General features: G+C 40.5%; 1 protein-coding gene across 1 annotated transcript; it reads left to right on the top strand.

Moving 5' to 3' along the window:
- Window positions 1–15331: 15331 nt before the first annotated feature.
- Window positions 15332–47146, top strand: GYPC (glycophorin C (Gerbich blood group)). The gene is made up of 3 exons (XM_010219798.2): window positions 15332–15601; window positions 42321–42371; window positions 44810–47146. Exons 1-3 carry the CDS (start codon window positions 15568–15570, stop codon window positions 45004–45006), a joined length of 282 nt encoding a protein of 93 aa, XP_010218100.1. The 5' UTR covers window positions 15332–15567; the 3' UTR covers window positions 45007–47146.
- The last annotated feature ends 24943 nt before the right edge of the window (window positions 47147–72089 follow it).

The following is a 72089-nucleotide window of genomic DNA, read 5'->3' as shown; positions in this document are numbered from 1 at the left end:
GAATAAGTGACATTTCAAAATACAAGTTAAATGTTACCATAGATATATTACAGTGGGTTACACATTACCAGGACAGCTTTTATTGGTGACATAACTATATATGAAGAACTATAATGAGATCATCTGCATAAAAAAGAATAAAATATCTGCCCTGATCTCAACAAAGGAAGCTTCCTCTAAGAAAAAGAGCAATTTGGTTCTGGAGTCTGTAGCACAGTTCTTGGACAAAAGGCATTGCTCTGAAACCAACTCCTTCCAAAAACTCACCAGAATTACAGATTGTATAAACCAGACTGGGTGAATTCAGAAGTAGGTGCCCTAAGCTTTTAAAACAGAGGCCTGATAAACAGCATGCAGGCATTGGAAAACCTGAGAACTTCAAAAAATGTAAAAAGAAGGAACATTAATATAGGATTTGGAAAAAGCTAATTCAAAAAAAAAAAGATCAGATATTAAAAAGAAGTATCAAAAAAACCCATTTTTTTCAGAATAATTACTCCATTGTTAGGCATTGGGGAGTTATAAAACTTCCTCAGCCATTCTCGTTGTTATAACTTTCCCGAGTTGTCACTAGTACCCAAGCTACTGTAGTAATGTAATTTTACTTTATTGCACTGCTTGTCCAGCCCTTCTGATGAGATAAACATTTCCAACAGAGGTGAAACTTGAGGTGACAATTATTTGCAAGACAGACCAGACACCGAGTGTGAACAGCACAAGTTAAAATAAGGAAACAAGGAGAGGAAACGTGTATGCTTTACGCTCCTTGGATCTGGACCAGGGAAGCAGGATCCTAGCTGGATCTCATTACTGAGATGTATTTGAAATAGCAGGCAGTCACTTCAGCTCGTGAACATCCATAAAGCTTCACTCCAAGGAACCCAGAGCAAAACTGGCTTTCTGATTACATGGAAAAGAGGATAGCTTCATTTATGGTGCAGCTACCTGAACAGTGCTCAGAATTGACCAGTTTGAACCTCATGGGTGACCTTTCACCGGTGACATAGAAGATGTCTACACCATTTGAGCCTGTACCAAAGCTATTTTAGGCAGTAGCATTATGTCCAGAATCAATACAACTGTGGAATTACAGTACTTTGCCATGGCTGCTTTCCTTTTTAGCAGAACTCTGCACAATATTAACACAGCTACCCTGTTAGCTGATACCCCAAAAGAAATAGACAGACAGACCATCTCTTTCAGAGGCAGTTTCAATTACTTTATCACATTCCCAGTCTGAAAAAAAAAAAAAAAGTCAGTCTTTCTGTGCTTCTCTGTTACCTGTTTCTAAAACACTGGATTGTAAGAGTTCCTCTCCCACTCCTTTAGTGGGGATTCTTCCTTGCTACATCTTTGTTCAGCGAGGGGCACTGCAATATCACCAATCTTATCACTGCTCATGACTCCTCTTGTGATTCCTATCGTTACTGCCGTTTGTATTACTATTATTTGCTATCTTGTTATCTTTTACCCAATCATGTGATTACCTCCTACTTCTCACTTCTATACACCGCACCATCCTTGACCTCTTTGTTTGCCACATGTTTTCTCAGCATTGCTTTATTGGAAATACCATATCCTTCTGAGAACATGTTGGGAAAGTAAGAACAGGGTGGTTATTTTTGGTATAGCACATTTTGTCACACCAGGGAGGAAGAGGTTACATTGCAAGGACAAATGTGTCACAATTTCCAGGGTACACCAATCTGTTTAGGAGCCGTAACTGCAGGTGTGAGAGAGCTTGTGGCACCACACTAATGTCCACAGCAGGATGCTAGTGAAAGCCTTTAGTGAATGACTCTACAGCAACAATCTTTGATGACTTGGGCTCGTGTTGAGAAAAGTAGTTGTGCTGAAGTTATGGAATAAAGTAGAAAACAATATATACTCCTACTCAATTGTTCTCTTTGGGTAGTCTTTAGATATTACCAACTCCAGATCTCAGAATCACTTCTATTTCCAACAGAGCTCTTATCAATTTACATCAGCAGAGAATTTGGCCTTCCCTCTTAGCAACACCAAATGTCAGTCTCAGTTACATCCGTGATAAATATGAAGTTACTCTGTTCTTTTGAGCTAAAAGTGCTGAATGCAAATCCAATAGATATGTCCTAGTTTTATAGGGAGATAAAAGAAAACAGGCTGCATCTCAGCACTTAAGGCCCAAAACTAACACACAGCAAAAGGAATAATCCTGTAAATGAATTATTGGAACTGAACGAATATGGGAAATAAAAAACTCTGTAGGCAAGGAGAGAAGAGTTAAGATACTCTGCCTGGAATTGCAATCTATTTTATTCTCCCAGTAGAAGCTGTCCTAGACATGTTATACCAGCTGCTGTCTGTGATATATGCCCCCTACCTCCCCATATGCTTTATGTATATGCTAGCATATCACTCTGGAGTCAGCCAGCAGCTTTAAAATTGTCACTTTGATAGCTCACCTTGTGGCACTGCCCACCCTCTGTGCTTGTGAACTTAATTTAAAGTCTCTACTTATATACATATAAAGGCAAACCCAAAAAGGTATTTCACAGTGACTATTGGGCCAGCAGCTATTCTTCAGGGCAATGCTACAACACAGAACTGTGGCATGAGCTAATACAGATGGTTTCATCGGCAGATGGCCTGTAGGGACAGAAGAGATATCATGATCATGAGGTTTGATGCTCTGCACTATACGGGCCATAGATTTTCGTCCGGTGATTCATAGATTAATATCTTAGAGGCCACTCAGGCCACAGAATGATATTGAACTAATAACTGGTGCTTGATTCATAAATCTTCCAGCAAGGTGTCTGCTGCTGGTTGGAAGATTTCAAGAAATAGAAAATTCATACTTTTTCTCAGTGTCCTGTTGCAAATCTTGATTGTTAAGTAATTGTGCCTTACTTCTCATTTGCTTAAATACACAGTTGTTAATTCCCATTACATTTTACTCCACTAGATTCAAAATCCATTTAGCATTTCTTCTTTTTCTCCCCATGGATATATTTGCAAGCAATAATTATAGTACCTTTTGATCTTCTTTTTGATAAGCTAAACATATATTTCTTCAGCAAGGCCTTGGCATTCTATAAATCACAAACCCATTATATTCAAATATATTTATCTTCCAGTTTATCCAAAAGGAAAAGCTCCTTCATGATGATGCTTCTTGAATCAGTTGGAGTTTTCCTGATTCACAGCATCCTCTGGGGCTCTGCTTCAGATCAATTAACACATGTAACTCAGCTGCAAAGATCTATAACAAGGAATGGTCCATCTGCATTACATGTGGTGTAATGTAAAGTTCAATTTAGTCATTGCTGAGTCTTTGTTTTGGCTGCAGTCTCCATTAGGAATGGAGCAATACTGAAAACATGGAATTTTAGTTACAACAGTAACTAAAATTAAGAAGACAGTAATCCCAAAGCCATCTCTTTAGATGTGGTGGTCCTGTTCTGCAGAGCATTAGGTTTTCTCTGTAGAAAGATACAGGCAGGCAGCAGATTTCTCTCCTCACATTCTCCATAGAATGAATCTAGACCATAGATGAAACACGGTGCTTACTTCTTCACCCAGAAGAAATGGGAAAATATTTTCTTTCCTTGAAATATTGACAGAATTAGCTCAAACCACTACATTTCTCAGAAGAAGTGAGTTTGGCCATTGGAGGTTCATCTCAGGACTTTTATAAAGATCTGTAGATGATGATATTTCTGATATTTCCTTTTTTTTTTTTTTTTTTTTTTTTTTTTTTGAAGGAAAAGGGCACAATTAGTTTGAATTAGTCATTTAGCTTTCCCAGGGAATTCAGCCTAAGAAAGGTGGCTAAAATCCCTGTACAGTCAATGGAGGAAAATTAAATGTCACCAAAGGCAGGTTAGCCTGCCGAAGAGGTACTCCACGGCCATCCATCGAGAGATAGTCTACATTCATCTGCAGCGTGGTCAGGCTCTCTGCACACTGCATGGGATCCCACACTGACCTCATGCAACAGAAACAGGGGACACGGGGGACATCCAAACAGGGACTTGAATAAGGCCTGTATCGCAAGTGTCCTGGATTCCCACCACCAAATCTGCTTTTCAAAACAGGCCCCAGATGGTGAAAGGCAAAGGAAGAGGCATAATCATTCAGTGGCCAGAGCACCTACCCAGAAAGCCAGAGTCCCCAGACCTTTTTTTATATATCCTGGGAGTGCATAATCTCAGTTAGCACAGAATAGCTGGAGTTTGAAGGGACCTCTGGAGATCATCTGGTTCAGCAGAGAGGTTTACACAACGTTATGCCATGACCCAGATAGAAGAGCGCTGTGAATAGCAGAATGTCGAATACTGAATACTTATCAACATTTATCTGTGGCAAAGATCTCAGCAAAGAATTAAAAGGACATGCAGAGAGGCTAAAACCTTGGAAATGTTACCACAAATTTTTGTCTCAGTATTATGGGTATATTTCTATATAATATTTACAATGCAGAATGCATTTAAATCTTTTTTCCCTAGTGAACAAAAATTTCAAAATCTCCAATCTTTTCTGTCAGTACACCGTAGGTGTTCCTCTATTCCTCTATGGAATACAAATAATTGTTATCTCTCTGCCAGGAAATAATGCGATTTTGCAGTATCAGCTCACTAGCAGAGTACGGAGAATTGCTTGAAATATTCAAGTTTTCTTCTGCTATTAGGAGAATTCCATGAATAGAATTACTGAATCTCCCCACAAACCCTCCAGAACTTGAAAGACACTTATCTCACACTGCTACAAAGTTGCACATAAGTATATACATGTATATATATTTTATAAGGGATGTGTATGAAATTAATATGTATATATTGTCCATTTAATTCACTACTGAATTCACTAGAAGTAAGTAAACAGTGAATTTAACAGACATGTTATTGATAAAAATGGGGTTAGTCGTTCATATAAATGCAGAACAAATTTGTTCTGAAGTGCAGCTGACTGGGTGCAGCTGTTAAGACCCTCAGCTTCTAAGCCAGAGTGACAGCACGATAGTTGTGCTGGATGCTCAGAGATTTGAGAGAAATTGAGTGGGGAGATTACAAGGTCAGGTAATATTGAGCTTGGGATGGCAGCAAAAGAAGTATTGAGCAACATGAGAAAGAAAAAGATAATGTTAGTTTGTGGAGAACTTTCCGACATTTTCAGGTGTGGACTGTGGGTTTTGAGGACAAACTATCAGCCCTATAATAAGTACAATTTTATGAATAGACAATATCCAAGCACCTTTTCAGCAAGATCAGATATCAGCAGGATGCTACAATTTTCTTCTCCTTTTAAAATTTTAACTGAGATATTGTAATCCAGATCATTCACAGGGCACTTGTGTTCAGATTCTCTAGCTATCTTTGAGCACTTTTTTCTTTCCTTTATTTCCACATTTGCAAAAAGATTACATCAATGTTCACCAAGATATCAAATGTGTGATCTCACAACCTAGAGATGAATTATTTTAGGTCAGATATAGCAAAATCCGACAGCCTTAAAGATTTTACAGGGAGAAAAAAAAAGTATTATTTAATGTTAGTTAGTGAAATTCAGTTACCTGGAGGTTTATTTCTAGTTCTAAGCTTGAAAGAGGATGTTCTGATATCTGATACATGATAAAGAGAGGGAAAACTTATTAAATGTTTGCAATTACTCTTCTTTAGGTGAAGTTAACTACTTTGTTTGAAATATTTCTAGTCTTTAGACTAGAAATTATATATCTTCATTTCACTTGTTCAAAAAAAATATGTAAAGTCATATTCTAAATACTCTACTAAGGCAATACTGATAAAATATTGCTGAGTAAACTCCTGAACATGTTAGAGCTGAAAGCAACCAGTCTAACTTATGGAAATATTAAGAAGGAAAGCAATGACTAGAAATCAGTAGATGTTTTCAGAGAAAAGCCAGGATTTAAATTGTCAAAAACTTAAAAAACAGTAAAAGAAATAAAATAAATCAAAATACATTCAGCTGTAATTAGTATTGTCTTCAAGTAATTAAAAATTTAGGTCATTATGTATAATATGCAATAATACCAATTAAGCTACTGACAAAAAGAACAACTGCATGGCAGGTGGTGGCAGGTGAAATTTCAAATTCAGAGATGGAAATTTCCATTCAAAGATAGAACACTGATATGTCCCTTAGAATAAAGTACTTTTTCATACTCCATGGTGCATGCAATTCATTAGTGTTAATAAATAAGGATTTGACTACCCAGTATTCCAAAGCAAATCAGCATTCTTAAATGGTAATGGCAGAGGCTCTGTCTATTCATATTTACTAAGTACAAGAGGAATGTCCTCTTTGAGGAGTTCAAAAGGTTATTTAGAATTCACACAGAAGAATTAAATATTACTAGAAATGAGGCAACACCCTTTATGTCTGGATCACAGCAAAGAATATTCCTTCCTTGGGGGGAAACGAAGTTGTTGGATGTGTGTATTTCATCATACCTAATTTTAGCTATAGAATGAATCATCTTCTGGAAATCTCTCCTTCTGCTTTAAGAGAAGATCCTTCTCCTTCCCTCTCCTTCTCTAAAGGGAATGCAGAGGACCAGAATAGACTACATGACTAATAATATTCCAGTGACTGAAGTTATGTAAGATGAGACTAACCCCTTACCTTTAAAGCAGCTTCTTCAATAGACTCACTCATTGTGGAGTCCGACTATAATCGGGAAATTTAATTTGGGTGATGTGGTTGAGGAAGTGTTCATATGTGAATATTAATATGAAGCATTAAATAGCCAGGAAAGTCCTTAAGCGTGCTTTCAACTTGGAAAGAGACCTAAGCACATCCTTATGTGCTTTATGTTTTTTCAAATGAAGGTAGCCATGTGGACACACTTAAGTGCTTTCCTAACGTCAGTTTGAACTCCCAGAGATGAACCCCTAGCTCATCTCTAGTTTTTCTAGTTTCTCTAGTTTCTCCAGTTTTCACTTCAGTATTTGAAAAATACTTCACAGGACCCTGTGATATAGGAGATTTCTGAACCAAGATCTTTCCCTAAACAGCCTGACCTAAACCAGTCCCACTCCTAAACCATCCCTGTCACAGCCAAATCATTTTCCAGACTGATTTCACAAGCAGAAATTCGTACTAATCTTCTTGGTAGAAAAAAGGTGTGTTTAGATTATTCAGATATTTTTTCCTGCAGTTATGTTGACCTGGCTTAGAACTTCCTGGGCAGCTTTTTGATTTAATGGGAGGAAAGCTATTTCTACATAAACCATTGCAAATTGTACAGTGAAGCATGTATGTATCAGTAGAGTTTGTTGTAACACACCAGAAGGAAGGGAGCTGGCAGAGTCTCACTGTGCCAGCAGAAGTAATCTCTACATCATATTCTCTTTCAGCATCTCCTATTTGCCTTGAAGTTTAATGTCTTACATGTCCAATAGGAATGTAGAGGCGGTAAAAATAGATCTGTGGGACTTTAATAGGAATATGCATAATTTTGCAGAAACAATCACTTAAAATTGCAACACCATTCACACACATCATTTAAATGAACTTCTAGGAAGCCTGTGACTTTATATAGAGAGTGAAACATTTGCACTCTGCATTAAAAACAAAGCAAAACTCGGTTAGAGCATAATTTGGTCAGCAAAAGCATTCACTGTGTTTCCCAGAGCCCGATTAGCTTTGATTCAGTCTGGTAAGTCATTGCAGTTGGGCTTGTTGTAGTTCTAACATGTGTGTTTTGGGATTTTTTCACTTTGTTTTGGTTTTTGCAGCTGTATATTCTCCTGCTGAACATCAAAAATCTTGAAGTAGAGCCAATCTGATGTAGTGAACTGCCTTTGGAGCAGTAAAAAAATGACCAGCACCCAATTTATTATTAGAACAGACCATTCTAAATCTTTACTCACATCTCAGCTTGAGCTATATCCATTTTTGTACAAAATATTATTTAACTCTTGCACAGGTAAAAGGCACAAGACCAGTAGATTAGCTTGTTTTAAAACCATGTGCTCCTTTAGTTAGGCACATGGAGAGACAAATCCAGTGCACTCAGTTATACCTTGGGGAACTCTTTCTTCCTATATAAAATTTGTAGAAACAATTTAGCACCAGTGTCTTATCAACCTCACTTAAGTGAGATGAACAATTTACTAGACTCAACCAGTTAAGGCGGGGTGTGGGGAAAGGCTTTTAAAATTCAAAGGTCAATAAGTCTATAAAAAGCAGTGGAAATCACATGGATAATGTTTGGTTTTATCATTTAAGGTCCTCCCAGAGCTCTGGTTTTACTGCTGCTTTCTCATTTGCTTGCATTTTGTTCATGTGAATAGTCTTTTGAAAGCAATGGGATCAACTGTTTCAGGATGTTAGGAAGTGCAGTCACATGGCAGCTGGGAACACATGCATGTTCATTTGGTGATGGACAAAAAACTTATGTGGGGGTTTTTTTGTTGTTGTTTGTTTTTTCTAAGCATACACCAGGACCAGATTAGGAAAAAAGTATTTTTGTGCTGTTGCTTTTAAGTTTACACCAAGATTTTTAGCCAGGGCTCTCACAACCCTGCGTCTGTTGATTTAGCACTCATTCTGGACAAGAGAGGTAAAAAAACAACCCCCAAACATGACCAGCATAGACACACTCATTGCCTTGGGAGCTTCCAAACTTCATGTTTGTGGTCCTAAAGGATTGCTGTGCCTGCCGGGACGGGTAACCACTCGCCCCTTTCAACTGCTCTCTGAGAGTCTGTGGATTCACGAGCGTTACAGCCAGTGGTCGCAGGGGAGAGCAGCCCGGGGAAGCCTGAGAAGCCTCGGATCTGTGCTAAGAGTTTGTGAGCCTTTTCCTCCCACTACAGTGCTGAGTTATTGGTGCAATTCTAATGAACTACATTAGGATTGCGGAAAACATCTCCTCGTTACTTAATTAATCACTGAACAAAGGAAGTGACTTGACCAAAGTCAGCAAACCCCCAAATTTTCATGATTGCTCAGGCATGCAGCAGACAAAGGAAAAAACTTCAACAGTTTAAACAGTTTAAAGCTGTTTTAAAACAAATATGGCTAAAATCACATGAGTTATGAGGAAAAAAAAGTTCAAGCTTCCCTTGTTCTAGGAATTCTGAGGAGCTATTTTTAAAACAGTGATAGGAGCAGTGCTCAGCAACAGGGTCTTGGGGTCATCACACACAGCCTCATGGTGCTGTATTTTCATTTGGTGCAACTATGTATTTATCACATGCCAGTCTTATGCTCAGATAGTGGGTTGAAACACTGAAGTATATCTGGTTTTATAATTCATCCAAAGCTATGGAAAGCAGGCCAAACACAATACCAAAGTCAGAGAATTTCAATAAAAATATGATGAGGATTATATTAAGCACAGAGCAAGCAAGTTAATGTGTATTTTCAAAAATTGCTTAGCATTAGCATTACTTTGCTAGGATAATTATCTTTGAGTTAATGCAGTTGCAATTCTGCATAGACTCACTCGCTTGTGGAATTCACCTGAGGTGCATGAGAGAAGTAAAGGGGAGCAAAAGCCTTTTGCTCTTGCACATACAGAAAAAAAAGAGTCTTAATTTGGTGTCCTATTATCCAGAAAACAAAAATATCAAAAATGTAGCTGGCAAGCTAAAAATGACTGCAAATACCTCATGCTACAACACTTCAGGAAATATCATCTGCCATCTGACTGGATTTTAATACCAGGTATAATTTAAGACTTGGGTAACAAAGTATGTCAGACTCCACAAGTCAAGACTTCAGACTTTCACACTTTCAGCTATTTTCTTAATTATACAATGCTCTAGAAAGAAACAGCTTGCATGTCGATAATACAGTTCAAACTCTATAAACAGGAAAGGTGGCATGCTGACAAACTGAAGGTCTAACCAAGCCAGTATCTTGTCCTTTCCAGGGGCCAGCAATAGGTACTTAATTAAAGTTTACAAGGCCCAGAAAATTTTACAGTGAAACTTCCCTTGGTACATTCTTCCAGCTACTGTAAAATTTTGGTACATGGATTTCTCTTAATCTCTTTTCTCAGAGACTGTACATCTTCATACCAAAGAGGTAGGAGTGCTCCTGATAGAGATTTCTGTTTTAAATTTATCTTTATCCTCTCGGCATCCAGAACCTCTAGGAACAATGACTTCCACTGTTTAATGGAGTATCGTGTGAGAAAGTCCTCCAGCTTGTTTGTTTTAAAGTTCAGTGTGATGACTTTATTTTATTTACCTTTCAGGTATTTTGTTAAGAGAAATCCATGTACCAAAATTTGCTCTCAGATACTCTGAAGTCAGTAAATGTTGGTATTATGATGTAGCACCTCCATATCTACTCAACTTGCCCTGCTGCACTATGCACTATCAAACAACCTGTAGACATCCTGTTCATATTCAGTACAAGCAGGTGATGGGCTTTTCAGTGGTGCTGGCCATTACAGGAGAATAGAGGCAGGAATTCCGTGGCATTTGAGGCACTGTTTCTGATCTTTGGACATAGTAGATGATCACAAAGAATTTGTGACACTTCGTCCATTGAGCTCATGACACTACCTATTTTCCCTCTCTGGTATCACTAAATGAGCTGCTGTTCATGGAAAGTCAGCTACAGCTCTACACAAAAAGTAGGGTCAGCTTACACACCCATTTCACTGATTATGTCTTACATAGAGTGATGAAAGAGAGGTACATATTGTAGTCACATTGAAAAGTTTACTCAAAAACAGATTATATACAGATACTATAAAAGAATTTCCTCCAAATAAGCTTTACAGACTAATGGGGGTGCAGTAAGCACTAAATTCTCTAACAGCCAAATAACTGTGAAGCAGTAGGTATGCTGCACTCAAAGAACATGAATAAAACCTGAAGGTTCACATATAAGTCAGAGGGTGGCAAAAAGAAAGCTGTATGCCTAAGATGCAAAATAGGAAGGACAGCTATTTCCTCTCTCCAGAGTAAGCCCTTATATATTGGCCTTGTGTGAGGGTCAAGAGCTTGTTCAGTAATAATTACTGTTTTGACAGCAGAGGGAAAATCTTGTTCTGTGCCCAAAGGGTTTCACAGTCTAATTGCACTTACAATCACCAGCAGCTTATGCACCACATAAAATGGATTATGCTTGCACCTTTGTCCATCCTGGGAAATAGATATCCTTTTTATCCTTTTGCATAGCCACAGAGATTTAATTCTCTGTGACATCACATCAGACCTGACTTTGGCTTACTCAGAGGGTCAGGAATCTATAGCTCATACTCCCCATCCTCCTAGCACAAAATGAGTTGGAAACAGGAAGAAAACAAAACTGTTGAAGTCAAGGGGAAGACACTACAATATGAGGTAATGTATAAATAGACTACTGTTCCTCCCAGAGATGGGAGGAGGTAAACAGTAGGAAATGGTGCTTCGCTGGCATCTCTCAGGATTCAGCATATCTCGTGCTGCGCCGCAGCTGCAGCTCTCCTTGAGCTGCAGGAAGTCTTTGACATTCAGGAACCACCCGAGCTGCACAATGCTTACCTACCTAGGGCATTTAAGATGGTCTAAAATGTGTAGCTGGCAGAGGACTGGAGAAAGCTGATGCCATTGCTCACACATTATGCACGACCAGCAGCCCCGGGCGATCACACCACACCAACCTGCTGGGCCGCACGGCTGGTTCTCACAGCAGAGACTTTGGTGGAGGCTTGAAGAGCATCTGGAACTCGTGGTTGGGGAGGAACCAACTGAACCACTGCAAGAGCTGTTACACCCTGAGCAGCACCCAGGCGAAGCAATCCTGAAGCAGCAGCTCTTTCTCCTCAAAGGTCTGTGTGGTGGATTCAAACATCCTCCCTGAGGACAACCAAGGCTGAACTGGGCAGACAGTGAGATATCCCTGGAACTTTCCCCTCAGCCTGTCTCAATACCGTGATGATTTTTGCAGTCTGAGATTATAGATTTAGCATTATATCTTGTCATGAAAAGCCGGCAAAGACAGGGATTTCTAGTCCTATTTTCTACTGCTGTCAGGCAAAACTTCCTGGATAGAGACTTTTTGCTTCAGCTTATTTATTTTTTTCCTTCGAGTGCAGCCTAAACCCTCCCTTCCTGTTGGGAACAACAGCTGCAGCATACAGCATCAGCTTGCCAAGCCTGAGAGACTGTGAAATATCATTTACCTTGGAGCAAGATGCTATCAAAAAGAACAACTGTGTGGGCTTCACTACGAATTCATTACATAGCTGTGCTTAAGAGGAGGAGGATAAGTTACAGTATCAGAGGTAAAAGAGGTCCCACTTTTAACCTAACACTTTTGGACAGTCACATCTGAAAGGATTACAGAGACAAAAAGGGAAATTTGGTTTCCTTGCTCAGAAAAGGGCTCTGGGCTTTCCAAGGTTGCAGATACAAAAGTATTCACTAGGGCGGGAAACTGATACTACTTCTGTAGGTTAATGGGGACATGGTGGCCCCAGAAGACCAAGTAATTGGCTGATGAAAGCCCCAAGGCTGACACATGCACTTCCCAGCCTACCTGCATTATCCCACAAATCTGGAGGAACCTGCATAAATACCACAGGCTATAGATAAAAAATACTTTCAGTTCTTTTCTTGTTGCTTTCACCATTTGGCCTTTTTTGGTGTTTTTTGTTTTGTTTTGTTTTCTTTTTTTTTCTTTCTTTTTTTTTTTTTTTTTTTTTTTACAGAAGTGTTGTATCTAGAGGCTAGAAGAGAGTTCACACAAGATGGAAATTAATGATTAATCACATTTTTGTTCCTCCCTGCTCCCATCTTTCGCTCAGTGCCTTTGCTGCCTCTGCTCCCCTCCGGGTGGTGGGATGAGGGGTCAAGGGGAGGCAGCGAGCACTGTGCTGCTCTTTGTTCAGTTCCCTCATCTCAGGCTCTCCAGGAAGCGATCAGGACTGTGCAGGGCTCATTCCCTTTCAAACCTCACATATTTCCCATTAAGGATGAGTGGGAAAGGTCAGGGAGGGTCTCTTTTATGTCCTGCTGAAGGGCAAACAAAAATCTCGTGAAATGGGTCCCAGGCTCTCTGATTTCTTGGGCTTTCCAGACTATTGGAATAAACAAGAAGAGTCTCAAGAATAGTAAAGATATCAAGAAGTTAAAGTGGGGCCAGGGTGGGGGGGCGGGCTGCAGCCTGTGCTCTGCTCTGCCAGAACATGAAACCTCCTATGTAATCTTGGTATATCATTCCCCTTAGTTTTGGGGCTAGGAAAGTGGCCAGCCCTCCTTGCTGGGAGCAGGACCACATTCCTCTTGCTAAGCCTCTGTGGCTCTGAAGGTCTCGCAGGAGAGGTTTGTTGTGGGGTGACCCAGTTTCACGGCAGGACTGTTTTCTGCCCTCCCAGCACTTTCCTTGCCATGACACATCCTCCCCTAAGCATGGATTTGAAGCTTTTCCATTAGGAAATCTTGTAACCACAGTCAGCATCCTTGTTAGTAGGCAGGAGCCATTTCATGCAACAGCCATTTCTTAAATAAACTGTGTGTTTTCACCCGAGGTTTGTTTTTTGACCTAAGGCTGTGTATAGTTTTGTTACCTGTGTTCAGGCCAATCCCAAGAAAACCCTGACAGCAAGACTACTGAGCTCAAGCAGCTTCGGAAACCTGGCTGCCCACATCAGCTGATGCTAAAATGCCCACAGAAGCGGCATTTTAGCCAAAAGAAAGTACCCTCACCCCAAAATCTGCACACCCTTGGCCTGTCCATTGGTTAGGCAGAACTTTCTGCAAGTGCTTGCTTACTCAGAGGCAAATAAATTATTCCAGTGACTAAATTATAACAACTTTTTTCTTTTTTTTTTTTTTTTTTGACTTTCACGCTCATACCTGTGGGCTCCTGACCGCCAGGTTTTGCTTGTTGTTTCTCTCACACAGGGCCGCCCTGCCTGCGCACTACTCAGTGAGAGGGGGCTCGGCCCACGCGGCCGGTGTGTCCTGTCCGGCGCAGCCTCCCTGCCACCACAGCTCCGAAATCCCCCGTCAAGGAGAGCACGGGGAGACGTAAAGGTCCTAGCACAGTGTGATGAGGCCTGGCTGCTTCTTCGAGAGTCCGGAGCTCGCTGAGCTTCGAGCACACGAAGCTGTCGGGACCATCGCGAGCAGCATTGCCACAGCAAGACCTGCTCGCCGCACGTCAGCGCTGCCCTGAAGAGCTGAAACTGGCCGGGTAATTTTTATTGTTACTTTTTCCGCTGTGTTTGCTGCCTGACCGCGCTCTGCCGCCGGCGCTGTGGGGAGTGCGGGGCCGGGCGCCGGCGGCCGCTCGGCCTGTGCAGGGCAACGCGGCCCCGCGCTGCGCCATGCACCCGGCTGCTGCTGAGGGAGCTGCCAGCCGCTTCTGCGGCCTTGCCTTCTTGCGGGAGGTCGCTGGGATGGCTTCACAGGCGCATCCTGTGGTGGTTTGTCAAAACAGGATGAACCTCAGCCCCAATTTCAGGATTATGTTTTTCTTTCCACTTCCATCCCGGCAGTCTGAGGTGTTTTCGCCATCATTGACAAGCGGTTAATTCATCCTGACCTTGACCTGAAAAATGAAAACTTCGGCTACTCTTCATAGTCCCTGTGATGTGCGGGTTATAAAATTACCTGTATTTTGGTAGGAATGCACGTCCAAGCGCATGTCAGCCACAGCGCGCTCGGGCGGCCATGCAACGGGCTGGCAGCCCAGCAGACAGCAGTGCAGGCCAGAGCCACGTGGAGAAGCTTGCAGGAATACGAATAAATTACCCCATGCTGAGCTCCAGTTAAATATATCCTACATATAAACAACACCCACTTGCTGAATTAAAAAAAAAAAAGAATAGCAAGGTTAGGTGGAAAGACATTGTATCATCTTTATTTTACTGCTGGCAAGTTGAGGTAGAAACAGATTAAATGCTTTGCCCACGACACTGCAGGAAGTCTGTGTGGGAGCCAGGACTGGAGATACCTGCACATTAGCCAGTCCGTAGCCACAAGTGCTTCCTTTCTCTAAATGCAGTTTGGATTCATGCTATGCACTGCCAAAACTGCTCTGACCCGGGAAATTCTCAGTTTACACCCATTAAAGGACAAAACTGATCGGACTGACTGTGCAGATGATTCTGGTCAATGAGAACTGAAAGTGCCACTTTCCAGCTGCCCATTCTCTGCTGATGCCAGGCATTTTTGGAAGGGACTAACTCAGCATCCAGTTTTGCACTGAAAAGAAGTAATATCAACAGTCTCGAGCCCTAGCTTGGGACGCAAACCTAAGAGGTGCGTCCGGATTTGGCTAAGAGTGAAAAGAGTATTTTCTTTCCGCGGGCTGCTGGCTAGCGAAAGCGAAGGGGTGGAAAACATCCAACTCGCAAAACTTGAATACAGCTCGTGCTATCTGCAAATGGGTGCCCCTCCCCGCTCATGTGAGCCGCACAGGCAAAAGAGAATGACACATGTGCTGTTTCCTTTTCCAGTTCTAAAGGGGTCAGGAGCCCGGCAAGGAGAGTCTGAACAAGAGCAGCGTTTTCCCGGGCTCTTCCAGCTGTTCTGTTCAATCCCGCCGTCGGTTCAGAGCAGGGAAGAGAGACTGTCAACACAAACAAGGCATTTTCCAAAGGCGTAAATTATGAGTTACCAAAACAATACGACATCTCTACCACGTGAGTACCCTTATCCCCCCCACCCTTACAGTAAGAGCGGATTTACAAGTCTGTCGCTTAAGCAAAGGTTGTCAATGTGTTTCATGTGCAGTTGCAGCGGGAGTGGGGGAGGAAGAGAGATGGAAAGAAAGGACTGAGACGTATTCTAAAGAAAAAAAAGCTGTGATGAAACTGTTTTCCTCCTTTACTGCCATGTGTGCGCGCGCGTGTGTGGAGACCTGAAACAGACTGTGCAAATTCTGGAACAGAGCAAAGTCAGTAACGTTTCCACCTATATCCTGGCTTAGAAAAAGTTTCATTTAAATGTTTCACCCTCCCCCCTGCTTTCAGGAATGAAAATATAGAGCGTTTCAAAAGCTCCCTGCCTCTTTTCTAAGTTATTAATGGTGCTGCCCAACTTGTGTTTAGAGTTCCGAGCTGTCTGTGTGTAATATGAGATGCAAGCCACAAACTGACAGCCTATATTTAAAGTCACAATGCGTTTCTGCTCCTGGAAATTTAGAAACGTGGGCTTAAGGACAAGCAAATTAGTTTCCGAGCAAAGGAGGATACAGGAGAGCAAGTCTTTTCTTGGCATAACTCTGCAAATTTCAGTAAGTTTGGGAAAAGGGAGAATTTGGTTCAGGTGATCACAAACACTTAGCTGTGCCACAGCAGCTTTCATTTTGGCATCATAAAGTCATAAAAAAAAAGAGGGGAGAAGTAGGGAAGGGGATTCTGATTTGGTAAACTGAGAAAAGTCAATGGAAAAAACTCAAGGTTTTCAGTGCTGCAACAGCAGGATGTGGCTCGGTATCTGTTTTATGACTTGAGTATATAATCCTTCCTGTTTTAATTCAAGGACAGTAGTTTTAGTAAGCAAATTGCTACTAGCAGAATTGTTTATCATACCATGGTACCAGTACTGCAGGAAGAAAGTACAGACAGGATTGCTGGGAGCTGCCTGTGGTTCAGGTTTGATCCAGTGATTGCTGTTAGAATATCTGATCTGTATGGATGTTGACACTGACAGTTTTTTCCAAGCTTTGAATGAGGCAGGCTGATCCAGCAGAAACGGTACAGTGCACACGATCTCTGCAAATCTAGCCAGCAATTTCTCTTTTCCCTTTGGATATTTTTGCAAGTTCAGACTAGCCAGAAAGATTGGATACTAGCTTTACTTCTAATTTTGTTTTGTTTTATTCTGCATTTTAACATATTAAAGTTTGTTTTCTATTATTAGCAGAAAAGAAACATCCAGAGTAGTTCAGGAATCTGATATTTTGGGTTTATATATGTAAATTGGTGCCTTTTGTCCATGAAAAATATGTGTACAGGAGTGACTCATTAGGGTACACTCTGCTCACTGTGCAATATTATCAGGGGCCCAGACCCAGGCTTGCATCCTTTAACAACAGGTTTGCCCAGCTGAAGAGTTCAGGCCTGGCGCAGTAGTCCAGAGTGTATTTTGCTTTTCAGATAGTCTCAGGTTGCCAGATAACCCTAAAGAAAGCCCTAAGGTGTATCTAGGTGAAGCATTACTTCTCGTGGGAGAATATCACTGTAGTTTTTGTCTTTGCAAAATGCAAAACACCTGATGTGTCAGGTTTTCTTATAATTTCAAACTCTGGACAGGAGTTTTGAACTTGAATCATTCCAAGATGTTATGATTGCCAGTAAAAATAAGTGTTTTGCAATCTAGCTAAGATTCTGATTGAAATGAAGTCACTGTCTGTTCTCTGCTTCTCCTCATAATTTCCCATATTGTTTTGGACAGGATGTTCCTGTATCTTGTTTCAGTCTGTATCTCTTTGATTTTTAAATCACACAGATGAAATTTACAGATCAAGAACAACATTAAATTAGAGCCAAATTTGATAGTACTATATGCCTACCTAATGCAAGTTTGATGCATTGCTTTTGGTTAAGGTTTGTAATGGTTAGGGGTTTGGCAGGTAAGGTTTTGTTGTAAAATTCCAGCATTTTTGGTGAATTAGAAGATATTGAAAGATCAATGCATTGACAGACAGTGTACAATGTGCACAATGTTTGGCAAAGAGAGAGAGTATTTGCGAAGACAGATTTGTTCATAACCATAGTGCAAATCTTTGAAATGGGTGTGAAAATGCACAAAGTGTCAGCAAAGCCTCTCTGTGTTGAACAAATTAATTCTTTGCTGGGTACCTGCAGGTGAGACCACAGCCCAGCTGCCTACTGATATAAACAAAGCAGTGTCAAGTTACCTAATTGTATGTGTTCTTTGCTTATCTTCTTGTATTCATTCACAGATGATAAGGGATTTTATTCATTCTATAAATACAGTATGATCCTGACAAGCCAGGTGAGAGCAGAAAGACTGATGTTTCAGATCTGAAGCATCCACATCTGTGAACCCTACAGATATATTCTGCCTCCTGGGGGGTGCCACATCGCCCAACCTTGGGCCGTTTCCATGCCCAGCTCAGATTCCCCATCTCAGTCAATGGGCTCCCAATACACTCAACATAGAGGCAGGCTAGTGAGCAATTCAGCCTGCCTATGTTGGACCATGGGTGGATATTTATTCTATAACTTGTTGTTACTGGATATCTGTATGTGGCTGGAATAAAATGGAATACCTAAGTAAGAAGTCTGCTCCTAAAGCAAGAGCTGGACAATGGGCTTCAGTTTTATTGGCTGAGATTCAGTACAATATCATGTTGTGAATAACTCTCCACTCTCAGTTTGTATTAGGATGATGATGATACAAAAGGGACCTAACCACACTGCAGGAACAGGAACTCCCTGGAGTGCTACTTCTAAACGCATCTCCTGCTGGTGTTATTCCACTCCTACTTGCCAGGATGTACAGGCAGTAGCTGCCTATATTATTAAAAAAATCTGAGGAATTCCACAAATCTGGCAGGCTGTATTTAGACTGCAGTTTTTGCCCTCCTACTTTTCTACTGTGGTGGTCTTAGTTTCTAAGTCATTGCAGAATCCAGTCCCAATTAATGCGACAGTTCAAGTGAGGTGAATAATGCACCCAAATAAATATCACTGGAGTAAGCATTCAGTCTGGGGATGCACTGAGCTATGCAAAGCCAACTCTGGGGGTCAAAAGTGTTCATCACTTTGGAGAATATGCTGTATTATAACCCTATAGGATTTAATCTTTATGACACATGCTGGGATCATTTTATTCGAGGACTCCTATGCTTCATGTGCCTCAAAGGCTGTGCTGTCAAAGGAATTGGGGGTGTGAAGAGAGCAGTTTCTATAGACTGCTATTCCCCATCACCTACTGGCAGATACAGCCTGCCCGCTGGGGTGGCAGGGAAGCAGTGAAGTCTTGTGCTGCAGAGAGAAGTTGGACCAACAAGAAGACAGGAGGCCATAATGAATCTCAAGCCATGTCTCGACTGAAAAGAGAGGAGGAGGCACAGGAATACAGCAGAGCAAATTAAGCCTTGTGACCTGCACGGGTTCCCTCTGCATTGTCAGCTGTAGCGCAGCAGCAGCCCAGGAGCAAAGACCTTCACTGTCGGGTAGAGAGCAGAGCTCCTGAGCTGCCTGTGCCAGGGGCAGCAGGTCCTGATGCCACCGCTGCCCCGCTTCCCCAGCCTGTAGGAGCAACAGCGAGGATTTCTGCTGGAAAGAGCCAAGTAGCTTCCAAAAAAGTTGAGAGTTTGGCAAAGGTGGCCCTCCATAAGGTCATATAGTAGGTCTTATAGTTGAATGGCAGGAGCCTGGTTCTGAGAGCAGACTTACTCCTATCTTTAATTCATAATGAGATTCACTGCATGTCCTTTGCATGTTCCTGGAGCAATCACTCCAAGACTCCACAACTATCACTCACTCAGAGCCTGTGAAAAGCCACAAATGATCTCCATAGAATTTTAACCTCATTATTCTCTCCCTTGGGAAGAAATTTGATTTTACTGCCTTTAATCAATAGAAATGCTCGTCCATGACAGTAACTAATAAACAGAAATGGAAGCCACTAATTATGGTAATGTTGGTCTTCACTGTTAAATATGCGAACATTTATAAGTGAGAAATTCTGTGTATTTTAATAACCTCTCATTTTTAGCACAGAAAGCACTAAGTATGTCTCACAAGCAGTTATGTAAATTGAATACCTCTGCTTATGTGTATTTCTCTCATCACTGTGCAAATGAATTGGAAAATTCTGCTTTTTACCCCAGGGGCTTCTCCCAGACACCCTCATTGCTTGAGATGTGGATGCGAAAGTTTGCAAATTGAAAGGCTACGAAGGCACCTCAAATTTCAGTAATTACCAACAGATATTTTGGCAACCTGCTAAACTGAGGAGGGGTGAGGGCAGAGTTTTTCTCCAAATAGGAGCCTGCTCTTTTTAAAATACACAGTTCTCAGCACTTCCAGTGACTACTCCTCACAAAGAAAAGGCAAACAATTTACACAGTAGATGTTAAAGATTCAGGTTAGGGCTGCTTACATGCTTAAGCCTATGAATATTACTGGATTGTTCGATGCCTGCGTCTCCTTGCTGATGCTGCTGCACCTTTCTTTCTAGGCTCTTGTGGAATATACGGTGCATCCATCACTGTTCAAATGACTGAGTCCAATCAGCAAAGCCTTTTGAAAAACAGGCTTTTGGGACTGCATTCTCTAATGAAAGTCTGTTTGTGTGTCTGCTCTGTGGAGTGCCTGACTCTATTGTTAGTGAGGGATTAGTATTCCTAGAGCATAGAGAAATTCAAGCCAACGTAGGGATCTGATTGTGCTCGGTGCTGTACAGATACCCTTTCTTCAAAATGCTAATAGACTACATAGAGGGGATAGATTACAGGTAGGAGAGAAATTACTAATCTCCAGGCCATCTCCAGGATGGAGAGGCAACTTTTGTCTCTGGGAAGTTGCTTATAGCAGCCAGGAAGCAGGAATTAGTATCAATTCCAGTAGATCCACTGAGGCAACGGCTTTTTGCCTCCCACTCTTTAGCTTTTTAATGTATGATAGGTGAAAATGTGGCTCAGAAGTCATTTAGCAACTGTCTTATTTGTTTATCACAGAAAAATCAGGAAAGTTTTAAGTATGGTGTTTGGTGCCATTTAGACTCTCTTAATTCATATCTGAATTGCAATAGTAAATACATGAAAAATTGAGAGATGCCCAGGTGTTGCAGCAATAAGAATATATAAGCTCCTTAGCTGGGCAGGTATTTGGACAACAGACTGACTGTGTTCTGCTCAGTTTTGAAAGTTCCTAAGTCAGGGGAATTTGACAGCGTTATCCCCAGTAATGAGCTCACGAAAAATCCACTGACTGTTAAGTGTTTGGAAAAACTACTCGGCAAGTGAATAAAAGTGACACTTGGAGAAATCAGGTTCAGCTTGCCAACAATTTAAGGGCATGAAAAGCAAAAAGAACTGTCTTTTCTGGATAATATATTTCCAACCCATAACTCAACTACATCCAGTAACGATACTGCAGCATAATAACAACAGGCATGCAGCTCATAATTTGTAGCCGAAACAAGATCTGTACTCCTCAGTTTCTCTGAGAGTCAGCATGGTCTAATTCACTTGAATTCTTATCTCTCTGCACTGTTGGCATGGAAATTGAGTGCACTATCTATGCTACGCTGTTCTGTTAGTGCAGATGTACCTTGCACGTGTATTTTCACCAATGAGACATCTGGCTAAGTGAGTTTCCTCTTAATTAATCTTCTCATCTGCAGAGGAGGCCAGCTTCTCATACTTTCTTCTCTTCTGACATATGTTTCACCACAGGGTTCTTCCTGATGAAGCAGAAAACTTTGCTTAAAATCTCAATGGGTTAAACTTGTTCTGCTGCATTTAAGTTTTAAAGTGATTATTCTCTTCTTTCTCCCTCTCGTTTTCTATCTTCGGGAAAAAGAAAAGAAGGAAAGAAAAAAAAAAGAAAAACAACCTCACTCGTTTCATCAGGGTGTACCTCTTTTTTCTTCAGATAAGCCCTGAAATGGAGTTAAGCTTTTTATCGGTTAGTTGCAGGGGCGCTTTTGAACACGCCCTGAGACAGGACCATGTCATCCTGGGTGATAAACAACCATTTTACTGCAGACTGCGTGCTTAAAATGTCTTGTTTTATGAGGCAGTTCACGTAATGAAGAGCACATGTGACAAGCACATACCCCTGCAGAATCAGACACAAAGTCTATACATATGTGTGGTGTTTAGATTTGGAAAGAGAGGGAGTATTTGTAAGAGCATATCCATCAAATAGATTTGATTATATATATATATAGTATATCTATAAGGGTTCATATATACAAACAGGTATAGATGCATATACACACACACTCCTTTTCATTATGTATATATTTCTTTGCTGTGTAGACTTCTGTTAGTAGAGAATGTTACTACCCTGACTACATTTCTATGCAGAGACCCATAAACTAATCTTTCCCCTTTTATATTATAGATGCCTTCAAAAATAGCACAAAATGACCAAGTTTTTGAAAATTTAGCAGAAGCATAAACTCAGTAACAAGAAAGAAAGTGAGAAGATAGCTTGGGCTATATATACAAAGAGTCGGAAAATATTACAAAATATCTTTTTTATATGATACAGTAAAACATCAGCTAGCGGGCCTATCTTCAAACTATCTCTTGCAGACACCAAATTCAAGTGTCTCTCCACTGACCTGGCAGCTCTGGATGGTACAGACACTGAATCACTCCCTGTTTTTAGTTTAGTTATCACGGTATTGCCTAAATCCATCTTGGACACTATTATAGCACCCATGTCCCAGTAGGCAAAGATTCAGAGAAAAGCATTGAAAATCATTTAAGAAATGAAGAGGAACTACATTTTCCAAACGGATTAAGCTATTTAGAAGGGGAGAACCATGGCTTAGGAAAGGCCAAGTCTGTACCTTTCTGAACCTCAGACAGCCAGGTGTTTCAGTCAGGAGTGTGTTCCTTTAGGAGCCTCACTGTGCTGTAAAAATTTGACAGAATACCCCTTCCTGGACAACTTTCTAGAGCCAAAAAAAAAAAAAAAAAAAAAAAAAAAGCTTAATATGCTCATGCTAAAATAAAAGGAGCTTCTCTTCAAAATAACTTCCCTACTTTGCCTACTTTGTGAGTGAAATACTCATTGAAGAATCATTTCCATTTTATTCTGTATGTCTGTGTCCACCTCAAAGAGATACTGGGAAAAAAAAATTATTAGAACAGCTTTCACAAAATTGTTACTACAGGATCCTCCTATTTAACCAAGATTTATTCTCTGTACTCAACACAAATCAGTTTGTTTTCTCTGAACAAATATCCTTATTTACATGAAAATCAGAGATTTCTCATCTGCTGATTGGTTATTTTTTAAAAAATCTATAATTTAAAATGGGATTAAAAAGCAGTTCCTGGTGACCAACTTCTCAGCAAATACTTCTCAGTTAATAGTAAATAGCCCACAATTTGTAACAGGTGATAAAGAGGTATGTGTATGAATAAGTTGAGAAAAAATATTTCTAGTGAATTGTGAAGAGTTAGCATATAAATTTTGTCATCCAAAAATTCAGGCATCATGTGGAAGTTTTTGAAAATACTGAAGCAGCTTTGAAATGATACATGCTGCATTTTCATATTTTATTTCCATCCTCTGGAGTCTGTATGTGCACATCACTGAATTCCATTTCCCTGACGCAAAGGTCTTGTCCCAGAGCGGACCAGGCTCTGATCCGCATTTCCTTCGCGCACCTGCCCCTCGCGTTGTGTGGCCTGCGCAGCTCACAGACACCCCGGCAGCTCCTACTCCTCACGCCTGTCCCTTTCGCAGCCCCCAGGTTGTCCCTCAGCTTGGGAAAGACAGGCAGGTCCCAGTTGCTGACTGCCATTTCCTCCCCTCTTTCAAGGATGTTCCACAAGTCCTGGCAGTGGGAAGGAAGAGAAACTGCAACCCTAGGCGAGGAAGACATAAATCTTCCCATGTCTGTCTAGGCTGGAGCCTCGTTTCCTCTGGGAGTCGCCCCCTCTTCCGTCTCCATCCCTGTTCTGTTCTCGTTGTTTTTCCTTTGCTCTCTCATCTCTGCAGATTGCTAGGAAACAACATCTCCCCCTCTCCAGAGCTTTCCTGTCATCACATAGGAATTTTTATTTACAACCTGGGACACTTTTTTTTTTACATTCTGGATCCCATGATTGGGAGAGTTTATTATTGTCCATCAGAGAGTTTATTTTTGTCCATCTCACTTGAATTTCCATAATTACATCAGTGCAGTTTGCTTTCTTGAACTCTGCATTGCACACAAAGCCATTTTTCACTTCAGTGAACTCACCAGGATTTTTTTTTTTTATTTTAAAGAACAAATCAAGCCCGGTTCCTAGTAGTAATTCAGCCCTTTGTGGCAACAGGGAGGATGCGCAGGAACTTTACAGGAACATCTGCATAAGGAGTTGAACAGAACAGCGTGAAGACAAAAAAAACGCAACTTTCATTCGGAGCCAAACTTCCTTTCCAGCTTCCCCTTTGCTTTGGATAAAGAGGAAGTCGTGTTTTTCACATTCTTTTTCATACTCTCTGTGCTCTGAGCACTGAGCTGCTTTTGCCCATTACTTGTCCTATCCTTGCCCCTGTAACAAAGCACAGTGAAGTAATGTGGGAACTTGAAGCTACTCTACCCTTTAAGAAAGTGGGCTGGAAACATGACGAGATAAAAGTCTCCCACACTCCAACTCCAAGCCATAGCCATAATGCCCTTGACCTGTGGGATCTTCCTGTGGTGAGAGATGGCACAGACGTCTTTGACCAGAAGGGAGCTGGTTTACCCCTAGCCTAGACTCTTTTGTCTTCACAAGCTCCCTCATCAAGTTGCTCATTCTAGAGAGAGATTGAGGCCTCCTGAAGTATAAAGATAAAATGTAAAAACAACCTTCAGTATAACATCATCTGGCAAAGCATACTGAGCTGGAAGCATCTTAGGGTTTTCTCCTTGAAAATATTTTTCTAAACATAGTCATTTGTATTCTCTGAGATAGTCTCTAGACTGTGGAGATCAAAGCAAACTGGATATCCAGCAGGGTTTTTAAGTGCATTAAAAGTAGCATGTTTCAAAGCCACATGTCTGAACATTTAAGCACCATGGAAGAAATGAAGTAGCAGGTGGTAACACATGTAAACATGGTTGTTCTAATCTTCACATTTTTCAGCTTCCTAAAACCTAACTCTGACACAATGTGTGACAAAGAGCAAAAATAGGAGATGCTGTGCACACATGCACACACACATAAGGGAACACAAAACCCAAGGAAGCCACTCAGAGTCAGATTTTTTTCTAAGTCACATTTTCTGTCTTGCAAGTCATTGTCTGCATTGAAGATGTGGCTTTACGAACATATACAGGACCTGGTCAATCAGAGTACAGAGTGAGGAGTTGTTGGAAGATTCAAATACAGTAACATAGCTCTCTTCTACCTTGCTTGTTTTGCAGGCAAGTTTGGCCAAAGTGGTCTCTGGCATCCATTACAGACTAGCAAATGTCTGTATCTGGTGAAGGGACATAACCAGACCTTAAGGTTCCTCTCAGCAACTGAGGCATTGCGGAACTATTTCCAGGTGGTCTCTGAAAGCCAAAAGGAGACACGAGATCAGCGGAAAGACAGAACAATACATGCTAAGACTTTTTTTGTTTCCTTTTCTTGTATGAGTTCTTAATGATGGTTCAGAAATCCCATTTTGACCAGTAAGTGTATAAAAAACTGGATGACCTGTTTTTCTCACCTACCAAGAAATGAGAAGATAATAACAAGAGGTGCCCACCGCATGCAACCTGGCTTCCTACCATAACTTTTCTCTGATCAGCTCTTGCTGAAAACATCCAGCTTCATCATCTGAGGGCCTGGCATATAAATAAATATTTGTCTGTTTCTTTCTCCTTCAGGTTTGTGCAGAGAGTCTCACAATCTTACTCAGAGGTTATCATTGCATTGCCAAAACCAATGGCATTGAGATAATGCTGAGATTACTTGTATTGATTTCATTGGACTTTGGATCAGAATCTGATGACTGCAGATCTTCACTTTTTAATATTAGCCTACTTCAAATGCCTTGATTTATCTTGAGGCAGGCTGAATGCCACACAGATGTTAATGATGTTTATTAGTGGTAGAGCTTTTGTGAGAGCCAGCATGGAAGGCAGGGAGGGGAAGGGAGCAAACAAAGATAAACTAATTCTGAATGCTTCCAAAGAATAATACTTCCATCATATTCCAGGTGCTTGCGCTAAGAAAAGATGTCTGTGGCTCCTGAGCTTATTTTCCTTGTGAATGAATGATTCATAAGGGACTCCTTCTACCCAAGGAGGAGTAAATCACCCCTCCTGCCTTTAGCAGGCAGGAATGCAACTATGGCAATAAATGCTTTTGCATTTCTCCTGAACTTTGTTATCATTCCTTAGTAAAAGATTTCCCCTTCTGGAATCCATTAAAATATGAATCTCAGACAAAAAACTCTTCCTCCTCCTGCGCTCTTTCTGAGATGCTTCGTCTCTGCATCATGAGGACACAACTGTTTGTGAGCTGGAAACAGCCTGAGCCAAGCCCTTCCCTTGGGTTACCTCTGCTGTTTGCCTTCACTCGGGATGAATAAAACCTTTCATTTCAGTAACATCTGACTTGTGTCAGAAGGTCCATGACTGACTGGCGCAAGAATAGGGTGGTAGAGATAGATGAAGCTGCTTCTTTCAAAAATGTCTGTCCTAAAAAAGTAAACAACTTTAAATGCTGGATGAGAAAGCAAGAGGAAGTACCACTGCATGACACTGCTTTAAGATAAAATGCAGCAGTGGACTTTCCACCCTACTCCTCTTCATGCCTTGCATTTCCTTTAAGGAAAAGGTCATGCCTTCCATCCTGGGATGCTAAGAGTGCTGCCCCGGCAGGAAGTGTATCCTGTGTCCTGTTTTCTCCAGAGGCCGGTAGCAAAGCAGATGGGAGCATGAATTCCACATTCCTGCTTCCACTGTGCCGTTTTAAGTGATCCGTGTACTGAGGTCTCCCTTCTTTTCCGGCGTGGTGCTGCTGAGCCCTGGGACCTTGCAGAGTCCAGCAGCTGCTGGAGGTGACCAATTGTAGAGACACACAGGGGGAAATGCAAGATGCTGCCCCTTGAAGGAAAAGTACCCATTTTTGTTAGATATGAAACTGCAGCAAAAACTTGGAGGGAGGAGTACATGTCCTGTAATTAAAATCATGTCTGTTATCCATTGGAGAGGAGAGGGGCATATTTTCCTCATCAGATACATTTTTTTTGGAAATGGCAACAGCAAAGTGTAAAGAGGAAACATTCATATTCAAAGATGCCCTTCAAGACCATGAGACCTTAGGGAGTAGAAACTTGCTGCAATGAAATGAGAAGGGAGAAACTCTTAGATTCAGCAGAGACTGAGATTCCACTGGTGTGACATCTCTGCTCATCCTATTTGTCTGCTTTGAAGACGTCTGCTGTGCGAAGACATCTTGCTGCTGTGCTCAGCAGTGGACAGCCAGGACCAGGGCTTGTGGGTGGTGGTGGACAGTGCTGGGGAGGTATTGATTAACGCTGGTGTCCATCTTAGCAATTGATTATTTCACTTGGTGTATTAAGTTAGCAGCTTGCTGTCAGTGGGTGCCAGTATCCGTATTCTTAAGAGGACACACACATCTTCTCTACACAGAGCATAATCCTTTAGGAGAGAGATACAGAGAGGGATGCAAAATCAGTCCCATGACAGGCACAGAGCTATGGCCCTCCAGGTGTAGCCAAGGGCGCCTTGTCTCTCTGGGCCCTCACAGGAAGCCTCCCACTGCTGTTGAAGGAGAGGCTTTTGATCAGTTGCTCTAACGAGCAGGAGACCTCAGGGCTGCAATATTTGCCACAGTACATAACAGTTCTGCAGTCACAGAAGGTGCCTTGCTGAACAGCGGTGAGAGGAAAGGCTGCCTGCATATCCTCTCAGCCCTGACTGGATGTCCCCATCTCTCTGTTGTGTCCAACTCTTCCCTCAGCCCTTTGCTCAAGTGTTCTGCTTGGAAACTGAGGAGCACCTTGAGCAACTGAGGAGCACTCTAGCCAGGACCAAGTGGAATATTTTAAAAGAATCTGGATGAATGAAGCTCTCCACAGCATCCACAATAAAAGAGAGAGGGCAGTTTATCCACGTCCTCTTTTTGTAAGTAGGGAGGCGTTGGCCTGTCTAGGCTGAGGAGATGCCTTTCCAAGAAGCCAGTGACTTTGTCCTTAATACCTCATGCAGCCCTCAAAGGTCTTGCTGGATCAGGACCCCTTGGGGCCTGCTGCCTGGGACAGATGGAATCACCCACTAAGTTAAGGGGAGAAAAATGGGTCCCTCAGCCTTTACTCTGCCTCACTGCAGATGTCAGGAAATTGGGAAAAAGAATTCCCTCGTTCACACATTCCCCATCCTTTCTGGATTGTTTACAATCTGTCTTCTAGGTAATGTGATTTCACAGTTATTTTTCCTCTCCAACTCCTGTGTCTTGCTGCCCTTGCACATCAAGCCCTTGGCACATCAATGCTGTGCCAAGTTTACCAAAACTACATATTTCCCTTGGCCTTCATCAGCTGGCAGTTCAGTCAGGAAAAGAGACATTCTTACTTAGGGACACTGCTCCTGCTTCATGTTTGCTAAAATCTCTAGGAGAAGCACTTTCCAGGACAGGTTTGAACCTGATAGTCCTGGGCATTTTTACTTGAGCAGGACTTAAATAATTGTTCAGCTCTACCCATGAAAGCCATGTTAGAACACAAACATGAAGCTATGGGTCCATCTTCCATATTTGAGACAGAAGTAGGTGCCTGAGGGTGAGGAGAAGCACAGGGCAAGCACCTGAGGATCTGAGGCACAGGAACTGCTTGAGCCAGCGTTAGTATTTTAGTAGTAGTTAGTGCCTGAGGGGGTCCATCAGATAGAAAGGCCTTTTCATTTACTACATTTCTTCATATAACTTAAGCTCCTGCTCACATCCACACTCGATACTTGGCAGCATTGAGCCTTACTTCCCCCTCTGCTCTGCTCTGCTCTACTCTGCTCTTGAATGAGTTCTTTTAACTTCAAATTGAAGGAATTCAGCCCTGGGAGAGAAGCATTGCTGAAGGCACAGTCTGTGACAGGGAGCTCGTGTCAGGGAGCAAGGCATCCTCCTGCCTTGTTCCTTCAGGTAACCACAGTGCCTCCAGGAGCCCTACGGAAATGTGGCCGTTACCTCTTCCACTCACCCTCCGTAACAGCAGGAGCGAGTCCCAGCAACGCAGCAGGCTGTTGCCTGAAGCGATCCGCACAGTTCAGCACAGCACAAGGGTTGCCGTCACACCTAACCCCTGTCTGGGAATGCAAAGCGGTGAGAAGAATGGGGAAATTCTCTGCCACTCCTTCCCTCGTCATTCAGGGGAGCTCCTACCTGTCACAAAAAAATGTTTGGTGGAAGGATTCAGGGGCGTAATGCCAGACTATTGTATGTCCCTTGCTTTACAAAGCACACACGTATCCCTGGTTCTTGCTGAGACTCTCATAAAGGGACACCCAAGAGCAAAGAAACTCTAGTTAGCTTCTGTGTGCTGAACTCTCAGGGGGTGGTACTGGGGGACGGGGAAAGGCTGCTGAATATCATCAAAGTAGTGTGCTGGATTTAGAAACATGGGCATTCAGGTCTGGTGGAGGAGGGAATTAAAGTTGACAGAAGCCCTGTGAAAGTCCGGGCTGTTTTATCTGCTTCCTTCAGGTTTCTGTTCTTTTTACTTACAGGGAACCAAAAAAAATGCAAAAGGGATGTGGGCTTTACTCCTCTCTGACTTGTAACAGATACATACTTGAGTCGGAACCCTGCCCTAACATGAAGCGCTGCACAGCTCCCTCTAAAACAAACTGCAGTTCACACATATCTCAGGGTGGAACTTGGCTCTTAAACAAGGTTTAACGGGAGTCTGCTCTGGCTGAACTCTACTTATGACTTCATATTTTCCAGGGCTGAGCTGGTGCTGTTGATTTGTTCCTTCTTTGTTTTTTCTTTTTCTTCCTTTTTTTTTCATTTTTCTTTTTTTTTTTTCTTTTGTGTATATGGGGAGGTTCTCTTTTTACTAGTAGGCATTTCAGTGAGATAACTTGATCTCACAATACTGTTCAAAAGCAGACTTCCTCACAAGCAATGGTTAATAGTTTGGGAATATTAGAAAGGGTTTCTAGAAATATGCAGTCTTTCATGATAGTTTGAGACAACAGATTTCTGCATCTTGTTAGGCAGCATCAACTGGTCAATTAATCTGAGAAGTGGTAAGACAGAGAGGACAGACAGAGGCTGTATCTGATGATCTTGACCATGAATCCTTGGTTCTGTCCTGTTTCTAATATTTGCAAAATGGGGAAATTAAAAGGTTTCACTACCAGCCCAACCAGGCACTATCTCCCCACCTCGGATATAGCATCCGGTATTTCCTTTGTCTGTTGGAATGGTGTCTGCTTTGATATTAGCATAAATGGGACAGCAGTGATCACTGCAGCTATTCAGCTGAGCGCGATTCCGGCTGATTCAGCTGTGGAAAAGCAACATTCCCGGGCCAGCAGGGAGGGGGGCGCAGGGCGACAGCTCTGCCCTCGGGTCCCTGCTCAGTGCAGAGAGCCCTTACTACTTAGCACATTGCAATGTATATTCTGATGCAGAGAATACCCTGCTCTCAACTTTTGCCCTGGCCTTCTGGAGCCTCCGTATTTCAAAGGAGTCACGTGGATATGAAAAGCTACAGTTTTCTGTTCTGTTCAAAGAGACCTAGTGATGAGTTATCCAGCTGTTTCACCCTTATGTTCCTCTTTATGGAGACCTGTTTATTCCAGGTGCAGATTTATAACATGCCTTGTCTCCCGTCCCCTCCTTCCCCCTAAAAAAAAAAAGAGCATTCTGCTTTTTGCCCTCCCTGTCTGCACATTGCCAGCCCCCTCACTGTTTACCATACGGTGGCTTGGATCAGTCTGCCAATAAATATCCCACACACACTCTTTTTTTTTTTTTTTTTTTTGGGGTGGGCTGTTTTTCTGATAGATCAGCTTGACTAGAAAGGGCTAGGAACAAGACTTCCCATTTCAGCTGTAACGTGGCAGCCAGGTCAAATTACAACAATTCACTCTCAGCTTTGCTGCTTGTGTGTTTCATGCATTTAGGAAAGCAGCCTAAAGGCTTTAAATATAGTAAGCCAAAAATATGCTGATCACTGAAGTCCCTGAGCAAGCGTTTGCTGCTATTGAAAACTAACTAAACCATATTTCTCTGCTTAATGACACAGATTAATCCTCCATTGAAATTGCCAAAGCTGTCCAAGCTGAATCTGTCTTTAAAAGTGGCTTGACCAAAAAGGAGCAAAAAATCCCTCAACAATGTCCTTTTGGCTTTCGTTGTTTAAAGACATGGTCTACCTGTTTTGAAATGGTCCCCAAACCCGGCATTTTGACTGGTGACCAAAATATGGATATTTTCTAAGTCCTTCCACCCACTGCTTCTTTTGTTTTCAGACCAGTTTTCTAATGAAATGAGGCTTATGTGTTCCTTGTGTCTATGTGTCTGCTTCATCATCTGTTCATCTATTCGTCAGTTCCCATCAGTAACTTTTGGGTCCACTGACCTATGTCAACCAAATTTGAAAGAGAATCAGAAGCCGCAGGGGTGACTGTGGTTCTGCAAGCTGCATGAAGCTTGTACATGGTTCTGTGCGTCCATGTATCTGCACATGCAGAGCCATCGAGGCACACGGAGCCTCTCCTGCCTGGCAGTAGCACCCTGCACTTGCCAGACTCTTAGAGTAGCCACAAAGCTTGGAGCATCATGTAAAGTTGAGGTGTCATGGACTGTTGGTCCAAGCTGGGACTATTGTTGCACGGATAGACTGAGATTGCTAAAGGACAAAAAGGAGAGACTATGAAGAGACTAAACTAAGGGTAGTGCTTTTCTGGTTAGGAATCTAGCATCACATAGTAACATCTGATTTTGGCAAGATAAGGTTGCTTCCATGAATGTGATTGTAACTTCACAGGCCAAATGCATAGAAGTAAATAGAAGTAAAACACTATTTTAGCATCTGCTGATCTAGCCCTGCTGATAAGTGCATGCTGATCTCTGTGAAAATGCTCTGACCACCCTTTGGAACAGTCAAGCCTTCAGCACAATCTGAAAAGAGGATGCTTGGGTAATACTAACAGTTATGGCTGATGTTCATTTTCCTTAATTAAAGACTCCTAAAACTTAGGCCTTTATACTAAGCTCGTCTAGTTTTGCTATCTGGTTAATGGGAAAGTAAATTACCAGCTCCTCCCCCACGATCCCTCACACCATCATGGAGGTGAATGGATCTACTTCTACGTAGGGATGTCCTCTCTGCAGCATCTGCAGAGGCACCATAGAAGGAACCACTCGGGTTCCTTTACAGAGGTCAGACATCTCACCAAGCTGGTCGTTCGCTCCCCAACAACATGGCACTGTTCACTTTTCATTATGAAAGAGTAACGTTACTAATGACTTATTAATGAACTCATAACAATAAAAGAAGTACCTCACTGAAAGCATACAGTATATGGCATCAATGTAGGACTTTTATATTCAGCTTTGTTAATGTGTTCAATGTGCTGTTTGTCAAATAACGCCAGACAACTGTCCAAAAGTAAGAGACAAGCAAGACTTTTTTTTTTTAACAATTATTGCACAATCTGACTGGAATTGTTCAGATGAATGATAGATGGCAAAGCAGTTTTGCTAAAATTGCTCAACTCGATTCAGACAGCTTGGACTGATATACAAAAGCTTTTCAGAAAATAAAGCAAGCTTTGTTTGCATTTTTAAATGAAGAAGATATGTAAAAGAAATTACACATTTATTGCAAAACCCTTGAAAATGAGAAGCGTTGTTATTCTGGGCTAAGGTGTTTCAATCTGTCCTTTTTTGTTGGTTTGTTTAATATGCTCGATATTTAAAACATTTGGAAGACTGTTTCCACTAGAGATATCTCCATTAATAATACTAACTTCATCAGTGTTCCGGGACAGAACTCTGTGTCCCTAAAGAGCATATGCTAAACATCCTGACATTTCCACTTGCAACACTTAGTAGATGTTAGCCTTAGGCGAGCACTGATATATGAGCTGGTTGTAGGTGGATACAATTCATATCAAATAAGGAAGGGGGTGGAGAAGAGAAAGTTCCTAGTTTCAAGAATTTTCGCCTGTAGGACTGCTTTGCTAAAAAACTTCACTGCAGGAACAAACCTGCCTATGTTAGAAAACTTTTTACATTTTTCTAAGGAGAACAGCCTGGCACTAAATTCTTCAAATCGACAGGAAAATATCCTTATACATAACTGCATGCTTTCACTAGGTTCCAGGGGATTTCTAGGTTGCATCATCTATAATTAAGCACAAGATCAAGTCTTCCTATCTCAGAGCTACAAACAGACATTATCAGCTTTAATACAAAAACAAATAAAAACCAACCAAACAAACAAAAGAAGCTGCTGTTTCTTTCCTGCCATGCCAATGTTCATTAAAACAAATAGTCCTCAAGCAACAGAACCAATCACACACTCTTTTGGGTTTATGTCTCTAAATGCTTTGGGGCAGGAAACAGAGCCTTGCTGCATCTCCTCTGGTCTGTGTGCGGCATGAAAGCACACGATGACTGCAGATCTGGCTGCACCTGAGCACAACGTAATAATTACCAGGTTCTTGCTTCTTTTTCTCCACTGACGAATGAATCTACTCCCCCTCTTCAGCCTACCGTTTTCATGAAAATTGAGGCAAAGTGCTTATCTTTGCCTGTTCTGTCTTTAAACACAGTTGGAGATGAATAGTAGAGTCAAAACTTGCAAAGGTTAGAAGGAAGGACAGTCAGGCACACAGCAGGGACACCTAAACTTCCTATGGAAAATCAGCCTAAAAATGCTGTCAAATTCTTTCATGGGAATATTTGAGATATTAACAAACAATTCAATCTGCCTTGCAGGGACTAATTTTAATCAGTATTTGTCTTGATTGGTGCCACATTCAGAAAAAGGTCTCAAGCAAAAACTAAAACCTGCATGTTAAGAAGCTGTTAACAGTATAAATCAAGCATAGCAATATTAAGAACACAGAGACCGTCTTATCTTCTGAGAGTGTGGTGTAAAAGCCTGAGATTTGGGATTCACGCTTTTAGACAGTTAGGTACAAATTGAAAGAACACATTAAAAATTGCAAGCAGTTAAACAGTTAAATTATTGCTAGAGTTGCTAGAGTATAGAACCATTAGACAGGGTTTTGGAAGGAGTTGTCAATACCCCACATGTTGGCTAAGACCTCCTCCCCTCTGACTTTCCACTGAAAGGTTCTGGCTCAAATTTTTATGTTTATGTTTCGAACATGTAAAGTTTAGGTCACTGAGGTGTACTTTCCCATGGATCCTCCTCAAGAATTTTCAAGTTAAATACTGTCAGGTGTTTTTTTTCTATTTCTGCAATTGGCTACTTTGATTACCTATGATCATATGCCACATTTGCAATAGTGAATCAATTAAGTCAGTGACTCTTCCATTCATTGGATTAGTTTGATCTCCATGAATAAGCAAATGGCTGTTTTGATCCTGATTTGACTCAGCACAAATGACAAGAGCTTCATACTATTGTCTTTGGAGGAAAGTCAGGCAGAAATTAGCTGGCAGAGTTTCTGGATATTTGGTATTTCTTTCAAAACCCTCCATATTAAAAAGGCTTCAAAAGGAGTGCTTCAGTGTTTCTGATGAAGAGGGAAAAGGTGGGAGGAGGAAGGACATATGCAGGAAGACTGCTTGATGATGGACTATACCTTCTGGATTGATTCATACCCCATTTGTCACTCCTGCTTTAATGAAGCAATAACAGGTCAATTTATCTTCCCCAGCAAGATGTTACACATTTGGAGTGTGAGCCGACTTTGACAGCTGTGGGGGAAAGATGTAACTGATGGCCTGGCTACATTACCATATCTCCATGGAAATGTGAAGAATTCTCTTTGCACAGATATGAGTCTAAACATCAGGTTGACAAAACGGGGCGCAACTAGCAAGTTGGCACGTGCAGCATTTTTTGAAAGAGATTAGACCGTCTCCCATTTCCACACATCTCACACACCTTTGGGTGATAAGGCAGCAGTGTGTGCTCTGCAGACCTCAGGCAGCTTTCACATAGGAGCACATAGGAAGACCCAACCACAATACATGGACAACCAGACAAGCACTGGGTGGACCTTGGTGGCTTCATACCTGCCATCTCTAAAGGCAAGTTGCCCAGAGCAACCTTTTTTTGAGCCCACTCACAAAGGAGCTCCAGTGCTATTGGAGGCAGCTGCTTTCACAACTTTTCCACTACTCTGGACCTGGCCTGAAACCTTCTCATCCTTCTCAGTATTGTAAGCAGCAGAGAGGCCCATCTGAATGTTTAGTGTACATACTCACATACTCACAATGTTAAATGTTTAGTGTACATACTCACATACATGTGCCATGTTAAATATGTTTCACTGCAGGGGCCATGCTGACCTTAGAATTAATGCTGCCTAAAGTGTCTTGCTGTATGGTCATTTTAAGGTTACAGCATATGGGGTATTTTTAAGGAAGGGTTCTTACAGGATGCACTTTGTTTAATTGCAAGCAGAATCATTGGTAGATATTCATCCAATTTAAACTAAAGAGCTAAATTCATTTGTGTGTCTAGTAAATACAACTTCAAAAAAATATATTTAATTCAAATTGAAATAGGAATGCGGGGCAGCACATTCTTTTTCGGGATTAACAGAAATGTTTGATTGAACTCAAATGTTTTTGTTTAGATTATATAACCCTTTAAAATCTTCTCCTTTGTAATTTGAGTATTCTTTTGCAAAAATTATGCCTGTTGATTTTTTTTTGAAACACAGAATATCTGTTCAGTTTTTAAAAATCCTTAGTGATTTTCATCTAAAATAATTTCCCAAATTTCAGGCACATTTTCCTCTTTCTTCATCTTAGAGCCCCATATCATTATTTTTGGGGAAACTGATTTTAGCATCTCTTTCAAGCTCTGACTTTTATGAAGAGCCAAGTGCATTTCAGCTTCACCAAAGAAAGAGCAGCCATACAGATAATGTCGCGACTCCCTGAAATTTTAGCTTTTTTTTTTTTTTGTCTTGCTTGTTTTATAACATTCTAGAATAGTCCAAAAGGGTAAGAATCTGACAGCATAAACCAGAATCAAATGTGAATTGCTGAAACTATGTGGAAATCCTGATCTAATTAAACTAATTTGATAATTCCCCGTTATTGTATTACAGAAGTGTCAAAAGTCTTCCATAGGCCTTTATTTTAATTGCATCAGAGAGGATTAATGACTTGCTAGCCAGCAAAGCAAGAGAATTGGGCCTTGTATATTTTAATTTTGTAGAGATTTTTAACTTACATGCTTTACCTTGCATTTGGAGTACAGGCCATTTACTCACCCAAAAGATCGTGTGGTTTAGTGTTGTATCCCACCATTATTGTCATTATGGTAATTTAGTACATAAATGGAAGCCAAATTATTCTGTCTCTTGTCCAGACTGACAGATGAGAAACTATCCCTTAATTTTGGAAGAGCAACCTTGATGTGTTTCAGTATGTAATGGGAGATGGTGATGGGTTTTTCAGCACAATGTGTCAGATTGATGGGTTCAGACTGATGACTCTTCAAGATAAGAGATGCCAGCTCTGGTGGGGCACTACCACTTGCTGCCAAATATTAAAATGTAGAATGACATTTTTTTAACTCCAGAAAAGCCTCAGTGCAATGTGAAAGATGCTCTACCACAAACCAGAGAGCAGCTTGAACAATTAACATATTTTTAACATTAAGGTTTCAAGTTTGTTCAACTCATTTTTACACAAACAGCTGCAGTGAATCCGTTCTAACTATAGCTTGTAAATTAAATCAGTATGCTAAGGTTAATAGATTAATGATTTTCTCATGAATGCAATGTGTTGGCAAGGCACAAACATAAACGAAAGGGCAAGCAGGACATACCACAGTTGCATAAACAATGGAGGTGCTGAGACTTCACTAGTCCTGCCATGAGAAATATGTGGTCTGAAAAGGCTGGCAGTGCTTGCAAGAGGGACATAGTAAAACCTACTTTTGGAATGAAGAGGAATGCTGGATTTCTGACTTCGGAAAAGCAAATAAAGAAAAAAAAAGAGCCTCTGGAACAATTATAGGATAATTACATGTGATTTCATTAAAGCATATATATATTATTAAAAATAAAAAGTAAGAGTTTTTAGCAATTGCATAAACTTCCTACATGACTGAGTATTTCTCACTACTTCTTTAAGAAATCTACAGTGTTGCTCTGAACTCAATCAAATATCTTACTATTGTCTTCAGTGGAAGCAATTAGGGCAACGATTAATATTATTGAAACCCTACTCAAATTCTTTTTATCAAAAGGGAGAGGAGTCAAGCCACATTTGTAAAATATATTGTATTAGGTCAGTTGACACAGACAAAAAAAAATGGTTTTCTACTGGACTTTGGGGAATCATGGCTAAGTGTGTATCATTGGTCTTCAAGTCACACTTAAAACTCTCTTTCAAATATATGAATGTGTGAAAGCTAAATAAATAAAAATTCACTCTCTGAATCACGCTTGTGTCTGGCCTGAACTATGAGCTGGACATAATACAGTTTGAGTATGCCCCTTGGTTAGATGGTGGTAAGAGGTGCAGTTGATGCATTTGAGGGACACTTTGCAGCCTGAGGACTGCTTACACACCACAGTAACATAGCCAGCATTGGTAGTGGCTGCCAGAGTGTTAGTGGACACCTAACTCAGGTTGGTTAGTTCCTCACCTGGAGAAGTGCCACCAATAGCATTGTTTTTTATAAGGTGAGCTGTTTAAAGATGAAACCTTGCAGTGTGTTTCCTAGTTTGCACGCCTAGAAAAATCCTAATAACAAAAGGACTGCTCTAAAGAGCCCAGGTCATCATGCGGATGTGTAATCCACAAAGTTCAAGCATTATGCAATGAACAGACATATGAAGAGAGGAAATGGGTTGCCCAAGAAAGCACTTAAAAATGCACTTGAATTCAGTTTAGCAGCCAAGGCTTCTGAGATCATAACCACAAGCAGGCAGCAATGGAGCATCAAGATAAGGGTTAGGTTGCTATGAATGGAAAGTGCAAGCTTGTGGGTAGGAATATCCTGAAAGGCAGGAGCAGGAGCAGAGCTGCCTGACTGGTGTTGAGTGGATTGCAAAATATGTAGTAAAAGCTGCTTATCACACGTAGTTATCTATATGCTCATTCTGCTTGACTCACCCACTCCACAACAGCAGTATCACCCACAGCTGCAAGAGATTGATGATTATATAAACTGTAAGCCCTATCTTTTATGTCTATTTTCAACATTGTGTATCAGCAAACACTTTTCCAACTTTAATTGGGGGCTTTATCTTAAGAAATGAGAGCAATAAACTGAGAAGTCTTGAGGTAAGATATATATTATCCTATTTGGCTCTCCCTGTTGGTGTCCAGAGCCGAGATCTGGTAGTTCAGACAAATAGGTTAGATCTATCTTGGGGGATCAAATGTTTCAAATAGTGAGCTCTGGAAGGCAAAGTTTTCCTTTTGTATCTTCCATAGGCAAATCGAATAGCAAACAAGTGAACCAGTAGGTAGTTACATTACTAATTATGCTGTTGACTGAGAAACTACTATGGGTACAAGTAGTGGATTTGTGCTGGAAGCTATTGGGAGGTCAAGCTTGAGCCTTTTTGTAAATATATCTTGTCTCACTGACAGTAGCCTCAGAAGCAAACTGAGATACTGCTTTCTGCGAAGATGAGGAACATAAATCTGAGTTTCCTATGCTAGGTGGGAAAGACTACCTACATATCCCCAAAATTAACATGTCCCTTCCCACCATCATATAAGCCGGATGGTTCATGAACTTAGATGTCTTAAAATAGTTATGCTTCTGCAGCAGATCACAGATAAGTCTAGCTGCTTTATGAAGATGCTCATAATACTTCACATTTTCCTTAAAGATGTGTTTCTTGGAGTCATAAAATCTGTTTCCCAGAGTTAGAATATCATGCCAAAACCTCATTTTTTGTTTATAATTCACATTTTTCTCTTTGGTACAGTAAAGAATAGCTGGAAAGTAAGACTTGAATGCATCTGAAGACTGAAAAAAAATGTCAAATTATAAAAGTTCAATATTAGTTATTTTAAAGCCAGCATTATGATTTTCAGGGGGAAGTCACTTATGAGTTTCAGTAGTTTACATCTGAAATTCAAACAAGTGAAACCATCACAATTCACATAGGAAGTGTATAGCAAAACAAAATCTCTGAACTGCAAATAAATATTTCGCTGATGGATCTTCCCTCTTCAAACAGGTGTTCCTCAGAATGGATTGGGATCAGTTTGAAAAACTATAAAAAAATCAAAGTGATTTATTGGAAAATCATGGCTGCAGAAGACAGCTGAACAAAATTTACTGGCAAATTCAGCAGGAAGAACTTCCCCACTTACTACATTAACATGGAGGCTCGTTGTGCTTCCTTTTCACTTTTGAAAAACTATGCAAGAGATTTGCTTGCAGTATTTAAGAGTCAGGAACATTCCTGGGACTTTCAGAGACTAATATCTTCTCTGCTCTGTTTGATTGATGAGAATGAGACAGGTAGCAATTGTTATTCCATTGCAAAAATCCTTATCTGTAAATTAATAGGCAAAGCCAGAATGTGATGAATTTCAGGTCATGACACAAAGGCGCTTTTTTCTTTCCCCCTTAATTGTAGCTTTCAGAAACATAACTTTCAATGACAAGTGATTTGATTTGTATGTTATGCTCTTGTTATAGCTGATCGCTTTGGATGGCCAGGGATTTTATGAAAAACAAGAGTGTTGCCACAATCTTTTGATTTCTATGCGTCATAGTAACCAATGGCACTAAATAACAACACTGCCTAAACACATTCAGGACCCGATTGTGCCTTTGTACAAGGGCCAATTTAACAGTATGGGGAAGTTTTGCCAGGAAAAATTAGCAGCCATTAATACAAAAAACAGTCTTGAAACAAAGGAAAACAGTCAAAACAGGTGCAATAACAATTAATGAAACACAGTTCTTTGAGTACTCCACACACTAAGATGAACAGAATGAAGAAGGTATAAAAGGGTCAAAACATAGAGTTATTCCTCAACTAAAATTTCTCCAGTATAATGGCTGCCTTCTTCTATCTGGGAATGCTACAACTCTCTCTTGCAGTAATGCAGTGTATGTCTCATACAGGCTCAGCTGAAGTTCTGAGACTAGATGCTGGGGTTCTTGGCCAAACATGTTCCTGTCGGGACGGTGGCTGTTAACTCCTACCCATATCCACTTCAGTCAGTGAATTCACTTCAGTGCTTCAGTCACTTCTTAGGTCATTTTCTCAGCACCCTACAAATTTACTGAACTTGGTCTTGACATACCCTTGTGTGTGCAAGGAGTATCGCAGGAGCAGAGCTGGAAACTCCAGTTTCTAACTCCCTGCTGAATTCTAGATCCTTACTAGTTGCCTCCAGAGGACACAACAAAAGGAAACAACCCTCAGACGGAGAGATAACAGGCCTGTTCTGTAGCAAAACATGGATGCAAAACAGAAGTTGGGCTCTCCCACCTGCAGTAAGACAGGAATTGTGGTGGTTGATGCCACATTATGGTTCTAACTGGTTGCTGAATTAAGCTGAACATTATCAGCTTAATAGGGCAGCACCAACTGCACAATAGTTCAAGACTGGGACATCATTCCTCTGAAAACTTAGAAAGTACAGTATTGAAATTAAACTTTTCTTCAAAGTGATGATACTGTAATGCACTATCAAAAGCATTTCTGTGGCAAGTGCTAGAGATAAAGCACCTGCTTGTTATCTGAATCCAAAAGGCACCTGGGAGGGACTGAAAAGAGTAGAGAGATACTCACATACCTTTTTATAATTAAAGGGCCAATGATTTGATCTGGAATTAATATTTGGAAGCAAGCTGTGTGGCTAGGGAAGCACTTTAGAATTCACACCTTTAAGTTTTTGATTGCTGTATAGAAGCCTTTTTTTTTTTTTTTGGCATGCAGTGTATATTTGGTGTATGAAGAAATACAGAACAATTTGACCTTGAAGGAATTAATGTCTTCTGAGGCACATGGGTTTTGAATGGACCTAGACATAATTAGATTTTTTAAATTGCATAGGGCGTGCTCAACCTATCCATCAGTGTATAGCTGGAAGAAGATGTAGGAAGGATCTCTAGGGAAGAGGGGAAAAAATCTGCTCTTCAGTGAAAGTATCACCCATGATCGGGAAGCGAGAGGTCCTTTGAATATCAGGTTACTACAGTTTGATATAAGAGACCAGCCATGAGTAAGGAGAAACTTCTGAGAGTCTCTTGCCCTTGCACTGTCCCTCACTCATTTAGTAGCTGAAGAGCCAGATATCAGCCATGGTGCCACAGTAGAATTTATGGAAGGATTTGGAATTAGCCTTTTACCTTTTCCAGAATTCTTTCTATCCACTATATTTCAACAGAAAAAAAGAAAAAAAAACACTCATGTAAAACTATGTGCCTTGTTAAGATACCAGGAAGTCTTACAATTATATAAACAGCATAATAATAAACAAGGTGAGGAGAGTCTTCTCTCATAAACCGAGCATGAAAAACTTCAAGACTTCTTCACTTTCTCAGACATCCACATAATTCAGGAGCAAGTGGGCTGATGCCAGTGGCATTAGCTGGAAACCAGATCAGAATTTGTACCTTGTTAAACTGCAGAGAAGCTAGTAAAGAAAGTTGGCCTAGAAAAATTTACTCTTTCACTTAGGTCTATTTTAGAAAATAGAAAACTCCTCATTGTTGTCAGTGTTTTTTTTTTTTTTTTTCCCTACCTATAAAGTGCTCTGGATATTCTTTTTTTTTGATATTTTAAGTGCTATAATTAATGTCAAAATATAATTTCTATTCTAACTACTTTTTCAGCAGTCATATTTTTTTCAGACCAATTTCTTATCTCTTACAAACTCTTGGTCAAGTAGGTTTCTTTTGCTTTCAAAATGGAAAGTTATTTTCTAATCCAGTTGAGAATATTATCTGACTTATTAGGGGCAAATCCAGACTTGCTCTAAGCAAGGACTGTATTTTACACCACACACATAACAGGCTCGTCTTGATTCCAAATGTGGGTTTGAAAGAAAATAAATACTAAGATTAAAAGAAGGATATTGCAGATAAATAAATACTAATTGAAATCAGTGGAGCCAGATTAATTTGCATCAAATCAGGATCCAAAGTACTCTGAAGAGCCATACACAGGAATATAAATGGGCATTAGTATTTTTTTCCCCAAAACTGTCTTTCGGAGAATAATCACACTACCCAAACACTCTTAATTTAATCATTCACTGGAGGATGTTACAGGTAAGTGCTCATAATAAACAGTAGGTGTTTCCCTGAGGGCCAAGATAGTTTGCATAATGTGCTAGCTATTTATTTTCCAATGTTATGGTGACAGAAAACTGCTACAGTACAGTCAGTTCTAATGAGATATTTTATAAATGCCTTTTGCTAACGAGAGATCTTGTTTAAGTTCTGAGTTTCAGAGGTCAAAATAATACAGTACCACCGGTACAGTCGCTGCTGCTGCATATGATCCATCTCCTTTTTGTTGAATTAACTCCTGTATGTTCTGATCTGTTTACAGCTGGAGATATTGAGGGCCCTTCAGTTGGAGCAGATGTGGCTGTTATTGGAGGTAAGCAGCAGACCACACTTAGATGCACCATTAGAATTAAAACAGCAGGTTGGTTGCTTGTATGTTAGCAAACTCCTACTTTGCTGACAAGACAACAGGAGCAGCACAATTAGTCCAGTGGGAAACCTCTCCCCAGAAGGGCCACTGGCAAGATAACAAGATAATGAGCATAAACCGTATAGTGAGCAGCACCACGGCTAGTTATTCCTCCTTTTAGGGCAAAATATCCAAGGGCCCAAATCTGAAGTCAACCTTGTATTCCTCATCATCCACTAGGCCAACATTGTCATCTATTGCAAAACTTCTTTTTCTTTGAACCATGCTAGCTGACACCAGCTGGCCCTTTATTTTTACAGAATACACCACAGTGCATTTCCTGGTGTTCTATTAAAGTTCTCTCATGCATTTAAACTAAATACAGTTGTCAGAATAAATGAGCAAAGCTATGTTCATGGAGAGAACCTTGTCTTTTTATTTTTATTGTGTTTGTTCATTTCCATGCTAACGCACTAATTTCAGTCATTCACAAGGGGGTATACCAATCATTAGTGCAAATTGGTGAGGTTCTGCTATATTTCCCTCAGGTCCCATCTCCCGTAACTTTAATTTCAGCTTTCTATGAGCAAGTAGCAGGTAAATTGATTTGTACTTAGTCCCTTAGGCTTATTAATATTGTGTTACATCTAGAGCCTATTAAAGCCTCTTGTGTCGAGGGATGCCAGTGAGGTCCTAAAAATTGATGAAGCCCCCAAAACAGCTATGTTATTATTGTAAACCTCAAGTTCTTTATATAACCAATTTTATTGCTGCTAGCAGAACTTCACTTTCCAGAATCAAGCACCATAAAATCTGTGGGATAGCATTACAGGCATATTTTATAAGATAGAGTTATAATTTCTATTAACCCTACTAACGGTTAACAGGAGTCCAAGTCCTTGTTTTCTTGCCAATATTTTACCCCCACTCAGTTTACTGATGATGACAAATCTAAAGTTTTGGAAATAAACGTTCCTGCTCCTCATCTTGAATAGAAGAAAAATCCTCTCTACAGTCTCCTCATTGTCACCACAGAATAATACACATTTCCAGGAAACAATTCATCTGACGAGATGTAGTTGTTCAGTTCCAGGAAAAGAGGAATCATCCTCTCCGGTCCATTGAATATTGAGAGAGCCCACGGTAACCACCTGTGATGGAACATTCTGTACGGTAGAAGCCTACAATTAGTCAAATGCATTTATACCTATTGCATCCTCACAGCAACTTCACACTCCAGATATGGGATTTTCCCAGGGTTTTCCTCTTTCCCAGTGTTGACTGTTCTGGTGCCTCTTATTGTGTATTCCTTTAATGTTTGGTTTACTCCTTAACCTCTAGCTCCCGGAGTTAACGTGGCTAGAGAGACAGCTTAATGTGATATACATGTACAGAATCACAGCCAAAGAGGAAAGTTTTTAAGCACCTTGTATCTAAAAGGTGTAAAAAATCACACAAGTTGAATAACTAAAATTCAAAATACCTCCTTTATATTCAGGATTCCTGAATGAACTGTTTAATATGAGGGAAAAAGGGGGAAATATTTGAAATATGGATTTGTAGCGATAGCTGTATTTACTTTAATTCCACATTCCACTGCAGAAAAGGAAAGAAAGAAATGGGCCCTGAGAAGTGAGGACACGCAGTGTTTGATGCATAACCTTCCCCAAAGCTTGACTTTACTCTCGTTCGGTAGGAGAGCTGCCATTCACTGCTTGGTCATATGCACATTTGGGTTACCTGCAAAAATTTGTGTCCAGTCAACACATTGCTACCAATTAGCTTAGGCCGGGAGACAGAGAAGATCTACCCAGAACCCCCTTCTCCTCCCAGGTGTCACTTCCACATTCATTACAACTAGGCTTTCTTAATTAGAGCACAGCATGTTATGGCAGCTTGGAAATACAGTGCAGTGATGTAAGCAGATGGCAGGGCTCCTGCTACTTGTTGAAGGTCTTCTAAGAAATATTTGGTGCCCTCTCCTCCTCCTGCAATTGAGTGTATCCAGTGGGACGGGGACAGGTCACCTGCAGACTCTCCTGGGTTTACATTAACAGAAGGATGCAAAAATGTGTCAGGTTTTATGTCCTCTTATTTCTCTTCACTTTGGAATTAAATTGTAGCTTCAATGAATTTGACTAAATCCAGACTTTAATTGAAAGAAACCTTGTAAGATGTCATCCTGCCTTTCTGCAGTATCTTTACCCAGTTTTGGCTTTGGCAGCATCAACTCATTAGCAACTCATTTCAGGAATCTGCTTTGACCCTGAGATTCACGGCATGTGAACATCTTATAGGCCATGGACTTTTACTTATTGAATAGCTCAAGTCGTGCTGCCTGTCTGCAAAATACAGGGAGTGTGTTATTCCTGACAAGGCATTAAACTGGTTCCTTTCCCTAGGTGTGATTGCTGCGGTGGTATTTGTCCTCATTTGCCTCTTGATTGTGATGCTCCGATACATGTACAGGCATAAGGGCACCTACCACACCAACGAGGCAAAAGGGACTGAGTTTGCCGAAAGTGCCGATGCCGCTTTGAAAAATGACCCTGCTCTCCAGGAAGCAGTGGATGAGAGCAAAAAGGAATATTTCATCTGAGAGGCTGGGATTTCCGTGGAAATTTCCCCAAGGGAAGCAGTCAGAAATACCACATCAACAGAAGTGCTGAGAGGAATAATATGAGGACAGAGGCAAGCATCCTAATTGAAAAGTACCTCTTTCCTTTTTTTTTTTTTTTTGACATTGGGTTGTTTCTTTTTCGCCACCCATGAAGAACTGGATGCCAGATACTTGCCTGTTGATTTTATTAGCAACACAGCTGGTCTCAGTTGAAATCGATATCAAATAACAAGAAACAAAATCTCAGTATGAGTGATACACCAAAACCAGATAATGACAGCAAATGTCAAGTCTTGACATTTGGTAGAAATAGCAGATGCCAATGGAAAACATCCTCTTAGAGTTAATGATGCATCCTATGTTGATATTTTACAGAACTGCCTGAAATTGAATTTCAAATGGTCACAGAACAAACATCAAACTAGATAAAGCTGAGGTAGCTGGAACAAAAACAGCTTTGTAGTCTGGATATCTCCTCCCTCCCCTTAAGTGTGCAATTTTATGAGCACAGGGGAGTTTGTTTTGCTTTGTTTTTGAGGGATTTAGATTGGGATTTTTTTTAATTTTTAGAATTTTATATATATAAAAGTCAAAGACACTTCAAAGAAATAAAACTGTTGAAAAACATGGAAAATCTAAGAATGAAGGATTTATTTCTAACTTGCTCTGCATGACAACTTGTGAACTGCAAAATGATGGAATTTATAGTGCATTATATAATAGTCAGTAGACTTACAAATTTGATTACAATTAGTTGATAGGTTCCCTACATGCCTGCATAAACAGATAGATATTAAAAGGTAAAGCATCTTGTTTTAAGCAGACCTTTCAGAACAATAGAGATCAGCTAGATTTTTTTCAAGTAAGGTATTTTTGCCTGAGTATTTATTTATTTATTTTGCATTGGAAAACTCCTTTGAACACCTGCCAATAGGATTTGGGATTTTTACAGGGGGAAGAATTCACTTCTGGCACAGAATCATTTACAAATTCAATCACAAAAAGCTACTCTAAGGGTTCATCTTAATCCCAATGGATTGTGTTGATATCTCCCTCTGCAAGGCTCCTATATAAGCTTTGCAATGTGCTAGATATGAGAATTACACCAAATACCAATGCTTTAATATAAATAAATAAACATATTAGTCATGGTGGGTCACATGAAAAGATTTTCTTCCTTTGAAAAGAATCAGCGGAGATGAGTTTCTTTACCCCAGTAAGATGTCTCCCTAATTTAAGCCCACAATTAGCTCCGGAAATAGGATAATTGTTCCCTGCACCTGTTCATCCCCAGCTGCGATGGTGCCTTGGACTACTGAAAATAGAAGAAGAGGAATACGTGATAACGAATAGGACACTGATGAGCTCTGCTCAGCTTGATACGCTTTTTCCTGTGTTTTGATCTATATATATGTATATATATATACATATATATATACACACATATATATGTATATAAAGTTACCTACGACTGTTCTTTCAAGACACTATTGATGATCACGCATGCTCACTTCTTGGCACCAAAAACTTGGAAAGCTCCCAGACTCCAGCATGTACCATTCAATGCTGGCCACATAAATGCTACAGGAAAGACAAATCGGAACAAGAAAAGACACTGAGGACCCAAGTGGAGTTGGTGAAGAATTGGAATATTTTTGTCTGTTCAATCGCAATCTCAGTATTTTCTCAGTACCTGCATGAGGTGGACTCTGAACTATCCTTAGAATCCTAGTAGCTTAAATTTTGGCTAACTCTGCATGTTTGCATTTTAACCAAAGAGTAACGAAATTGTGCCAAATTTACTATATGTTTAAGATATTTTTTTCATACTATATTGTTGCTCAAGCACATTATATTTTGTGACTAGTACAGTATAAAATGCACATAACCCAGCACTAGCAGAGCTCATATATTTTAGATATTATGCACTTGATTTTTTCCTTCTAAAATATATTACTATTTTAATGCTTTTACTACTTTTGAAAAAGGAATCTGGCTTTATTTTTCTGAGACAAGTTTTGGCAGAAATTCACTAATTTTAGCTGTAAAACTGAGTTTATAAAACTGAAGATTCATCCCTGACCTTCCAGTTGAATAAAAAAGTAAATATTTCCCCTGATGTGAGGGTAAATGGGGTGACTTGTGCACTGACACATCTCTCACACAAGGCACAGGAACACACAAAATCTTTCCTTGAATGCTACCAGGCCCTGCTGAGGACTGCTAGCCTTTCAGCACCTTCTGTTCCCTTTCATGTATCCAGTCCCACATGATCTAAGGTTGGCTGTTTACTTAACTGTGCTTTATTTCATATAATCCAGGTGACAGGCTAGAACAAGTAAGGGCAATGTGTGAGGGACATTGGCAATTAATTCCTTCTTCTCTCTTCAGTCATGAAATTCTAACAGAGGCAGAAGAACCTGCATCTGTCTTTTTTTTTTTTAGTATAGTGTGGACAGACAGAGCCAAAGAAGTCATGTTCACTAATGACATCAGAACTACAGAGGCCAGATTTTCTGGTGATGTAAAATGAATTCAGTGGAGCTCAGCCAATTCTTACAAGTTCAGTCAGCCCCAGACTTTCTGTTATTGCCTCCACTAAATCTGAACTGAATGCAACTACTGGGCTTTGACTATTTCCTTTCTTAGTAACTTAATTAAATCTCTTTATCCCCTTTTCCTTATTCATCTAGGCAAACAAACTGTCGAAGCATACAGCAATAGCTTCCCAATTAGTGGTGAGCCACTTTGAATGTTCGCAGAGCAGTGACTTTGGCACGAATGAGAGTTTCAGTCAGTTTATTTTTTCCAGTGTCTCTTTGGACTTTATAAATTTAGAAATGACTGAAGTACACCAAGTAGAGAGAAGAGATAGCTTATAAGTATTTTTTGTTTATTTGTCTTTTTCAGGACAAATTTTGCCTTGTAAATGGAGACAACTCCTGGCAGCTAATGACTGGCAGAACTCTAATGGTCTGATCATGCTCTTTTTCACTCATACAATAACACCAGTGTCTTGAGTCATTCAGTCTAGCTGTGGAAGAGGGCACTATAAACCTCCTATAACTTTTAGGGCTAATCAGCAAAATCTCCTCCTGCAAGCCATATGCTGTGCTAAAACAAACACTATATGCAACATTGAGATGTCCTGGGCGGCAGCCATAGCTTTTAATTAACAATGATTAATTGATTTTTAACAGTTTTCTTCCCAAACAGGAGAATTAAGGAAACTGTTTTGTTCCCCCATCCCCTCCACAAACTTTTATTCTCGCTGCCTCCAGGGCTGTATTCCCAGTTATCCCGCAGCTCTCAGGTGTCCCATCTCCCTGCTACCACGTGCACTGCTACCTGGGCAGGTTCCCCAGCTGCCTTTGCGTGGTACCCCCACGGCAGCTGCTTCACGGGCCCCCACACCTCCTGCACACACACTCCCCACCACCACAATCCCCGTCACCACAGCAATGTGGTCCTCCCACATTCCTTCTTTGCCACCTTCCTTCTTTCATCTGGTAGCTGGACACGTGCTGCAGTCAGACTGATGTGTACACTGAATGTCCAGTAGATCAGCATCTCTGCAGTGAAAAACACCCAAGCTAAAAAGTTAAGTTTGGCCTTTTGTTTATTTATTTGCAGTTGAGGCACTAACTTTGTCCCTCTCCCCCACCCAAGATCTAATTTTCAAAAATGACCGGTGAGTTGAACTGAGGAGACTGATTTATAGCATGATCACATATGCCAAGTTTTCACAGAAAACAGGGCTAAAAATAGTACTGCAAGCTCCCTAGTTAGTTAAATTTAGTGCCATAAACGAAGTGAGTGACAATCTCTCAAGCAAAACTGCTTTGTCCTGATGCCCTAAAGCTCTGTAAAAGCCTATTGAATACCATTTTGCATAGAAAGACGCTGTTTTGCATAGAAAGCCTCTGTGACCAAGTCATTTTTTAACGATGCACAAGAAGAATTTGCATCAAATTGACCAATATTTGTTGGGCTTGGGAGGCAGAGGATTAGTAGGGAATTGTAGGAACACTGGACATTTTTTAAAATATATGTGGAAATGATGAGAGTTAAACCTAAAATTTCTGAGATATTGGTGAGTTTTTAGAGTGGGACCTTAGAGCTTTCAGATTCTCTCACACATTGACAAATCTTTGTTTACAAAGGGAAATGAATCTGCTTTTAAACTGCCTCTTCTAGTCAACATTAAGTAAGCCTTGAAAACAGACGACAGATACTCAATATTCTACCATTGTGCCTTAACCTCAGGAACTGCGTTTCTTTTAATTTTTGGAGGAGTCATAAAAACTAGTGCCTTACCAGTGTCGGCCAGGGGCAGCAGTGCAGCTCAGCAGACCAATCCTGCCCACCAGCAACCAGTCCTGAGCATGCATCTGACTAGCCAATTTTGGACCTGGTATTCACTTATTTCTAGGGCTTGGCCACTATCATTCCAGATGTTCCTGGGGGCAATCTGCCATTGCACATTAATGTAGTCCTGGGAAGGGTTTAAACAGCTACTATATATGTATTTTCTTTTTAGAGAAAACAGGACCAAATCACTTTCAGGGACTATTAAAAATAATACCAAAGGATCTTTCAGAACCATCAATATTGATTTTTTACTTAAATCAAGTTAAGGGATCACTAGAGTAACAGCAGCAAGGGAGAAAAAAAGGACTCTTTGCTTTCAATAGGGAATGCAGAAAAGGTGCTGAAACATTTATACAAGGAAAAGCAGGGGAAAAAAATGCTATCTAGGGACTACCAAGCCTGCAAGGATTCCTCACAGAATACTGGAAAGGCTGAGGCAAGATGTAAATTAGTAAAAAGATAAAGAAGGAGAGAAGGTAATTAAATGCCAATAGAGTTTGAGAGTATTTTTGCATCAAGCAAAACAGATATTACTGCTTGGAGAAATCAAAGTGTGTTTGCTGAAGGTAACTGCTGACATCAGATTTCTCTGAATTACATGAGGTGTTTGAATTCCCTGCATATGCCAGTCCAATCAAAAATGCTGGTAACTACACACCAAAAGACATGGTAACTACACGGTAACATGGTAACTACACACCATGTTATATGAATTAAGAGCTGCTTATAGCATTTTCTAAAATCTCAGTTTTGCGCTTCAAAAGGCTTTATGTGCTTAGAAAATGCACAAGCATCACAGAAGCCACTTAAATAAGACAGAAAAGTAAAGAACTACTGAACAAGCAGTGAACACCCCTCTGAGGTCTAGAAATTCAGGTAGCGGATAAAGGAAGCTAACAGTATTAAAGTATCAATGGTGAGTAAAGATTCTAATTATACTAGAAAGAAATTAAACCTTTGTTGTAATAGTGGTCCTTCACTATTTTGGCATGATAATACTTTCAGTGACTGGAAATAAGTAACCCTCATTCCAAGCAACTATTCCCTGTACAGCTGGAATAAAGCCCCACTAAATTCAGTGGGACCTGAATTTCACCGACTGTGTTTATCTTTGCTGCAATGATTATATTTCAGAAAGAAACACACAAACCTGGGTAGGAGTCTTTATAAGGAACAAGCTTTCAGCACAGTCTCATGTTTTCATACCCTATTATTTCAAACTGTGTGTATCATGGGAAGTATCTGAGAAACTGCATTAAAGTCTGTTTGAATGGTTTGAATGGCAGCACTTGAATGGTTTGAATGTCTTACTATGACAAGAAAAGAGAACACAGAGCCTTCAAAGCTTGTTGATACCACATGTTAAAGCTGACTAGGATGTTTTTATTTACCAATGCTATTAATATACTGCTGGAATAAATCTACTATATTTTCAGTTGGGGAAAAGAAAGCTAAAGTATGAAGAAGTAAATAACTTTATAATTAAAGTTGTCAATTGCAGCATTTAAAAGACTGATCTCATATTTTGTTCTCTTTTAAAATACCTTGAACTTTTAGAGTTGCCAATTATGTTGTATCTTTCAAAATGGAAGTAATAGGCCCCGTTAATGGAGCATGCAAACCCAAAAAGATATACTGCTCATGTTTGTATTTAAAAGGGAAGGAAAGCTTTTGATAGCTCAAAGAAGGAGTCAAACTTCAAATAACAAATCAAAGAATAGTTCCCTCTAAAAGAACATTACCCTGTGGATGCCAGGGTGCACCTGCACACTGGTCTATTATCTGAGGCACGGTATTCTGAAAAGCCTTGGCAGGCCCATAAAACATCTAATATATATTTACTGATGGATGGTCTGCCCTACATCCAACTGTTACCAAGTAGGAATACTTCTGGTTTTGCTCTATGCCTTCCATACAATTTCTATTTTACCACAATATATGCCTAATTTAAGAATAAACAGAAGTAGTAGTATAGTATGTATTGTAACCTTGTCTCCATCAGCTTCTTTTTCAAAGATTATTATCATTAGTGGGGAAAAAAAAAACAGTTGTTTTTTAGGTGATATATTATTGCATCAGAATGTTACTTTAAAATGGTGACGTCACATTCCCTGGAGAGTGGTCAACCACCCAAGTTTCAATATCCACACGTGGAGAAGCTCTGGCAAGAAGAGCGTTTGCCAGGGGCCCTTCATGTGCCTCAACATGTAGGACTGCTGTGAAGCCATCGATGGCCATATGGTTCGTTAGCAAAGTTCTTGCTGAGATGACAAGCTCTAGGGTAAGACGGTTGAAGAATACCCGCTCACTGCTCTGTTATTAGCTAGCACATTATGGAAATTCAATCCTGACTACATAACACATCCAACAATGGGACTCTGTGTTATTGTAAGTGCCTCAGCAGCCAAAATACGTGCTGAGTGGAACCGATACCAATGGCACTGCACGGTATGTGATTACAAGGTGTTTGGTTATTGGCTTGTTGTTTGTTTGCCAAAGGTTAATGAAACTGAGTTGGGATCAAATTCATCCTTCCTGAACCTATGAGTTCAAAAAGCGGAAACAAAGAACTGAGAAAAGAAAAAATACCAGAAAATGGAAATACATGAAAATAAGTGTTCAGCAATATGTTCCATCACATAGCTACATAATTCAACTCTCAAAAGTTATGTAAGTCACAGAATTAAAGTGCACCTGTCAGGATTTTCCACCAGCCCATGGCTAATTCAGATGCAACAGCTTGTACATATATGTGATTCGCTTTACACCGCTTCTAGCATCTGTGCTGGAATGAGAGCCTGAGTATGAAGTGCTCTGATGGCACCAGCTAAGGAAAAGATCCAGACCTTGCAATGATGAATCTGCTTCCCAGCAAAGCTTTCAAATAACATTTTATTTCTGCTTAAAAATATAAATAAAATAAAATATAAGAGTAACACCCAAATCTTCTGCAGCCAGTCTTGCTAGTGCTGTTCACAGAGAGGTTTTCTATTTCCTGATGTTTGGCTAACAACCAGGAAGTCTTGAGTGGTCTCTCCGTTTCCAGTATCTTGGAAAATGTCTAATCTTCCAGTGGGATTGCTAGCAGATTCACTTGAAAGCCCTTCTCAATTTGACATATGGATATGCTGATAAAATGCAATTCAACCCCATATTCTCACTGGGAACAATCATCTTTATCCATTCTAACACCTAATAGACTGATCAATAGCATTTTAATAAAGCTTGCTGTGAGTCGTACTTAACTCAAGTAAGATTTTGTACTGTATTTCTATTAAATTACACTTTCTGCCATTCTTCAGTGTCAATTTCTGTTTTCCATTCGTAAACTTTTGTTTCATGAAGGCATGTGTGACTCTCAGGGCTCTCCATACCTTTTCTAATAACCCTGTAACCTTATGCATAAACACAGCCTTGTGCTCAGAAATTCTTCCACTGAGCCAACACATCAACATTCCCTGGGTTCAACAGCAGCACAACTTGCCCACCAATATAGAAGTGGAAGAATCAGGTAGATTATAATCTCTCAGGGAAAGGGACAAAGAGCACTGTTCCATGAAGGGATCTCAGGACTGTCACAGTCTTTCTTCTTTCAAGACATGAGTGATGCCTCTGAAACAGAGACGTAAGAAAGCAGTTTCCCAGATGAAAAGTGAAAGGCACCACACAGAACCAAGAACAGGCTGATTCCCCGGAACAGCAAGGTGCTGGACACATGTCAGAAGCTAAGCCACAGGAATTAGTCATACAGACTTCTACCCAGCACCCTACGAATTATTTTCCTTAGGCTTTCCATGCCATTCCTATCCTCCCTCCTCCTCCCAGAAAACATCTGGCATCTTTCAAGTTTAACCAGACCTCTCAAATGTGCAGCTCCATTGACTGCAATGAAAAATGAATTACAGGCCCAAGTAGAAGAGCAAACACTTCAGTACCAGATTACTTTAATTTTTTTATCTGACTGTTGAGGTCAGCTTACTCATCATCCCACTCCAAGGTATAAGTTACGTAGGTTTTGAAAGCCTGTCCCAATTTGTTCATTTTGGCTCAGCCCTCCTAGTCCAGTTCTTGTCCTTTCTTATCAGATCAGGAAGTTTCTTCCTATATTCTAACTGACCTTTGCATATATACAGTCTTTGGATATCCTCAAAAAGAAAAAAAAAAAAACTTGAAAACTTAAAGTTTGTCAAACCCCTCAAATTATATTTTTTCTAGTAAGGAAGAGCATAGCATAGTTCTGAACAGAAGGTCACTTTCCCACAGAACCCCCTACCCAATGCAAGGGAACACTGAATATTTAAAAGAAAACATTACCAGGATATTGTTTTAACATGGGCCAAAAAATACATTTTCTAAAAAACAGTTTCATGACCAGAGTTGAATTGTTTCTGACAGAATTTCACCCCTTAATGATCCTCACATTTCTCTCCTCCCTGCAATCAAAAGTAAATAACAAGTCTGGGGGAAAAAAATAAACCAAACAAACAACTAAGACATCATTAAGGCTATTTTGTTTCCAACAGTTCTGTGCTATAGTTGTGCTATAGTCACAAAGTCACATCACTTTGTGCTATTGCACAAAGACTAAAGTAGTATCTCTGTTTCATCTTTCCTTCCTTTGCAGTAACATTTGTGGAATGCGTTTGTGTCATTTTGTCTAATAGCCATTTTTCTCCTGCAATACCTTCCCAGGTCTTGCCCTTACTTTTTACATGGAATGGGTTGAGGCGGAGCTGGGAAAAATATATATAATCATTCATTTCCCTCCCTTGTCTAGCTCTGAGTATAGGCAGTAGTTCACATCTTCCAAAGGATCTGTTTTATTTTATTAGTGTTATTAGGGAAAATTAAACCTCTGAGAAAATGCCACACAGTTTCTTAAAATTATACATTTTACATATATCTCTGTGGTCACTATCCAGGGGATTTGCAGGAACATAACATTGATTTTTATTTCATGAAAAAAATGGGCACATTTTTCAACACAGGCTGCTGTTCCTGTTCCCTGCATTCCTGTTGCTGGGAACGCAAGTTTAAGACAGAATTTCTTCTCTCCCTTCTGAACTCTCAGACGATATTCTTGCAGAAAGACAGAGAGAGTTATAGCATCATCTATCAGAGCATTGCAGCAGGAGGATGCATCTGGGTAATGACACATTCGATTGCCACTACTGGGTTTCTGTAATGTTGTTAAGACCTTCACATCATTTTTATCGGCGAAGTCAAAGCTGAGTTCAGGCTTCCTTTTGGATTTCCTAGAAATTTCTAAAATCTATCCTGAAGAGAACCAGAAACCCCTTTAGATTCTGCAAGTAAACCAAAATGTGGTGCATCTCTGGTAAAGCTGAACGTAACAACAGCGGACAGTGTCCTATTGACTGCCACCAAGGTGCAGATGTCTTTTGCAGTTGTGCATGCTGATGCCTTAAAATCCATTGGTCATCATAAAGATCTCAGAGCTTGACTGATATCACTAAAACCAGAAGCTTTCTCGGATTTTGCTGAATAACTGAATTCTTCCAAAAAGACTGGGGCCCCTCTCACATCCTTAGATGGTCAGTAAACTTAACACACGAAGTGTATTGATGTAAGAATGCAGAGAGATAGCAAGTAAAATATACAAGCGGCTTCATGAAAGTCTCTATCCACCAGAGCACAATACACACTCAGCAAATATTCATCTTCAATAACAAATGTTAAAACACAGATTTTAGTTCCATTTGCCCCAATGAGAAGTTAGCATAAATATTTTGTTCCATTACAGCTGGAAAGTAATTTTTGAGAAGGCTCCATTCAGCTGCACAATGTCATATAGACCATAGAGGGGCACGAAAGCCTTCTAGGAGTTAAGGAGCACAAAAGCAAGAGCTTCCCCAGCACAGTAGTAAACTTTGCCCTTTACAGTTTATTTGCTTTTAAAGCTCTTCAGAATGAAAGTGATGCATTTCCTGATGATTTGGAAGGGAAAAGGAAGAGTATTTAAAATATCATGAAGGGATTCATCTGCACCAAGTTAACAATTAAATATTGAAGCCTTGGATTAATTTTCTACTGTTTTCTGGAGTAGCAGGGAGTCAGAACTCCTATTAAAAATATTTCCCATATGAAAAAACACTGTTAGTTAAAAGTAGATGACATGCACTGTCAGTTCTGCAAAGCTAAGGAGAAAAGAAACCTTGCCAAGGTGAACAGCTTTCTAAAGGCATCATTTGTTAAATGCTTAGGGCCATAGAATCTACTTACTCTTAAGCAAACTGGGATTGCTAGAAGTCCCCATGTCCTTCCAATTAAGGAATAGCGGAATAAGGGAAATCTATAGAGAAATCCAGGACAGAAATAAGTAGCCAGACCAAGAAATCTATGAAGTGAGTGATCCCAGATGACTTGGCCAAGACGGCATTCCCAGCCAAAAGAGGTAACAGGTTTTACAAGGAACTACAAATGCTCTTTTCCTTCTACGAGCAAGACCTCTGACTGTGCCCAGATTTACAATGAAACTTTAACAAAGTGCTTTTTTTTTTCCCCACTCCATACCAGTATAGTTTAGTTTGTGAAATTCCTTATAAGGTAAAATAAAATAATCCTTTCAAAGATGAACAGCTCCCTTTTCCAGAAGAGCATATGCAGCTGTTCGGGTGCATAACGTTTACATGACTATTGAATTGTCATGTCAGAGGTGCTGTGGCTGGACCAATTTACCAGACTAGATTAATCTAAACAGCACCATTTTCTATATATAGGCAAGACTTGAATGCAAAAGAGCAGGAATAAAAAGAACTCCATATTTTGGGAGAGGGCCAATCTTTCTGCCTGCATGTTTCTGCCTGTGTTTCCTAGGTTCTTCTTGATGCCCAGGAAAACAGAAATGCATTTCACAGGTTTCCAAAATACAACATACTCTGACTGCATATTACCTGACTGAAACAACCTTGCAAACTGTACAATTTCCTTCCAGCTAACAGGAGAAGATACCAATACAAATCCTATTTCTTAATGTCTTTTGCTAAGCCTTTAGAAAGAATATTAAACTGCTCCCCACTGTACATATTAACCTGAGTGGGAACAAGATCAGGGAATGATTTGTGTCCCCAAATGTGTATGTCCTAATTTTGGATGGATCATTTGACAGAGATGCAAGCAAATGCCTTGCTTAGCTTCATAAAAAAGGAAAAGCATCTCAAGCCATTCTGGTCACCTCAGACTTACATGTCTGTAAGTGATTTCTGTGACTGTGGCCTGGTTTAGAGCAGCTGCTTCATTCCAGGGTTGTTACAAGCAGCTCTGTTATCACAGGTCTCTGATCTGCATGCAACCTCCACAATTTCCACATCAGCATCTGCCAAAGGCTTGTGAGACCCATCAGCTACAGACAAAATACTTTCCAGAGGGTCTTATAACCCCTGATTGCACCAGTGAAAATGGACTTTTCAATAACTTTAACGACATCTGTAAGAGGCTGCAGATGCTGAGCAGAATCCATAACTTGGAACAGCAGCTGGATCAGATGCTGTAAGACCGAGGCAATCTATAGGGTTGAAATGCTGTGCTGGTGGGCTAATGCACAAACATGCACACCCAGGAAGGCAAGTCAGCTCTTCCACAGCACCTTGGGAACTCTGGAAAGCGAACCCAGAAATCCTAGCACCTGCACTATGAAAATACAGCTATATATTTTTGATTCAAGAGCAGCTTCGCCTCAAAGAGAGGCTTAATTAACCAAGCGCCTATTTGTGGTTGTTCAAACTCAATTACAACATAATCTGAGACGAATCTATTCTGACAGCTGACTCAGATGGGAGTAGGAATTGACTGTAGTCACTCACTATAAAGATTAAGCTGAGGAGCTCAGAAATATTTTATCACCATATAGCAAAGAAAACCTCTCCTTGAAATTCTCAATACTCGCACATTGACAGGCAAAGTCCTGACAGGATCTCCCTGCAAAAGGGTACGGTTTCTTGTTGCTTGGATCCAGGATTTTACTACAGTCCACAGACAGGTGATTTAAGTTTACACAGATCCCTTGACTTCAGCGTAGCTACACTGACTTTAAAAGAACTGAGCAATGTAAACCAGTTAAGGATCTGATCGCAAATTCAGCTCCAGATAAGAAATAAGTCTGAAAAAGCTGGATCCAAAATTTATGGCTCAGTATGATTTTAGTTACGTTTCCAACAGCAGATCGTGTTGCTATAGGTAAATTGAAGGATTGAATTGACTTTAGACACAGAAAATGGTATCTTTAAAAGCAGAGGGAGCTGATCCTTTCTGAATTATGTTGGCAGAGTCTTAATTTTGCAGAACTGATGGCTTTTGTTTTATCTCCTCAGCACAGTTAATCTGACAATGTGCTACTGTAATTATGAGCCAAGGCAAACTTGCAGGCATTCTAGGGAGAGTATTTTTTAGCAGAAAAAAAATGAAGAAATCTGCTATTGTGCGTTAATGACTTCATTAAACAAATTTCTCAGGATTTTGGGAGGAGGACTGAAATGATGGGCAAGAATTATCTTCTCCAAACATCTGGGAGCAGAGCACAGCTGGCTCCATATTGGAGCTTGGCAAGCAGACAGCTATGAGACATACTTGAGTACATAAGAGAGGCTCTTATAAAGCTGAATCATTTGGGCAATTAACACTCAAAGTAATTTTCACACAAGCCCTTGATATATGAAATCTGAGTTTTACATAAGTGACAGGAAGGCTTCAGTATGCAGATAGCTCCAATATTGCTGCAGCACTTCAAGGTTTATGAAGGGGAAAATACTTTCCAAGATAGGAGGTACTTTAAACAAGTTTTTCTGCCCATTTGAAATGGAAGACTTACTGACAATGTTTTAATATTAACAGCTTGTCCAAAGTTAGTTAATTCAGAAGATTAATCAGACCTTGTAAAAATTTGAAACTTCTACATTCAAACATTTAATGTCCTAAAGGAGCAAATGAATAACTTCTGATTTTATCTTGAAAAACAGAGGCCCCCAGACCCATCACAAGGATTTGACCTGGAAATTCTCTTTTCAGAAGGCACACTGTGCAATTTTGTCTGTTTTCTGCAGACAGCAACAGCTTAAAGCAATGGCAGGAAACCTGAACAACAGAGAAAATAATACAGACTTCAGAAGTGTGCTTGCTCTGAATCCAGAGTCCTGAAATGTAATGGATTTCAAAAAAAAAAAAAAAAAGCTACTAAATAAAGAGCCTCAAAACTAAACTTGCTTCCTTAATGTTAAAAGACATCATGTAAAGCAGTTCACTGCCTCAGAATTTCCAAATATCTAGGAGGCAGAACTTGCTGGATTGGTAATGTTTAGAAGCTGAAACTATAGCAGGCATGAAAAGGATACATTGTGAAGTTAGTCACAGACAAGAAGATTAGAAATAGAAAACAAAATTTGTTCTGCCATCCTCCATAACCCAAATACTTTGCAAAGTATAGGCATAACTTTTAAATCTAAAACCAGAACTAAAAGTCTGAACAAATTTCTTCTCCCACTCCTCCAGTCTGTGAACTGGAGAGAAGGCCTGGTGTTCACAAAATTATTTCCTTTATTTTTGAATGTTTAGGTTATTTTTTTCCCATTTTTTATTTATTTGCAAGACAGAATAAAATAGAAATGAAAATAAGAACACTAAATTAGGCTACTGCTTTGGTTCTGCAGGAAAATGATTTCAGATACTCTTTGAAAAAGAATATTGTGCCTTAATAGCAACGCAAGGAAGGTTATTTAGAAGACAAAGTTACACAGAGTATACACTACCTACAGTTCTGCTCTTATACTATCAGCTGGTTTTGATAAAGCTACTCAATTTCCACAGAGATAACTGAGAACAGAATCAGCTTCAAGACCCCTGGATTGATTAGGGTTTTTAAAGTCAGAATTGAACCCTATCTTCAAAAGCAGCCTTCCTATCAGTAACTGCTTCAGAGCAAGAAATAGAGTTACACAGGCAGATCCTCTAGGCCTAACAAAAAAAAAAATTGAACAGGGATGCCTTCAAGAGGCAGACCTAGGCATCTGAGGCAGGCCAGAAAGCCTATATTTGCTACCTAATAAGGTCAATAGCAAAGACTTTATTTATGCATTGCTACTAGGACTTACAAGAGCACTTCAGCATTAAGTGCCACAAACTCATTTCAGTCTACACCTATATTCTACGAAAGCTATTTTGGAATTCAATAACCAGGTGCTTTTTCTTTTATCAGGGACTCTAAATTACCAACATGTCTTGCTTTTTAACACTGACTTTCTGCACAGATGTGTTTCATTCCCAAGAATATTGGTATTGTCCAGTAAACATGAATCCCACCAATCATCTAGGGCTTGCAACCAAACAGCGCATCAGGGTGTAGTTAGCTTTCTGTGCTGGCTTCCCTTAGGAAACTAATTTTTGGCTTGGTGGCCTCTTAGGTTGCAAATACTCTCCTATATAGTAAATATCCACAGCTTTTAAAAGGAAGCTAGTCTTTGTATGAGAACAAGCAATGAACTTCCTTGGTGGTTGTCATACTATGCAGAAGCCCGCTACCCCTCCTGAGCATCTAATTGAGACAGAAAAAAGTAACATGGCCTGTCAAAAGGAAGAAACTGCAACAGCTTTCAAATAAGATAAGAGTAAATTAGCTGTAAAATGATATCTTCTGGATAATTTTCGTTGTGCTCTCAAACATTGGTTAAATGACTCTTTTAAAGCTTGTCACCTATGCTCTGCATAACACAGTCAGTAAGACATTACCTTTGTGGTAGCGGCTTTGTTCAAGAAGATAACACTTGGCAATCTGTGGCTTCATGTGAAAAAAAAGCATTTTAATCTTCATACTATTACAGGCCGCTAGCAGATTTTTAGTACCGCTGTCATTGTGTAGCCTTGATATTAAAAAAAACTTCCACTATTTGACTTCCACTTTCTGAAAAATCTCTTCTATTGATAATGAACTGTCATGTCAAAATTCATCTGCCTGAACTGGGACTAATTTGCAAGGCAATATGCTCATGGATACTTCAGAGACTTGAGCCCAAAGTTTGTCTTATCTTAGAAGGACTTGCTTATGGAACCCAGATAAATTGGTGGAAGGAATCATTGCTAACATAAAGCAGTCACAAGCTGGGAGAAGGGATAAATTATAGTCACAGAGGTGGCATATTTCACACTAGCTGACAGCATGGAACATTATCAGGATGTTTCACCTACATGTCACTCCTGTTTGTTTTTGTAATTGTAATGGTATTCTTTACCAAGGTTAAATAAGACTTCACTTTTCCTTTCATAAGACATGAAGCAGCTCTGCATTAGAACCAGAGAATTGCAAGCCTAACCTGTAGAGTATGTAGCCTGCTTCGCTATGGGTTATCACTAGTGAGCTGGAGGTAAATGCAGAATTGTTCATCATCAGAGAAGGTGGGGTGGAGAGCAGAAGTCAAGAAGGACAGGCACAGCTTTGAAAGTTTGATCCATTCAAGCAAAATGTGTCTTAGCAAAGGGAAATGCAATATTTCTGATATAAAGTAAGGAACTGAATCCTGGTATCTAGTGAGTCATATTTATAGTTCACATCAAAAGAACAATTCAATGTACTTCAGCGCAGTGATATGATGACTGACCCCCTCAGTCCTCGGATAATCCAGCAGGCAAGCACTGCAGAGAAGGCTGGGGATGATTTTAGTGCCCCATCTGGCACCGTTCACCTGATCCTGGAATGCTTCCTGCATACTGGAATGGCATGTCCAGTTCTGGTGTTGACATTTTAAAGAGGATGTTGAAAAGCTACAGGGAGGAGACACAAACATAGCTCAAGGGATGGAGAGAAATATTTACAGGGATAGAATTTGATCTTGTCTCACAGAAGACTGAAACAGCCATGATTAGTGCATCAATAATGTTCCTGGAGAGAAAATAGCATATACAAGTGGTCCTTTAATCTTGCAGAGAAAAGCATAACAGACACTTTATGGAAATTGAAATTGGGCAAATTCATATTAAACATTTTTAATGAGTGTGATTAACCACTGAAATATACCGAAACACGGCATAACAGGTTCTTGTTCTCACAGCTGAATTTGTACTAGTACATAAAAGAAGTTAAGGCTCTTTTCCACAAAGCTAGAGTCTTTCCTCCCTACCTAAGTGTGGGCCAAATGGATGACAGACTTTCACGGCTGCAGGTCAAAACCACATCAAAGCGACATTAAGCTAAAACTCAATGCAAATGTAGGGGCTCCATCCAGGAGTAACAGTGTGAGACTGAATGGCTCAGAACTTGGACTTTTTCATCCAAGAGTCCCATTTTAGCCAGCAGTTCTACAAATCTACACAATTTGTTTGCAAAATATCTTGAGTACCCTCATTTGCCCAAAGCGAATGTTTCAAAAATCGTTTATCTGCATAGAGGGCAAGCACTGCCGGAGGTAATAAAACCACCATTACAACTCTGCCTCATGCATGACTAAAGCCAGCAGATTCAGCCTCCTGCAAATAACAGTGCAGGAGCCCTATCAGCTGCTCAGGTGCTGTTTAACCTGCAGGCGTTGTTGTTTGTGTGGCTTTAGACAAAAATGTGTTACAACGTTATCACTCACTCCAGCAGATACAGTGCTTCTAATTATCCCATCATGTAGTCAGTTTGCAGTGATATAAATAGCCCAGTTAGTGTCATTTTACATTATCCAGCAGAGAACCTCCAAAGCCTGGAGAGGGCACAGATATTGCTTAGAAAGAAAAGCAGGTCACTTTAAAGAGAGATGCTGTGAATTTCCCCCACATGCACTTCAGTTGCTGCTGTTTGCTTGAATCAAATCAGCAGAGGAGGAAAATTGGAAGTGATTAATTGTGGGGAGAAAGAGATGCGTTAGTGAGAAAAGAAATTACATTGCTGAGAACTCACCAAAAGCAGAGATTTAGAGGATGGTTAAACTTCCTCTCTCGAAGATGGCAGACTTCATAAACTCACTCACCTCTGATACTCACCCCCATCTCTTTTTCTGCCCTGCAAAGGGCCACCTCTCCATGTTGCCACTGCCACAGCTTCTTCCAGAACTGCACCCTAGGGACCTTTATTGTTCACGTTTGTGGTCCATTCTGCTGCTGGGAAATGCTGCTTAACCTGAGACACACTGCTTGCTCAAGCTAGAGCTTCAGCACAAAGGCAGATTAAGTGTGGTAAATGATGCCCAATAAAAGGGACTCCCAATTTTCTAGCCAAGATTTACAGGCTATAGATAGGCAGAACCAGGAGGATACTGTGACACATTTGTTTGATCACTTTTATATGTGGATTTGCCTGAAACAGTTAGAAATTCTGATCTAAAATCCTTGAACTCTGTCTAGATAAGATTTCCAGATGGTAAATGTATCTAAAATTGGGAAAAATAATATGCATGAAAGAATATTATTATTATTATAAGCCTCTGTAAGGATGGATTAGTAAAACTAAGAAGTGCAGACCATTCTAACTGTTGGAGAGGGAATTGACAGAACAGGCTATTAAGATCAAGCAGAGCAAAGGAAAATTTAGGCTCTCTTAATGAAAATTTGCTGACAGTGTGACACTGAACTAAGTAGTAGAATGCCCCAAAGAAAGCAGAGCAGATTCACTTCACAGCTGAAGAATAAAGAGAATAATCCTGGGGAATTCTGAAAAGGAGGTGACACAGGGGTCTGAAATAAGGATCTTTTTCCTCAAATTCTGTAATCATGCCTGGCATTGTAGTCCTTTCATCTGCACTGTGTGCTACATTTGCGTTGCCTTTTCTCTTACTTGTGCTCTCTCTCTGACATACAGACAAGATATATTTACTAGGAATAACACGGTTCTTTGCAGTGCCCAGTTTGCTTCCAGAAACACCGTTTGGCTCTCCTCTAGCTGAAGGTTGGAAGTTCTTTTACCAGCAGGTTGACAGTGTATAAGCATGGACAGAACCAGTTATCAAAATAAGGCCTTCAGTGCTTCGTTCTTAGAGCCTGATTTGTTGTGCAGGAACATATCTAAATAACAAATATTTTCCCAGATTTTTTTTCCAGTTGAGCAGCTATCCAGGCTACCATGAGGACAGTACTTGATTGACAGTAGGATAGAAGATGGTCCAGCCCAGAGTGTACCAGAAGGGGGTTGCTCTCTTGCAGGTTTGGTTCACAGACTGGAAAACTGAGACTCGTGTTCAATTTTATGGTATTTGAACAGACAGAATGTAATAAGAGGATCTTGGCAAGGGTGTGCAGAATGTCACCCCTATTGTCACTAAACAACCAAGGTGAATCTGAAACCTCTCGAGCAAAGAACAGCACCTGCATGGAAGTACACCTTCCCTCCAGATTGCTGTGATTCACAAAACCTGGTCATCTAAGATGTGCAAAGCCAGAGGAACATGATATGGGACACAGAAGAAGTGATTTTGTACAAGCAAAGACTTGCACAGCCTCTGGATAGATGAAAAGAAGATTTCTATAATCTTGGATTTGAAGTGCTTCTCCACAAAATGGACTGAACTCATACACATTTTGGGTCATAAATTCTCAAAGGTGAGGAAGTGCTTTGCAAGCTCCAAAGCAAGCTTAGGATGTTATTTTCTACGAAAACACCTCTAAAATGAATGTTGTAAATCTCATTCATTCCTTGAAATAACACTCAGTCACCTGTATGTCTCAAGGCAGAACCAGTTTTAAAAAGCTTGCATAGTGGTGGCAAGGGAATTATTTATGCACATCTCAGATTCTATTTGCTATGCAAATTGGACAGTGTCATGTCCAAAATAAGTTACATGTCTGTCTATTCGCAAATTGAAGTATGTAAGCTAATAAGCTGCAGAAGACTGGGCCCCCACAGCAAAGTACATAGATTTATAGTTAGTGGCATGTATCTATTTTATAAATCAGCACAATCTCTCTATCACTGACTCATAACTCATTTATCCAATGAAATTACCTCTGATCATGCAAACTTCTAGTAAAAGTTGCTTTTTTTCTGCCTGTCTTTTCTGAGAGTCACCCTTAAGTATGCCACTTTTCTGCGGGCCGGTTCAGAGACCATTGAAATCACTGGAAAACCTCTCATTAGCCTTGGAGTAGGAAGAAAGTAAATAGACACACAGTCTGCATTGGTCTGTGGAGACCTTTTTTCGTGCCATATTACTCGTGGTACATTTGTATAGAACTTGGGAGTGTTTTGAGGGAAATGAATGTGTCCCGCAAAGCCTACAGAGCTGGAGCTGAAGCCAAGAACACAGAACATAGTCAGTACTGTATGGTTTTGCTGGCATTTTGACATTTTTTTTTTTTGCCAGGATTAATGAATAGCACCTTTTATAGGACTCAGTGTAAGCAGTCCTGTTAGAACAGACAAGGTAACACTTTTTATGCATGTTGTCTCCCCTCTTGCATTTCACTGCTAACAACATGGCTGTGACCCTTTCCTCTTTAGGCTTTTGAGTGTTTTTTAAGAGAGCTGAAAATTCTATTAAGCATGTGTTTTTTCTTTTCAAAATAATGCTATTTTCTTTGCAAACAAAACTTCTAGCATGAATTTGTCCATACAGATGAATGGAACATCCTATTTTCATGTATGGTGACAAAAAAACGTTGTATTTGTCCATCATTCCTGATTTGCAAATTCACGTTAGCAAAATAAAATTGAATCACCACTAAATACTTTGAAATTATCATATTATTTTTTGCTCACACCAGTTCTCATCTTCATAATTATTGTGTGAATACATTTCAAATTTTTCCTCTCTCTCTTTATATGTGTTCTGAAAAACCAAGAGGATGATCCCTTCCTCTCTGTGCTCTTCCCAGTTTGCTGGGTTTATGAAAACTGTTTTTTCACTCTTCATGTTAGCAGCTCATCACTGACACCTTCTGATATTTTGTTTGTGTCCGTGCAGACAGCTGCATTTTAAATCCTTTAGCCAAGCAGCCTACTTATACATCCTAGATCGATGTTGCTTAGAGGAATACTGCAATCGATCCCTGCCCTTTTCTTGAATGAAGTGCCTGCTGCAGCACTGTGGATTCCCTTCTAAATATGGACAATGCATCAGGCCCAAAGCACATTAAGCATTTTACAACCCTAAACTTAATGGCTGCTGGGCTCTGAGCCCGGTGCCATGGGCACTACATGGACAGCTTTCCTGCATGCTCCCTTTGCAAGGTATGTAACACTACTAGGAACTCACATACTGGAACTTCGTGTACATATAAGTCAAGAGAAAGGAGGTTTCGATACCTCCCTTAGGTGGTTGTGCAGGAGGGTTGTTTAATGCTAGCTATGAATGCAAACAGAAGGCCACAGAGTATGGCGGGATTTTTGCAGCTATCTCCCTCCCCACCAGCAAAAAACAAACAAAAAAAAAAAACTATTCATCTTTGTGTATGAATATTCATTTACTAAGAGTCTGAAAGAAAGATGAGTGATAGAAAAAGCATAGGGCATATATATCAAACTAATTCATTTTAAGACCTGAAGACCACAGAGACAGCTGTTTTGAAGCCACGCATTAAATAGAGTTTTCTGATATTTAGTCATACGGTTTGATCGAGACAGCAGTATTTGTTCCATTGCTTCTGCATAAAGCATTGGTGCACAGGGCATACTTGGTAAAATACGGATGAACTGTTCTGCTCTGCAGTAGACACTTGCAAACAGCTGGATTTTGGAAAGGCACAGGAGGTCTTACCTCTCTCCCTGGAAACACTTGCTCTGTCTTTTCAATAGCGTGTGAAAAAATGAATAAAAGGAGTGAGCTTTCAGACACCCCCAGCCTAAATCAGCATCTCTCTTGCTGCTGCTGGGAGCTCATGTTGTGACAGGTCATTGCAAGATCCGTAAACGCAAAGATGAAAGCAATTGAACCTCTTGAGGGAAAGGCAGAGAGGATAAAGCTGGAGGTAGCAGCGGGATGCCACATGGTGGGAGGGGAAATCTGGAAAGAAACCTTGAGATTTTGTCTTCCCTGCCTGGCAGGGCTTGAGCTGTTCTTGCCTCCCTTAAGTAGGCTTGCTGTTTCTGTAATGGGGTTGTTATCATTTGAAGGCTAATTATCCTTCCCAGCAAAACAGACAAAAAAGGAGATGTTAAGAGAGACTGAAGTTTTAGCAAAGTGCCAGCTGGCAGAGATGTACAACGGGACCTCTCCCAAGCCTGTCCTAAAATGCCCATCTGAAGAGACCCTTCTTTTCTACCAGAGAAGGGAGAAAAATATACCAGCATCTTATACTATTGTTCCTTGTCCTATCCTGCAAATATTTATTTTCTGCCTCTTTGTATTCTCTAAAGAGGTTGCTCTTTTTGCTCATAGCACGTAAGCTCTGTGTAGGTATGTCCAGAATGAAGATACAAGGACTGGTCATCATTCTTTGAGCTTTTCTATAAAACCAAAGCACTATGGGCTCAGGGAAAGTGAGCCTAATTTTAGGTTTCTTTTCTGGGATGAAGCATAACCAATATAGAGAAAACGTTCCATTCAAAAATATTTCAGGAGGAAGATATTGCTTTTTCTTAAATAGGAATTTGGTCTTTTTGTCTCAAAAATAATCCCAAAGCTAATTTTATCCCTTTCCATTAAAAATAGCTCTGAATTACCACTCTGGTGCTTGTAGAGCATTCTTTTCAGTCATGCCTCTGTCATGCCTGTGTCCTCTCAGGTAGTGCAGAGCATCCTAGTATTTCCTCTCCTCTATGTATACACTATTCAGTCTTGGGAACTCTGAAACTTGTGCTATTTCTTTGGAATACTCCCTTAGCTGCCATGAACAAGGCTTGTAAGTCAAGCAGGCAGACTCTGCCAAACACAGGCAGTCCATACCCTGGGTTCTTTGATCTATAATATTCATTAGCATCCTGCGCATTCCCAAGAAATTGTTGCTTTGATTTTCGTATGGTTTTGTTTAAGTGTGTTTGAGTTCATGGGATGTTTTGATTGTCTCTTCAATATTTTTACACACAAACCCTCTGCTATAAAGCTGCCATCTGTGTCTGAAATATATACCAAGCATGCTGGGGTTTTCCTCCCTGGAGAACTCCTGTTTTCTATGAATCGCTGAATAAAATTCATATGGGTGTTTCAAAGACAAATAATAAGAAAGGAAGAGGGAAAAAGAAATGGCTTTTGCAGGATCAAGAGAGTCAAATCTAATCATCTTTACCAGCATTATGTCATCCAGGCAATGTTCTCCTTATGATAATAAAAATAACATTGAAATTTGTTTGTACAAGTCATACTCAGATTACACTAAAAATATTAGGGAAGTTTGCACTCCATGTGTGTTGCAGATAGTTAGGGAACGGCAGCCGGAAGATATCGTGCTGTACGGAAAGATAGGGCCCCTAGTAGCCAATAGTGTTTAGTCTATGGTGTAAGCAGACGGATGTGACGTTGTAAACCTAGATATATAACACCTTGTTTCCCATCAATAAACGCCATTTGCCGTCCACCACATTGCTGTCAACTAGCTGATAGCCAGAGTGGTTTGGGGGTGGTCGCCGTGCCGTCCCTGAACCAGGTCGCTGCAGCCATTTGAACTGCAACACATGTGAGGCTTACATCCTCTGAACCTGTAGAAGCATGGAGAAGGAATTGTCTTGCACAACAAAAATGGCTGCAAATGCTCAGCAGAACTTACAGATACTACTGGATGAGTGACAACATTTTTGGTAGCTATAAACAGCATCCTGTTATTGTCTGATGCCAAACTGGGGAGCAGTACCATTGCTTTACTGCCATTGATTTAATGTTTCCTCCAACGGACCCTGAGGATCATCTTCAAGAGGCAAATCACCACCAGCTTGGCCAACAGTACTGGATTTTGTAGGTCTAATGTACACAGGACACTGGAATACATTTTTATTGCCCACAGTGGGGCCAGCAATAGTCTCAGGGCATCCTGAGTTTTCCTGTGTCCTTAGCAGGTGACCTCGATGACTTGTGAAACCTACAGCACTGTCATTACCTGAACAGGCAGCATTGTGTGAGCAAAGTGGGCAAAGGCCATTTGTATTGTATCAGCTCGCTGCTTTCATACACAGCCTAGAACAGTCCCTTTGGGAAATCATCTTCCTCGGTGATTTAGACTACAAAACTGCTCAGAAACGCCACTAAGGATCCAGCTGCCATTATGGATGGACACAGCGATAACCCCTCATTATGGGCTGGACAGGCTGCCATGTTCTATAAACTCCAATGCAAAAAGAATTGGATCCATTATGGATTTTTCCCTCTTGGATATCTAAGGCTACCTCAGGTCACAGGGAGTAATATTATGTTAAAGGCAACTCATGCCTCCAGGAGTTTTCAGGGGTTGCAACAGAGAGCAGTAATCTGTGCTGCTGTGAAGCAACTTGCCTCTGTCTGCTGAGGATGGATGAAATCAAAGGTTCAGCTCTTGCTGAACAGTGAAATTTTAGACGCATGTTGCACAGTGCTGTCCTCACCAGCTACACTGGAAGGATTTTTGGAGGCACTTGTTGGGACCCGCCTCATCAAGAAATCTATTCACTACTAAATCAGTAATATCTGCAACAGACTGACAGACATGAGGCATTATACTGTGTATAAGCTTGGGGAAAACTCCCGACACCTACCTGTTAATTAAGAATACAGCTGCTGTTGTCATGACATGGCACCGTTACTTGCAGTTATCTGAGATCCTTGCAAAATGAGAGCAAATGCTCAGGCATTGGAAGATGTGCCATTATTATTTAGCTTATAATATACAATAGAGCATAAAGAACTGAAGAAGAGTCAGTTTTCCATCACAGGATGTCACAGACTAAAATCCAGACTAGGAATTGCCCACAAGGAGCAAGTATAGGATTTCTCAACAGAGATTCCTGAAGGAAGGAATTAAAACGTGCTGTTTGTTGATTCCATCTGTCCCAGCTCTGGTGCATGACATGAAACACTGGGCAACCTGGAGCAGAGAGAGTATGTGCCCTCCTCTGAGCCATGAGAAGATGCCGAGACACAATTAGGGGGAAGAAACTGGGAGTCCTCAATTTAACACCCTCCTCGCAGAATATAATCCATCCATTTGCCACTTTTTTATGATCAGAGAAGTATTTTCATTTTAAACAGTGTACAGCTTATGGGACACTAGTGTGCACAGGACAGTGGAAAGCATCTTTACTGCCAAACCTCCCAATGGCAGTTTGGCACATTGAGGCCATCATTTTTGACTGAGGCTCTAAATGTGGTTCTAAACGTGATGTGTAAAAATGCCATCTTTGTTAGTTTCCTGCCTTGAGTGTTGCTATAAAGACAGGTTCTTGCCAGGCTGGAGACAAGTAAGGTAAATTCTGATGACCTCATGAAGCCCTGGCTAGTGCCAGGCTGAAGTAGGGCAGACTAAATCAGTTTAAATACTGAATTGAATCGGGAACAGTGCTGCACAGTCCTTTAGGAGCAAGGCATCCTCCTTGGCTACTTACCCTCTGCATGCCAGAGACTCTTATGTAGAAGGATGAACCAGACAGGGCCCAGCTCATGCATCTTACTGCAGGACTAAACTTTAAAGAAAGTGTTAAAGATCTTAATGCACTTTTTAGGACAGAGAGCATGAGATTCCCTCCAGGCTGGTAAGCACTGCATTTAATGGCTCTGCTTTTACCAACATCACTTTGGGAAAGCTACTTTTTTTTTTTTTTTTTCCAGCAGCAGCACTGGAGAGAAAGAGAAGAACCTGCACTTCCCCACTTTCCAGCAGCTTTCAAACACCTCTATAGCACTGCATCTTGCAACTTCATTAATTCACCACAAACTAATAAAGAAACCCTAAGCTAGGAGAGGGACATTGGGCAGTCCTGCTATCCATGGCTTGGGTTTTTATTTTTTCCTAGCTGGTAATTTTAAAAGTCGGTATGGATATAAAAAGGGGATTTGAAGAATAGAAGAGAAAAGAGGCAACCGAGGGGTACTAAATATGACAGTAGTAGCCATGGAGTTTAGGAGAATATCCTCTGTCACTGAATATTATAACATCCTATCTTGGCATCACTGGAGACAAGATCCCATTCCCACTTACCTCTCCTGGTCATATTTGATACAGAAAAAGAAACTGAGAAACTAGAAAAAATATTAAGACTTCCTGGCACAGAAGCATATCAGCAATAAAACTGAAGAGTGAAGCTATATAAATCTTCTGCTTCCTTTGAAATAAAGGAGAATTTCACTACTGGTGAGTCCATACACTTTTGCAAATCTCACCTCTGCCGTAGTTAATAAAGAATTGTATTCTTTTTTCTTTTTTCGACTTTCTGATTTGAGAATGGCAGGTGTTCATACACTTTAAAGGATTTCAGTAGGACTTTTTTAAATAAATAAGGGGGCAGAAGCCTTGTATTTTGAGCTCCAGCTCTCAAAACAGATTTTTCAAAAGGGGGATTTGCATGCGGTTGGGTATCTGCCCGGGTGCCCTGCCTGCGTGGCTGTGCAGGGAGCTGGACCAGGCGCGAGATGCCAGGCACCCTGCAGGGATCCTTGGCACTAGCAACACGTCTGCTGCTCTTTCGTAGGAGCAGAGAGGTAGGAGAGAAGCCCATGTTTCTGCTAGGCTGTGGAGCCTGGGCAAGGCCTCTTTTCTGAAATATGAGCAAAACTGAGTATTTTCACCCCAGCAGACAACTACGGAGGACAAGGGGTGCAAAGAGAGGCATGGAAGTGGTAAGCCATCACTGTATCTTTAGATACTCCTTATTCCTCAAATCTGGCATTCCAAGATTTGCCATGGGCTTCCTCAAAAGGCTGGTAGTACAGACCCTGAGTATTCAGCAATCTGCAGTAGATCTACCCAAAAGTGCTCCTGCAAAACTGGCAGGAGCCATTAAGCTTTCAGGAACAGTGTTTCCTGCTGTGGGGAAAGGGAACAGCAGAGGTGACTGCAAACACAGCATGTCCCACCAGCTCTGCTGTAGTCTGTAGGAACAAGTAGTCATTTGTCATGGTTTGAATTCAGTAAGCGTTCCTGAGCTCTTGTGGTGCCCTTAAAGGGGGACATTTTTACCCATTATTTTCTCCTGCATCACTGGATGGCCATCTTTCATGTTCGCTTTTCTTGCAGAGTGACTTGTGCTTGCCACTGTGAGCAGGTGGAAAAAGCAGATACCTTTTGCAAATTGATTTAAAACACACTGGGGAATAAAAGAAAATCAATTAAGGTTAAAATATCTGAAAATCAAAAATCAAACTCACACTCATTTTAATGATTCCCTCTATCATCTCTTTGAATTAAAAGAGACCTTCTTCAGTTGAAAAAGCTATTATCATCAACAAGTGGCTTTCTTTAAAAAAAAGAGCTGTTAAGCGCTGAATGTTAGCCAGTTTAATTGGCCGAGATTAAACATGCTTTTACAGAAATTTAACAACCACTCAGAAGAGAGAGGGAAAAAGAAAAAAAAAAAAAAAGGAGAGAAAAAAAAGGCAGTTTCTGCCTATGCGGTCTGTTTTATGTACTGAAACACAATAAGCAGTATCACTAAATCATTCTGCTCCTGTGTCTCAGCAGTATAGCCTGAGACCATTTGCCTGCATTCCCACTGGTTCCCCATTACAGCCTTGGGTTCTTTTGACCCAGGCCGAGGGTGAATTAGTTCCTAAATGGAAAGCAATAAAAAGTCAGATGGTTGGTATTTGCCATCAAGGTCCATGCAAGAGAGGCGAGAGCAGGACCAAAATATGGAGATCTAACTTCATCCTTGTGCTACG

Source organism: Tinamus guttatus, unplaced genomic scaffold (genome assembly GCF_059628265.1).
Source record: "Tinamus guttatus ecotype Peru unplaced genomic scaffold, ASM5962826v1 Tinamus_guttatus_pri_ptg000060l, whole genome shotgun sequence".
NCBI classification, from domain to species: Eukaryota; Metazoa; Chordata; class Aves; order Tinamiformes; family Tinamidae; genus Tinamus; species Tinamus guttatus.
This window is presented reverse-complemented; position numbering and strand designations above follow the sequence as displayed.

What these genes read in the sequence shown, in the direction of transcription:
- GYPC (XM_010219798.2), top strand. Translation starts at nt 15,568, where the DNA reads ATGAGTTACCAAAACAATACGACATCTCTACCAC. An exon ending in CAATACGACATCTCTACCAC is followed by an intron (nt 15,602 to 42,320) that starts GTGAGTACCCTT and finishes ATCTGTTTACAG; the next exon opens with CTGGAGATATTGAGGGCCCT. An exon ending in AGATGTGGCTGTTATTGGAG is followed by an intron (nt 42,372 to 44,809) that starts GTAAGCAGCAGA and finishes TCCTTTCCCTAG; the next exon opens with GTGTGATTGCTGCGGTGGTA.